Consider the following 58,041-nt stretch of genomic DNA (forward strand, 5'->3'; position numbering starts at 1 on the left):
CTGGCCTCCTTTAGGTATTGACTGGGACAAGCTCAATATTTTGTAGCCAGGCCGGATAAAGCAGGTAACTGAGATAAATGAGAGGATGGATGTTTGTATCTTTAGCTTAAAAATAAAGGCTGGAATAGCACTGAGGGTTAATGTGCTTGACTTTGATTTTGATTGAATGTTCCATTATGCTGCTGGGAATTTTTGCATATTTTTCCTTGTCCAACATCTGAAAGTCAGGAATAACCTACATGTCCAGAACCTGAGTAACATGAGATCTTTGGGAGGACAATTTTCTGTCACATATTTGCTGAGAAACTCCAAAATGACAGATAACTTTTGTGCAGGAGACCTTTATATTGAAGACAGGCGCACAGCCACCCTGGGCTCATCGCTACCGGGTCATTACAGATATTACTGCTGTTTCACTGTCAAATCACCACGATGAATAAACTTCGATTTGTTATTCAGTTTGTTTAAAGGCCAGACTTTATTGGCAAACACAAGTGTCCTGGTCAAATAATTGTCTTGCTGCTTATCTAACCATTAATAAGCCCTTTTTATTATCCTGGGGAAATGTGCGGGCCGTAAGTGAAATAAGCCAGGCAAGCAGTCTGCTATTAAAATAAATTAGCTTCAGCCACATGTCCTCACCGAGCAAATATAATAAAGTACAGTGAATGTTAATAAATAATTTTAATAATGTGATTTAATAGAGTTTTGTAGAACATAACTCAGTTACACTAGCAGTCGGAGAGATGAGACAGACACCGGCTTCTTCTCCTCTTTTTTTTTCAGCTTATTTTGAGAAGCAGACAGGTGCAGAAGCAACACTGAAGGGGTAGATATGGATTATAGTGTTTCCTGTTGTTTTTAGTACCCTCTGGTGGCTGAACATGTCCCATTTTGACTGTTTGTGTAGCAAAAACAAAAACCTAAAAAAAAGAATAATCCAGCTCTATAATTGTGCCTCAGAGAATCATCAAAATGTACCCACAAGTTCTTTGTCTATTAATGAATAAAAACGGAAGCCCGTGGTTGGAGATGCATGACAGGGGAGGTGGTGCACAACAAAGGGTGGATATATCTGAGAAATCAATAAAAGACAGAGAACAGAAAGAAAGGATAAAAGAAACAACGCTGTCGTTCTCATTTGGAGTTTGGGACTGTAGAAGATGACTCATTGTCTCAAAACGAAAAATAAAAATGGAGAAATGATGACAAGATTGGAAAACATACAACTGAAAAAGGTCAAGAATAAAAGATGATAGAATAAAGAAGGAGAAAAAGAGTCAAGCAGGGAAGGTATCTGTGAGTGAGGAAGAAGAAATAACTACGAGGGTGGAAGCTGGAGAACATTAGAAGGAAAGAAAAAAGGAGGCAAGGGGGAGAAAGGCTTAAGATGTAGAGAGCAAGAGTCAGAAAACGTGAAGGGAGAAAAGGAATTCATCTCAAAGTAAAGAGGGTAGATGGTGAGAAAAAAAGAAAAAGGAAGGGCCCTCACCTCTACAGTGTAAAGAGGGACAAAGGAAAGGGAAAATATGAAGGGGAGGAAGAGGACAGTCACTACAAGGAAAGCATGAAAAGGACGGAGAAGTCAGGAAGTGTGAAGAGGTTGTGAAAGAATGAAGATGGATGTGAGAAACCAATGAAGCACAGAGTCTGAAGAGGAAAAGCTGAAAATGAAAGGCTGGAGGAGATGAAGGGAGCCAGTGTGGAGAGACTTACAGATGAAGAGGGGACAGTGTTACTGGACTGAAGGGAGAAGCAGTGGGAAAGGTGGACAGTGAAAGGAATGGGGCTGAAGACGTTTAAAAGGTCCTCCACATTTCTCCTTCAGTTAATGATTTTTTTTTCCACCACTTCCTGTTTGCTGTTCGGCTCTTGCTTTGTTTGGCAAACAGCTGTTCGCCGGCAGGGTTATGACGTGAAGCCACATGATGGATGCATCTATTTATTATGAAGGAATGTCTGCTCACAGGATTGAATTGTCTGCAACCTCCCTGGGATAATTGGAGCTAATCAGTACAAACATCACAGATCATTAAAAATAATGAAACTGAGTGAAGCCATCACCGAGCTGGAGAGCTGTTGTATGAAAACAAATGGTGATGTACAGCCGTGAGGGAGTGAGTCAGGCGCTCTGCAGCAGGGCGGAAATGTCCAAAATAACAACTAATGCAGGGGACGTGAGCATTAACTGAAAACCTGATTTAAAAAACTCAGAGTCGAAAAACATGTTCAACCTGAATTAGGGGAAATGAGAAGAACTGGAAACACACGAATGGGGAGAACGTGAGAGGACTGACGTGGACAGGAAAAGGGAAACGAAATGAGACTGTGGATAAATTCATGGAACAACTTAAACACTGAGAGTGAAATATGAAATATGTGAGTTTCAAAAGGTGCAGAGAAGGAGAGCTGCATGGCAGAGAGGAGGAGGAACAAAAGGTGAAAGAGGAAGGACAGGAAGTCATTGCGGAAGCACAAAATAAAGAATAAAGAAGGTTTAGAAATGAAGGGACTGGAAGGAAGACAGTGTCACTGAACGATGAAGGAGAAGGTAGAGAAGAGAAAAAGGATCTCCCATCAGCCCTGAGAAGGCACTTCTCTTATAATGGTGCATTTTTTTTCAGTTGTTTCAAAGCACTGTGCACAGTTGGTTACCTTCACTCATTCACACAGCGATGATAAAAGATGCCACACACAGTACTCCACCTTCATTACAAACAATTCTGGCTTTGGTGACATTTTGACATCTGCATGGGAAGAGATGGAAGATCAAACCACAAGGCCACGACCTCGAGATTATAAGACAACTCAACTCTTGAGCTCCGGAATTTGATCCTCATTAGTGAGAATCTGATTTACTACGACATTACCATCATGGATACTAGATTAGATAATATGTTTTTAATATATTAGAGAATATTATCTCTAATTGCTAGTTTTCAATATTAAATTATGTGGATAAATAATGAGGAGAGGGAGGATGAGTTGAAGCTCACGGAGTTGAAACCACGTTCGTTCCACCTTCCAACCAACCCGTCTCTGTCAAAGAGTTTCTCATCTTCATCACATTATAAGATATTAATGTCATACGCCATGAAATATATAACTGTCACGGCTCCCCTTTACATAGAGTTTCCTCCAGTTGTGAGTTTAACTAATCTTCATCTCTGAACAAATTCAGTAGTAAAATCGTGTCCATTAAATTAGTCAGAGTTTTGCCCCTTTGTTTCATTTGCAACTGGAAATCTTCCTCAGAAATGAAAAAAGAAAATCTGGCAGGATTTCTTTGTTAAATCTTACATCAGATTGAGAGAACGATCAAGCCGTTGCGGTTTTGCTCAGCCGAGTTTGAGATAAAATGCTGTCAGGAATCTCTGGAGCGTCTTTCTGCTTATTTCAACAAATCCTTCCTTTCATTTCATGTTATCTTCATGCTTCCGTTTGTTCCTGTTGATTTTAAAGCTACCTGTGCCCTTTTTTCTCCACCTCATCCTCGTGTTTCTTCCACCTCGACTGTGTCTCGTTGGAGCTTCTGTTTGTCCTCAGCAGACGTTCCAGAGGTGAATCCCTCTTGTTCTGTGCTGTTAGAGTTCTGACCTTCACCCGTCGCTACAGCATGTTCCTGAATCTCTCCTCAGCGTTGTCTTGCATGCCAACTGAGAGTGTGGATTCAGAATAAAGCCTTTTCTTTATAATCGAAGTTGTGTATATATGTTTGACTGTGTGTGTGTGTGTGTGTGTGTGTGTGTGTGTGTGTGTGTGTGTGTGTGTGTGTGTGATTCCTTCCCTTCATTCATGTCAGAAATTTCTTGGTAAACTGTTTGTGCTGACACATTTGTCAATAGTTGCACATTTTTGTGAAAAATCTCCAGTTAATAAGTTCTTCTTCCCAGATTTTTCTTCAACTTATAACCAAACACTCTCAAATGACATGCTGTGGTGAATTTATCCAACCTCATCTTTGTATGATGTTATGCTTTTTATAAACATGAATCCTGCTAACATTATCATTATTAAGTCATGGTTTTCTGACATTCCAACAGTTTTAATTAAATTTGTCTAAATAAATAAAAGTTTCCCTTCATCATGTAAGGAAACCAGTTGAATTGCATGAATCACTTACACAGATTTTAATGTGATTGTTGAGACGTGAGGCCCTGCAGGTCTGCTCTAGACAAATACATGATTTATTCTATTTGCTCAAACTAGAAACAAAACTTACTAATTGAATAAGAATAAGAAAATCTAACGATGCTTCTTCCTCTGTGGCAGCTCTAATCCATCCAGTGTAATTTCTTTTTGCTGAGTCTTAAATGTTATGACAGTATGGCATGCAAAGAAACACCCTGAACCCCTCCAGCTCTTCTGCACGGACCCCAGATATAATCTCTCCGTTGGATTCTGGGCCAACCCCAGGGACACAGACCTCTGACGAGAAGCAACTGGGGGCATCCTAATCAGACTCCCGGAGCACCTGAACCTGCTTCTCTTAACACCGAGGAGTGGCAGCTCCACGTCGAGTCCCTCCCTGGTGGCCGAACTGCTCAATCTATCACCGAGAGTGAGAAGAAAACTCATTTCCTCCGCTCGTTTCTGTGAGTTCAATCTTTCAGCTCAGCATCATCTGAACAACAGTGTTAAGAGGATGAAAGGATGGATTACTTCAGCGTTCTTCAGTTGTTAAAGTCCAAGCAAGGCATGTGTTTCCTGCTGCGATCCGTTGGTCTAAGTGAACGATCTGAGAGGAGGCTGAATCTCCGAATGTGGGGCAGCCAGTTCTCCAATGTGCAGCAGAGACACCAAGGGAGCTCATTATTACAGTCTACAACCTTCACTCGCTCACACACTCTGTTTCGACCCACTCATTTACATTGGTTCTTTTTTTTTTTTTTTTTACAGGCAGAAGATAAATGAAAGTGTGTTATCTCAGAATCCACCGTCATATGTAGTGAAGCCATGTTACTTCAATCAAAACAGGCATTTCAGAAACCCTGAGATGTGACTGCTGTAAGACACAGTTGTACAAAAATCTGTCATCCCGTAAGATTTAGCTGAAATACAGCTGGTGTATTCAGTGTCTCTCTGGACCTGGATCACCTCAGGAGGAGCTGTGAATACAAATCAATATTATGCTTTGCCCAGATGCCATTTGTTGAATTTGAGAAAATGCGACCAGTTATTCCTAAAATATTCTTAAATCAATAAATATGACTATATGACATTTGGGGATTAAACAATCAAATATCTTATCTCATTGTAGAACAGGTCAGTTTAATCTCAGTAGGGCCAGGCTGCTAAAATAATACCAGGAAAACATTGTATATATGAATACAGATATCAACTTCAGCAATTTAGTTGCAGTACCAAAAAATTAATAGCTTATAATTCTTTTTTATTTTTCATTTTTTTAAATAAAATCTATCACAAGTTAGAATTCCTTAAAAAAATGAGTATATTTTCCTTGATCTTGCATGTTTTCACTCCCCATCACGGCAGACTGCCGCTTTCTTTAATGCTGATGCTTTTCCTGCTGTTTCTCTGCTCTCTCAGATGTGAGCATTGTTACCATCTGCTGTCCAGGACTTTGTCCGACTGTTCTTTTTATGACCTTCAAACTTACTCAAACACCGTGACCTGCAATTTGGATACAAAGGTTACTATAATTGGTAACTTGTAGTTTATGTCTTTTTATTTCTACACCACCACAGTCCTTTGTAAAAAAAACAAAACAAAACAAAACATAAAAAGGTCTTCATTTTCGGGCTGATCGTCACCCTGTACTGTTGGATCATCTCCATGTCGTCCTGCCCTTCATCTAGGAATCTTCTCTGAGATGCTTTTCTACTGTTTTCACATAAAACTAAAATATATATTTGTGTAAATGCTTATATTTTCCTAGCGCCACAACATAAATGTCGCAATAACGGCGTGGAAGCAGATGTGTTCCTCTGCCAGACCAACTTCTAATCGCGCCTTCCATCATACAGCAAACACAGAGGTAATGTGTATCGTTTCCACCTCATTGGCAGTAATATTCGCTGCACTTTGCTGCAGTCCACGTTATCAAAGAGCTGTGTTGTAAAAGACATTTGCTGGAGTAAAAGACCCTGCAGTTTTTTTTTATTCATCAAGCCACATCACGCAATAATCGCAACAGTTGTCACATGCTGAAGGAAGGGTTTATTGTAGAATTAAAGATTCATCACTTTTTGTATGATCTGTGTCCATTTTCACTGTCGGTCACACTCCCCTGAAACAAACAAGAGATGAAATATTTGACAATAAACCCACATTTGATCAGAGTTAAAAGTGCATCAGTAAATCGAAACCTACAAGGAGTCCTTTCATCCTGTAGATCTTGACGAGAGGCGACTCTTCTGCACAACCCAGAACACTGCATGGTGGGAAACCCTCGACTATCTGTCAAAAGAACAACAGGTTGAAGAGAAGACGCCCTGCCGATACTTTTTTTTAAGTTCAGAGGTGACGTTAAGACGAACGCTCACATTCCCTAAAGTGTCTGCGAGGCTGTCCAGCTCCCTCTTCCCTCCGGGGTTCAGTCCATACGACCAGTGTTGACAGCTGGTCTGTGGCAATCCAACCCCCAGCAGCAGCAGCAGCAGCAGCCACGACGCCAAGGTCCTCGCCGCCATCCTGGGGGGGAAAAAAAACACTCAGGCTGCTCGTATTCACAAGCGTGTAATCCATCTTTAAGTTCCACCTCCATTGTGGTTCCGGTGTTAATCCTGAGAATGTCAGAATTACATTTTTCAAGCGGTGACTTCTTACCTTTGGTAAATAAGGCGCCAAACTTGTGTGATCGGTGGAGCCGTCTCCCTGCTCCACACCATTTCCAAAGGCTTATATAAGCCCGTTCTCCTCCGTCTCCTCCACCGCTTCACCACAGGAGGTCAGAAAGTGGGATTAAGCAACACTTCGCGACTCTGGCCACCCACAGCGCCGTTTAAAAGATTAAACTGGATGTGATTGTTTTTTTGTTTTTTTTTTTCCCTCACAAGTAATAAGCCACATGTTCCTTCACAAACAGTTTTTCTGCAGCACTTCAAATGCAAATTCATTCAGACCCGAGAAACGAAAAAGAAGAGATGAAACAGACTTTCTTCTTCATAGCAGTTTATTCATAACAGTCTTTTATGGAAACATGTTTCCATGGTCGAGTGCAATATTCATAGGCGGGGAAAACCACACCGCTCCCCATCTCAAACGCAAAAGTCCACCTCTGCTCCCTATTGCATTCAGCGAGACGTAATAAAATAAATAACCGGAGCTCCTCCATTGATTTTTCCACACTCAAGGTGAAATACACAACATGATTGCCTTCATCGTTCGCTCTCGCAGGCCGGGTACCGAGTTATTTAACTGAGTGAGAAGTATTGCATCGGAGCAGCTCGGAGCTTCGGTCCGAGGAACGGCGGCCGCTCGGAGACGAGCCGGGTTCACACATGCAGACAGACACCGTCGAAAAGAGCAACAACAGAAAGAGTGAAGGGAGATCCTCCACCAAACAGCTGATGACACCTGCCTACACCAACAAGGACTACACTCAGGAGGTTTCTCTTTTTTTTTTTTTTTTTTTTCTTTTGGAAGCACTGGATTTGATATACAGAGGAGTACAAGCACCAAATACTTTTTTGGTGAGAGAGTATATACCATGTCACAAGTTAACATACACTTTGTGCAAATAGGTTCAAAGCATTGATTATGTGAAATACATAACGACATGAGACGCATTTCCAGGCGAACCCACGTAAAACAGCATCAAATAAACCGAACGGCTTTCCAGCTGGATCATCCCGTCGTGACGGGAACGCGGGAAAGACGGAAACATCACGACAAACAAGCCATGCCACATTCCAATGCATGCATGTGTGGATCGCTCACACACCAGATTAATAAAAGAGGTAGATTCACAGAGCACAAAACATGGGAAAGCTTTTTTCTTTTTTCTTTTTTTTTTTGGAGGGGTGGACAAACGGTAGAATAAGAACGGAGAAACCTCACAGCTCTGAACCGTGTATTGCATACCGGAGCTGTGTTTCAAACTCGCCGCGGCGGAGTTTTTCCAAAATGGTGCACTAGCAGCACTTCCAGCCTTTCAGACCGTGCTGCTATATGGCTTTGGCTTGCATTGCTTTTCTTTATAATATGGTACAATCCAGCAAATTTAAGTAACAAACGAAAAGAGGAATACATAATGACACAGTTGTTGGTAGGTAAACTCGTCTAATTCTGCTACAGCAGCATTCAGTGACGCTCGCTGCTCTGAGCTCCACCGCTTACAGCTAATCTGATTCTCACTCCTGTAACATGTCAAGTAAATATAAATTATGCAAAATATCGAATGCGTATAGTCACCGGATTGCATCCGGATACGGTTACATACACACGAGGAACGCGGCGTAGTTTTGGTGCTATAGTGGACGCAGCCGAGCGTGAGAGAAAACAGCCGACCTACGAACAGACAGACGGACGAACCCTGGATAAACTCTAGTGCAAGATATTTAAAGCTAACAAAACATTGGTGGAATGCCAGGGATGTGCGGACGAGCATCTGCCCTGCAGACAGATGGGAGGAAGAGGGGAAACGGGCGATCCGGGGTCCGAGCGGGAGGAGCTTATCTGACGCTCTGCGACATGTGCAGAGGGGTCAGCATCTCCTCAAAGATGGCGCCTTTCACGTTGGACCCTCGCAGGTTGGCTTCCTGCAGATCACAGCCAGACAGGTCACAGTTCTGGAAGAAAGACGGAGGGAAGAGCGGAACAGTGAAAGACGGAAGAAAAACAGACGGTTTGACACGTTGATTAATTTCATCGGTTATTTTAATTACTGGTGAACGAGTCTGTCTGGAGCCTTTCAGCTGTTTGCTGCAGCTTTCCAGAGCTCAACTTGACTCATTTATATCATTTATTTTGTCTGACAGGAACACACGTTTCATTAACCCTCAGAAAAGAGCAAATAAGCACATTTTAAAAGCAGGAAACAATTATTTCAGTAACAATACGTGGCTTGTTTTCAGGCTCAGCCTCATTATGTTCAGCAAATAACTTTTAGCAAACCTCAACAGATGTGGTGAAAACGATGTCTTAATTAAAAAAACAACCTATTAAAATCACACACAGTGTGAAAAAGTTTATCTTGACTTTAAAAAATGAGGCATGTTAATCATTAAGCTCAACAAAATTAAATTGAAATTTTTAATTGGGGGGTTTTCGTTGTGAAATGAAGTCTGAAGCGGTACGTGCAAATAATGGTAAATATATTTGAGTTAGTTTTTAAATAATTAGTCATTTAGAAAACCATCAAAAAACAGAAAACACATTGAAATTGTTGGTTATAATGAAATGGAGACATTAAAATGATTTTAAAAATAATCTTTAGTGGTGCAGAAGGAACAATTCTATGACTTTTGGTTAGAAATGGGATGAGATTAAAATTTTATGCGACAATTATATCAGAACAAAATAACTGCGCTTAGCAATATTAAAGGTATAATGGATGTTTTAGCCAATGAATGGCGTGATGCGAGTCTCAACTATTGGTCCTCCGACATGTCAATCACGCTGGAGAAATGCTCGCGTAACGCCGTCAAGCGCGCTCGTAGGAGCAGCAGAGCAGGTAGGATGGTCTGGCGCATGCGCGTTTTTCAAAAAGCGAGTAACAGACGTTTGGCTTCGACCTTTTCGAGAAAATCGTCCACTATACCTTTAACATGATAATCAGTGAAATATACTTTCACCTCTTAAACTGTCACCAAAACACACTGAAATCACTTTACAGGACACTTTGAGGGAAAAAAATTATGTTTTACTGCACTTTTCCTTCAAAAAGATCCAGCTGGCATTGTGGTGGAAAAAATTAACCACTTTTTTGGATAAAATAGAGATAATAATAAAAACAAAAAGCTTTCTGAACTCACACATGAGGACACTGGCAATTATCTTGACAATCGAAATTTTCCGCAATCGATTAATTCTCGTGATTTCATCACGATGGACGATATGATTTATCTTTCCCTCTCCTACTTTTAAATATCAGTCCTTATTGAGAATCGGCGGTGCTCTGTGTGGTTAGAGCCCTGACAGCTGCTGCTGTACGGTAACATTCAGCGACGATAAACCGATCAGTTCAATGAGACGTGCAGCAAAACACGGAACGTGTTAACAGCTGACTCATATGTTAGGTGCCGAGAGTGAGGTGAACCGGAAAGCCGACTCTTGAGATAATCCCGTCTTCAGCGTACCTCCAGATCCGTCCCTGCTAAAGTGGCTCCCCGCAGGTTACAGTTCTTCAGCTTGGCGTTTTTCAGAGTGGCCACTCGCAGGTTGATGCCAGTCATCTGGCTTCCCTCCATGTCGACTCCTTTCAGATTGGCGCCTGAGGGGAAAAAACACAAGTCGTTTGAAAACAGACGACGGCGGCGGCGCCGCCTCGTCGTCTGTGATGAGGAGCGGTTGTGGCAGATCACCTTCCAGGTTGGCCTTCAGTCCTGACGGATCCTCAAAGTTGCAGCCTTTGAGAGACGCGCCCTCAGCGTTGGAGCACAGCATCTTCACCCCTTGTAAGTTCGCACCCTTCAAAGGACAAACACCAGTTCATATCTACATCAGTACGTTATTCATAGTAGGATAAACCCTAAAAAAATCCAATTATTATAACAAAAAGAAATGGCATACAAAGGGAAAAATGGGTCCAATACTGACTAAAAAGAAGAAACTAGACATCCATCAAGAAGGGAAGAAGGGAACCTTCCCTTTTCCTGCAGGGAGGTTATTTTAGGAGCGCTGGAGACAAGTCCTCTTGTACAGCATGTGTAACATTAAACATTCAGCGGCTACAAGAACCAAGAGGTTACACACTTACATCCAGGTTGGCTCCGGAAAGATCGGCCCGCTCCAGGTTGGAGCAGCACAGGTTGGCGTGCGTCAGGTTGCAGCGGCTCAGGTTGGCCATCTTGAAATTGATATAGCGCAGATCCAGGCGGGACAGATCAGCGCCGCTGAAATTAAGACCCTGAAGACAACGGGGTCAGATATTAGCCATGATTTTTAATTCAGGATCACAGAAAACACAGAAAGACGAGTAATAACACACATTCACAACACTCGGCTCGAGTCCCTAGAGCACCTGACAACAGGTGCAGTCGTCATTCGACTGATTCTGTATCGTAACCTTGCTTTGACCATCACTTCCCCTGAGTTTTGGAAGATGTTTCTGTGTGTACCTGGCAGCGGAGCTCTGACTTGGTGGGCGTCGCCAGAAGAAAACGCACAAACTCCTTGCGGGAAATGGGAGAGTGATCCTCCGGCGGCTGCGAGTTCTGTTGTTAAGTATGAGTGGATCAAACAATCAGAGTGGTTTTAACGGCACGATCAAATCATCTGAAGCTCGTCTTCCATGTTCGATACCTTGATTGATGCTTCCAGTTGTTCAGCCAGCTGTTCAATCCCAAAGAATCGTGCCTCCTCAAGGACGCCTGGAAGACATTTAAGGACGAGGGCGGCGGCTCTTAATGGGGTCTTTTCTCTCCTGATCCTCTGCTGATTGACTCGGCTGGACTCCGTCTCTCAGCCTCTTACCTCGTACGTTGATGCCCTCATTGATGATGAGCTGGCCGTGTCTCAAGTAGTTGAGGATCGGCTCAAAGTATTCAGGACTGCGATCGATGAGGTAAGCCCCGTGCTCGTCCTGCTTGTTTCCCCATACGTCTGAGGCAAACATATCGACAAGCCCGCATCAAAAAGAAGCCTCACACGGAAGAACAAATAAATTATTATTGATTGACTTGTCCTGGTACCTTTCTCTCGAAACATATGAGCGAGCATGCTCTCCGGCTCTTTGCTCACCAAAGTGCTCCTGAACGCATCGAGCGAATAGGAAACAGAGAAGAGAGCATTCATCGGTGGTGAACAGTGGTATCATCTATGTTAAATAAGGCGAATTTCTAAGATTTTATAGCTCTATAGAAGACATACCATCGATCTTACTCTTTATGCTGAATGGATTTTATGATTTCAGTGGTCAGACTCACTTCATAAGATCTGTATAAAGTACAATATTCATCTCTTTATTCTTAAGTCTGGTGAAAATCAGACTGGGTCGTTCTGTTTGCATATTATGACACTGTTGCACTGACAAGTTGGACAATATCTTGATTTGATACATTTTTAATAATTCTAATACTTGTAGGGATGCTTTCATGAATTATCCAATGTGGCAAGCCATTAACTAAAAGCAGACCACACCGATCACTTCAGAGGAGACCTTGCATGAAAACTTTGCAACAAACTGACATATTTTCATGAGTCTTTTTGTTGCATTTATAAATGAATACTGATCCTTACCTGCATAAAAATTACATTTGGATTTTGTCCTGATGTAAAGAAGCCGTACTAAACCTATGTCCAATAATTTCTTTCTTCAGTCAAAGGCATGATTGTGAGGTTTCTTTTGTATTGACTGACTGTATGAAGATCAGTTTGGCTGATACAGGACACCTGAAAGCAAATGCGTCACACAACAAGGTCGCACTGTTTCACCTCTCTGTTCATTTTTAAGAGCACTTAGTCACGATTCCACATCAGTGTCTACATCCGAGGCTTACTCTCTCATAATCAGTAATCTTTGAAAAGAAAAACAGAAATAAAAAAGGTACAAATATTCACAATATGCATTCAGACACTTGTCAGACATAACAAACCAATTTCAGGGACCTTTATTTGTTGCCAGAATAAATGAAGGAATCTGAATAGGCGCTTGTTTATCCTCATTAGGCGAGGGAGTGTCTTCTTGAAGGAGTCTAACTGGATTTATCCTAACAGTTTCACGAAGTGTTTACACAACTCACAGTGGACGCAGTGTTAAGACCATAGATACCTGGTGGTGGTGAAGAGACGGCCACCAATATTGAGGGTCAGCCAGTCGGTGTGGGCTCCCTGCAGATCTGATGTAACCTTGGCTTCATCCTGAGGGTCTGTGACAAGGAAAGAAAGCCCTGAAACAGTGTTCAAAACCTTAAACTGAAAGAGAAACTCTGACAATAACTCACCAATGAAAGGATCTCCCTCTGACACATACAGCACATCATCATCTCTGTTACAAACACAGATCAAACGCAATGAATGAAACGTCTCCATTTAAATGCGACTGACACTTCTGGCTGTATCCAAACGAGCTCACCTTATGAGGGCGATGTCATCTATGAGTCCGCCTTTCCCATTGTAGAAACTGGAGGCTTTGATTCCTAACTTATTGCTTGCTACAGAGAGTAAGTCGGATAAGGTCCCGTACACTGCTACAACCTGGGAGGAAAACACGCTGGGATTATTGAGGATTTAAGCCCGCAATGAAATAGGTTTCATACAGGATTAATGCGCTGCATTTGGGGGCATAAACAGGGATGGAGATGCCAATTTATCCTCAGGGCGGAACGTGAATCCACATCCTAAACTCGGCTTGACGTGATGTGATATTATGCTTCGTTCTGAAGGGTGTGTCGTGTCAGATTTTGTGGTATTGTGATGCATCTGGAGGCTGTGCAGTGTGTTGGTCATGCTGAGTGGAAAAAGCCAGTCATTCTGCGGCCCGACCTCCCCACACTGATCACCCCGGACTCATCACCTACCTTGCCATTTTTAGACGTCCCGTTAACAAATAATGTGACTCTTCTCATTCTTTACGCGCTTTGGTCAACAGCTCGGTTGTGATTTGAACAATAAAGCAGTTTTACCAGCTAACCACCCGCCCGCAGAAACAAATGAAGCTGGTTAGCTAAAGCTGCATCAGACAACAACACGAGACAAAAGGTGCCTTCAAACCTACCCGAAAAAAGTGGGATTTTTTACTATTCAGTTACCTTCTCTTTTTAACATCGTTCTGTTTGTCCTAACGAGGTTTGTTTGTAGCCTTCTAGTTTTCTTGCATCATTCAATTTGGATCCATTTCCTATCTCTTTATCGCATTTGTAATGGTTTTTCCCTTCTTTAAGCTTTTTTTTAATTGTCTTTTTGTGATAGTTTTGTCTAATCTTCTCTCTCTGTTGAGGATTCCCCAATTGATTTGACTTATTGATTATGTTCCGTTTGCATGATTTGTGCAACCTCTTTGTCCAAACAATAAAGTACATAATTTATACTTTAAAAAGAGTTAATTGTCAAAAAGAATCTACACACGAAACAACAAAAGTCCCAAAGTACGTGAAGGCATCTTTTCTCCCTCTGCTCTTTCATTGGTCGGAAAGCTTTTACGTCAGCACGTTCCATGCGTCAGGCAGACTGACGTTTTTTCCATAGTGAATGAAGTATGTCATTTTCCTCATAGAAACATGCTTTGTTTACGTTTTTATCGCAATTTAACATAAATAATAGTTCAACATAACTTCTTTTCCTCAGCCTATTTGTCGAAACCCGTCCTGATGATGGTGGTAAAGCACCACGATGCTGTCGTTGACGACACATTGAAGAAGAAGCTGCCTGACATGTGATGGTCTCTCCAAAACTTGAAAGTATAGTTTATATTTGATTTGTGATCGATCTGCCAGTGAAACATCATGTCAGACAAACATCACTGTGCGTGCTGCTCTCATCCTGCCTCCTCTCCCAGCGTTCACCAGACCCTGGATGAGATGGACTTTGAGCGAGGTTTGCAGACATGATTAAAATATAATATCATCCAATGTAAATCTGCTGAATGTTTCATTGAAGATTGGATCTTTCTGTGCAGGTATCTGGTCTGCTGCAATGGATGGAGACTTGGAGAGGGTCACGTCTTTAGTTCAGAAGGGGACAGACCCAAACCTGAGAGACTCAGCAGGATACACAGCTCTGGTGGGTCCTGGTGGAAGTTTCACTCTTTTACTGTAATGTACAAAAGAGGGAAGCAGTGTAATGCTTCCCCTGTGTTTGTGCACCTGCAGCTTTCAGGTATGTGCACTTCACAGTTCTATGCTTCCCTTCTAATGTTTTACATCACATTTTCAAAGCAGCTTCTTGTTTCAATGTTCAGTCTGATCAGCTTTTCTTTTCAGAGTTGAAAGTCTGTATTCAAGTACTCACCTTTAGGTAAAAATACTGTCTATACTTAAAAATATCCATTCAAACCATATTTCTCAGGCTCCCTGAAGTTGCATAAATATTGTGTCTTCTGTAAACAAATGTAGGAATAAAGCAGGAAATTCCCCAGTTGAGAGAATGAATAAACTTATATGCTACAGAAAGAATATTTAAGATCATTAAAAGTGTGAGCTTTTTCAGTTTGTATGATTTTGGAAGTCACAAAGTTGATTTCTCGTTGTGGATTGCATTTGAATATTGCTCAGATTCAAGCATGTTATTGGAAATCTGCTGCAGTAGGAATGTAGCTGTTTAGTCCATCTGTTTAGTAATTACTGTTGCATGTTTTTGTGTAATTGTCTTTACTGTGATACCTGAATGCAAGTTTATCAGCTTTGCTGTGTGTTGCGATTATGTTGAGATCTTCATCTCAGTGTGACTTCCCAGTAGAATAAAAGTTAAAACTGAGCTCACTAACTGTTAAAAATAGTTTTGTGTGAAGCACTTATTTTCAAACAGTAAAATACATAAATACTACAGACAATTTTAAGGCATTGTTTATCAGAGAACTGACATCGAAAGATCATCACAATCAGACATAAGGATGATTCACTTTAATAATTTAACAAGCATGTGCTTGGACTGTGGGAGCAAGCCAAAGCAAAAGTCACATTTACAGAGAGAGAACATGCCAACTCCACACAGTTATTCTCTGAGAAAACCACCACAACACCATATGCCTTAATCCCCAAAACACACACTGAATTACACCTAAACCACTGCCACAGTAACAGAGAAAACATGTTTTGTATTCATCAGAGTGTTTCATGCTGATATAGATCAGGAGACAAACATTTTAATTATCCAGAGCAAAAGATGACCCTGGAAGTAAAATCTCTCATGGGAACTACGATAAATGTAGCGACTGACAGTGAATTATTTATCAGTTATGCAGATGAAGAACAAAGCCAGATTGTCCAACTATGGCACGACTTAAAGTTAAAGTATGTGGCATGTTGTTCCTCAGCAGTCCATTAAGAAAAATTAGAGAATTAATAGGAAACAGCTTTTAAGTGAGTCTGACTTCATAACATATTTTCTGTGTGTCTTCTTTTAGCACTACGGGAGTCGCGGTGGTCATCTGGCTGTGTGCACGTTCCTGCTGGAGAGCGGGGCCTGTGCATCTCCTCAGACGCCCGGCGGGGCCACGCCGCTCCACCGAGCAGCTTACTGCGGTCACCTGGACGTGGTGCGGCTGCTCCTGCATCACAGAGCCGACCCCACGCTCTGCGATGACGACGGTTCGTCCGCTTTGCATAAGGTAATCAGCTGTCACACACATACACACTCTGCTGGTTTGAACCCGGGTCTGCATTTATTGATTCATTGATCTCCTGAACAGGCTGCAGAGCGAGGCCATGAGAGTGTGTGCCGACTGCTCCTGGAGTTCTGCCCAGCTCTCTGCAGCCAGGTGAACAAGAGGCTGCAGCTCCCGCAGCAGCTGGCACAGCGGGCGGACCTGCAGCGGCTTCTAAAGCCACCGCCGTGATGAGGACACACACACACCTGAGGACCCGCCGACAGCACTGAAGGCATTTAAGATGATACTTGCTGAAGACTTTTCAAGTCTGAATTTGACTGAGATTCATGAGATGAATTTAAAAGTGCCTCCGAGATGAAACATCTTTAATATTAATATACATTTGGGAATTTTCTTCCAATACCACTGTCTTGTTTTTGTAATAGATGCATTTCTTTTAGTTCCACCGAATAAAAACATCAAATCTTTCAAATACACGCCTTAGGAATCAGACTTACACTTATGTCTTTGAAGGTAAACAATAAAATAATAATAACTGAGGCATTAAGTGAAACTGTTTCAGCTCGACAGACACGTCGAGTAACGTTAATAGATTATTTTTGGCATTAGAGTAATGTATTGGTAAGAAGGTACAATAACCCTGATTATAGGATGACTCCTGCTTGTACAAAGATCCTTCTTTAAAAACCGTTTTACAGATTGTCCTTTTCATCAAGATTTACATGTGATTCAGATTCTGATGATATTTTCTGTGGAAAAAAGAGACAGTTAAAAACAGTGGAATCAAACAGCTGCTGTTGGTACACAAGCGGCTGCATGCAGCCAGTCGTGAGAGATGCACTCACTGACACGTTCACTCAGCATTTCAATTTTTGCTGAACTTGTCAGATGTTTCCTGGTTATTTTTACAGTTTTATTTACAGTCTCCAGTCGATCCGCTGCCTCGCTGGGTTAGCTTCAACTGTCGTGGCTGTCATGCCCGGGTTCTGCCTGCTGCTCCCATGCCGCCTGGATGCTGAAAAGCCCCTGAACAGCTTGTTATCCTCTCATCTCCAAAGTCACGCAGTTTGACCTACTCGTGTCTGTGGATCCCATCCTCTGGTCTCAGAGGGTGTTCCTTCTGTTTTTATGTAGAACTAGGTAAAACACAGAGGGCTGAATATAAGATGGCCCCAGTTTCTCAGACCTATTTCCAGGAGAAAAGTCTATCCTGTATTCCAGTTCATTTGTTAGAAAATGTGGGAAATGATGAGGAAATGAATAATAAATCACAACCACAGCACTTTGAACAAATGCCAGTTTGATGTGGCAATATTTATTACTGCTGGGATCTAAATGCTCCCTCTGTTGGAGTATTTGTTTATATTTATTACATTATATGTAGAGTCCTCGTAGGAGAGCTGCACAGTCATGTAGTGGTTAACAGTCTTGACTTGTATCAAGATGGCCTTGGTTTTAGTAAAGGTTGGGATTTGGAGAATCTATGTGTGTGTTTCCTGCAGGTCTTCTGATGACTGAATGTCTGAGACTGTCTGCCTCCCTGCCCTCAGCTGGATGAAGAGTCAAATACGAGCAGATGGGTGTGTTTTCAGGGAGGAGAACTGTTTGACAGCAGGGGGAGCTGCTGTCCGTAAAGAAACCTGCATTTTTCTGAGCACGCCATGTGAACTGGATGGCAGCAGAGAGGCTGACCTCATTCGATCCTCCCAGTCTGCTGCTGGAAAACCAAACAGAGGAACTGTTGGGAAGAAAGAAAGACAGAAAAGCTTCAGTGTGGCTGTTACAGACACACTGAGCCTGAAAGTGAGACAGCTGACAGAGGGGACACCAGTTTATACCCCCGCAAGATCACTGCTTCACATCCAGTAAACTCTTCCCTAATGAGACAAACACAATCCTTCTTTATATTTTGTAAACTTTTTTTAAAGCTTAATATGCTGAGATATTTCATATTTTTTAATTAGATGTTTTTAGGAAAGAAGATTTGGTTTGTGGTCTGGTGCTGCTAGCAGTGTTTTTCATCGGTTCTGCTTCAGTATATATCTGTATTTTACTCAGTATAAGGGACCGACTGCTCATTTGCACAGCCAGCAGATGTCGATGCTTGATGGTGTTTGTATTTTTTTAATTAATTCAAACCACACAAGTGTCCAACAGCCTGGAAACTCTTAACTCCTCACATTTTATAGCTCTCTCAAGCTAAACTGTTGTCCCAAGCTTTTGTTTTTTTCTGAATGTTACAAGGAAGTAGCAGTTATTAGCTTTTGTCGTGCCACTTTCACCCGAAAACCTTCTCTGTTGTTAAGTTAACAAAAGCCATCGTGCATCTCTGAGTGTTCTTGAAGAAAAAACAAAGATTTGAGTGAAGCATGGAGACTTTTCTTCTGACCCACATGGAAATACTTTCAACTGTTTGTCTCTTGTACTCATTCAAAGCCTGGTCCATAAGTCACACGTGCGCGTTCAATACAGATGTGCCCAGATTTATCTCCTGAGTTCCCCTGCAGTCGACACACCAAAAAAATGCGAACCCCAGTCAGAAAGGCTGTGGACGGCGTCTGAGGAACTTTCATTGGGTCCGCTGGTGGGTGGTGTTTCCAAACTACCTTCAAACCACATCCATGCCGTGACTGGAGGGGTGCCAGGCCACATCTGGACCTCATTGCAGCTGACGCCACACAGCACAGGGAGATGGGGTGTTGGTGGGGTAGGCTGGGGTGGAATGGAGGGGGTGGGGAGGGGGGCATTTCAGTGCAGAATTGAGCCAAGGGAGCTGTTTATACTCAGTGACAAGTTCCTACTTCCACACAAATTGAGAAGCGGTGACTGAAATCGTGCCTTTTGACTGCCACATGCCGGCGATCGCGCGGGGTTTTGTGCCACAGTCTTGGAAGTGGAAACAAAAAGCACATTATGCCTTTTGAATTGAACCTGTGGTTTTGACGAGGTTGAGGACTGCGAGGCCCGCCCACAGCCCCCTCCGATTGTTCCTGTTCCAGGTTCCAAGTAATGTAATCGAAGTTGATGTCTCAGATTTGCGAGCAGTGAGTGAGGTAATGAAAACCCTCTGTGTCACTCGGTAAAACCGGAGGAATGTCGAAGGGCCTCATTCTTTTTTCGATACATTTTCATGAGCTGGTTTGAATTTTCAGGGCTGCTTTACCCCTCCTTATGTGGAAACAATCAACAACTGGCCTCCGCTCGGTGAAAACGAGCAGATCTGTCAGAAAATCCTTTATTTTTTTAGCCTTTTTTTGAAAGCTAATATGTCACTTAAGTAAGTTTCTGTTGGTACAAACGTTAGAACACAAAAGAAAGGACAGGATGGGCTTTTAATGGCTGTTTGTGAGCCTCCACGTAACGTGAAGACTTGGGAAGGACTCCACAAGATGAGGAATTTGGACTACAGCTCTGTTTAGCGAGATTTATTTGGAAAGCAATGAAACTTCCTGGCCCTGGAACCCACTTCCACCATAATGAGCCCAAGTTAAACCAGGACTGGATGTTATTTTCCTCAGAAATAGAAGGTGGTCTGTGTGCCATGCTTGTGTGGAAGGATTTGAAGTCAGAGCTCAGGACTTTATTTTTAAGTACTCTTTAGTCTGTGGGTGAATGATGAGAACAGCTTGTCCTCTGTGTGCATATCCAATGTTTGACTGTGTATTCAAACTGTAATAAGTGTGTCTAAATTCAAAACAAGCATGAAGGCACACAAAAATGTTTTTCATAATGTTTCAGGTGTTTTTTTTCTTCATCTTTTCTTTTACACTGGAACACAAAGGGGTCTTGGTGTGTTCTGTGCCCACTTGCAGAAAGCTGAAGCTACTCTTTGGCCTCGCAGCTGCTCCAGCAGAGCCCAACCTGACGGAGCTATCCAGAAATAATCAAGTAAATGGCTGGCAGATGGGCACACATTAGGAGTACAGACTGTGGCATGGAGGAGCAGGAGCGCTCCACCTCATCTATCCGGCGTCTGGGGGAAGAAAGGCGAGTGGGTGCCGGGTGAGGGTGACGTGTGTAATCAAATATATGGGAGCTGCTCCTCAGAGATGCTGCATAATCCAATTTCGGCTCCCTCCCACTTCAAAGGAACATGTCGACTTGTGGTTGATGTGATGCTGCAGATCTTATCCTCCCACTTTCCAGGTCAGCAGGTGAAAGGATCCACGAGTCCACAGGTTCACTGCTGCACTGTGGCTATGGGAGGCGTCGCTATTATCAGGTGATCCGGCCAAACAGAGACATGTGACACACCTTGCTAGGCCATATTGCATCTGCACACGTGTCTTCATGCAGATCTCATTTTGACCATTTACCAGGCAATTGATTTTGTTTCATCCAAACAAGAATAATATGAATAAACAATAAAAGGAATATAAATAAAACATACTCTATAGGCAAAGCCTATTATTATTACTGACATTTATTGCTAATGATGACAGTAATGACAGTAATCCACACTGTACATGATAGAGACTCAGGATTAAAGTACTTTTACCTGAAGTCCCAGGAGATTTTACAGCAATAAATGATAAAATGTGTGTGTATTGTAAACTATTTTGAGTGGTATCCTATAAAAAAGTTATTTGCTATGGTATCCTTCAGTCTGCACACCCTGCTGTCGCTGCTGATTATGAAAAGGCCTCATCGTGAGTCTGTGTGCAGTGAAAACGGTGGGGCTTTTGTGTTATTAAGGGTGTTTTTGTGTGCAACAGTACAATTTCCCAGATGTTGTTCTGCAGATGGATGGTTAAGTTTCCTTTTATTGATTATGGAGATGTAATCTTCTCAAAAGCATGACCAAAGAAACTACCCATAAGCTGTTCCATATGAGTCAGAGGACGATTAATGAATCTTTTGGGATCATATATCTGCGTCCCATCAGAGCTGACTGTTTGCTGCTATTCATACTGTAATGGATCATCTGCTGAATCTCCTCCGGAGCTCTGCATGTCTGCTCGATCTACACTGTGTTCCGTGCGCTTGATGTTTATGCTCCAAGGTTTGCTTATCACCACCTCAAAGGAATTTCAATGTCTGATTTTTGTTTTCCTTCTGCTGGCGGTGTTATGCGGGCGATTTGTGAATTGATCATGTTTATACGGTGTGTTTGTTTGTGCCAGTTTAAGGCAATGTGTTTGTGAGTCTTTTTTCTTTAACAGCATAGTAAAGATTTAGGGCTCTTATAAACAACCACAGGCGTGGCGGTGTCTTTCTGCCAGTCCTGCTTTAATAAAACTGTTGCAGTATTTCATGTCTGAATACAGTGATGTGGGTTTTAAACCACCGGTGCCTTATTTCTCCATCCTGTATAAATACGTCTTACCACATAACTGTAAAATACATTTATTCTTAAAGCATTTCTAAACACATTAAAATCACCAAAGATAATGGAGACATTACAAAAAAAAATTAGCCACGTAAATGGCTTCATATTAGTAAGCAGAACAATAAAATGAGTACCTTGAGAAAACCGCTGAATAAATTAGACATTGTTAAAGCAAATGAAGATTTCTGGATGATAAACAGAGAACACAATATGATGACTGAAATAATCAAAACATCCTTGATATAAAGTAGTCCTTCGATTTAGGTACAAACTGAGTTCTCTCTTCGGGGAATTTAGGGTCAGCAGTGAAATTAACGTGCATGTTGCAGGAAACCAACACACACACAGGGAGAACATGCAAACTCCAGAACTACACATCCTTAACTCCTTCCAGCGATGACATTTAAGGGTGTTCAACAAAATCAATATCATCAAGAGTCTCCACATGTACGACAACAAAAACATTCAGCTGCTCACCCCACAGGACATTATACATCCTCACAAAGGTTTAAATAGTACTGTAAATGTTCTGTCACAAGACAATTGCGCTCACAATCACTCCCACGGGCAATTCAGAGCAATTTAGAGGGGCCAGTAAACCTCAAGTGCATGTTTTTGGATTGTGGGAGGAAACCGGAGTGCTGGAGAAAACACACACGCCTGCACACACACACGAACACAAGAAGCACTCCACATAGAAGGGGGCCGCATCCGGGTTCAGAACAGGGCCATTCTGGCCGTGAGGCGACGGTGTTAACCACTACACCACTGTTCAGGCCAGTGTGTCAGAAATAATAAATGTTATATAATAGACTAATATTCTGTGGTAAAAATACTTTTATATTTTACTTCAGTTTTGACGGTTACACTGAAGCTTTGTAGTATTTTGGAGGCGATTTTTGCCATATTTACCGTAATAAAAATTCCCAATAGTCTTTCCTGCTGGTATCCAAAATATTTGTCAGAGTGTCACTGCACACTCAAAGTCCGACAAACCCCTTTTTTTATATGCATTCGATCAGATCCAGTCCCATTTACACTCAGACGTGAAGGAGAACAGATGCAAATGGCTGCATTTAGTCTTAATAATGAGCCCCAGCACAGGCGGTAGAACATGGAGCTGACACCTCATTCATTAAGAACGCCACACTGTCAAACTGCAGCACAGCCACAATGGCGGTGACAATACTCCTATTCAGTGTGAATGACCGGGGAACGCAACACCGAGCTGCACGTGTAATTGAACAAGATGGTTACGCTGATGAACCAAGACTCATGAGGCACGCCGTTCCTCTGTCAGCAGGTGCCCGGCACACACTGGCCCATTCATATGCGCATTCCTGTCTCTCCGCTCGCAGCCCAGCAGGTTTCCTCCCGGCCACTCAGGACAGGGCCTGACACACACAAAGGGTCTTCAATCCGCCTCAGACAACAGCCAGCATAAAGGCCCGGAAAGCCACAACAGCATTATGTCAAAGAGCCGGCTGGGGGTGGTGAGCAGAGCTTGGGGGGCCCCGTGCGGGACAGGGGCTCCGCTGACGGATGGATGAGGGCCGGACAGAGGCGACGCGGTGGAAGGCCGGGCCGAGGTTTTTCAGCATAAAGGGGGATATTTGTACTTGCCCGGTAACAATGGAATGCAAACACAAAAAGGGAGGACAATAAGACACCACTTTGGGGCGATGAAGAAGCTGCTAGGGAAATCGTCATGCAAAGCGGGGATATTGTTCCCTGTGAGGACTGCGTGTCTCCGTGTTTGTTCTCATGCTGATGTGCGGCTTCGCCAGCCTTCAGTTTGCGTTTGCATAAGGTATCCCCGGCTTTAACAGTGTCCGGCACATTTCCTTACGCTGAAAGGAAATGAGGAGCGATCAGAGATGCCCCACCTCGCCTTGGAACAGGCCGTGCTGAGCCTGACCTCAGCTGCTTCTAAGCAAAGGTTCAACTGCCTTTAAAACCCGCTCAGTTCCTGCTTCCTATCTCCGCAGTGACTCATTTATAGTATCGCTTTCTTTTCAAACAACCTGAAAAACATTTCACACACACAGACATACACAGTGTCTAATTATTGATGAATAAACTTTATTTCCCCTGAACTTTACGGCCTTTCTGTCTGTGTTGGTGAGCTTGTCTATATGTTTCTGGAGCTACCATGGCATGCACACACACCACAGAGACAGGTTAATGATCAATGAGCCTTTTCTCCAACTTATCAACACATAAATGACTTTGCTGCTTTTGTTTCCTGTGTGCGGAGTACTGACCCAGTATACACATGTATCGACAGTCTCTCTGTCCAAGACTGCTAGAAACAAACAAACAAAACCAAAACACTTTTATTATTCTGCAATTACTTTCTTTATTTTCTCGCCTTTTGCTTTGCACAGTTTTTACCACCCAGAGCTTTTATCTGCTCTCAAGAGTTGAAAAGAAACCCCTCATCAATGAAAACAATAAGCAACTAAATTGCTAACCATCTGTTATTACTTCTGCTCTCCTTTCAAGTCCATAGTTTTATTCTAATCATTAGCAGATTTATTCAAATGCTGGGGGAATTCTCTATTTGCGACACAGAGTGACACAAGTCTATAAACTATGTGGCTCCAATCTGCTGCTGCATCAAAGACGCTCTCAGTCGTGTTTTGATGCTGAAATCCTAAGATGTGGCTGGTGGCTGCACATGCACGCCTAACTCTCACTGTTAGTTCTCCTAATAAACATGCTTGGGTTTTTTTTTTTCCCTCTCTGGTATGTGCGTGGTTGTCAGATTCACACTCCACATGCGACATATTTGCAGCCCTCTTTGAAGATAAACGTTAATTTGAGAGACTTTAAAGCAGTTAAAAATAAGAGTGCATAAATCTCAGAGTGTCTTCTGGCATCGCAGTCGGCCACTGTTACAGGAAGAGACGTCTTTTCGGGAAATATGCGTGTTTGCTTGCCTGCCAAGACTTTCATGAGAGGATGGATAACGCTCTCATGTCAATGTGCTGAACAGCCGCAGACCAACACCTCTCAATGTTACTACTTAACACAAAAATCCACACAAAAACTGAAGTATCAATGCAATTAAATGAAAGAAAATATGCCCTCGTGTGAAGAGATCCAAAAAATTTCCCGGAGGCACCGATCAGACGATGTTAAAACATCAAGGAAAATAGAAGTCTTGTGTGAAGGAACCTGCGAAATCACATAACCACTGTTTACAGTCTTTTTGTCAAGCTAAGATAACTTACAGTTAAAATTGGCTCTGAAATAATCCCTGATGAGAGGCTCTTTGTTCTGCCTGTTTCAGTTCAGGATGGGAACACTGTCTCTAGTTTTCAGGCCATGGGTTTAAGCTTTCCTAAAGGTTTAAAGCTTGTAGTTACAGACGTCTAAACTCACCCTGGACCATTTTCTTAGTTAAGCTGCTTTAGGTTTACAGTACAGGGGTATCTTTTTTAATGTGTTTTCCTTATATGCGTATGATAGAGGAACAGTCACAGCCAATGTCAGAGAAGGAATCACCAACGCACTGGACCAAAAACACAAAGACACACACACACACACACACACACACACACACATACACACACACACACACACACACACACACACACACACACACACACACACACACACACACACACACACACACACACTGGAACTACAAAAAGCTTTTGACACAATCAATCCCTCAGTCCTGCTCAATAAAATCCAACCAGTAGGGGGTCGCCTGGGGGTGGTTAATAAGTTACTTAACAGTAAGGGTGCAGTATGTTAAAGTTTGACTGAACTGATCAGAAAATCTTGGCATTTCTTGTGGTGTTTAGGGACCTAAAGTGTTCGATATTTATGTAAATTAAATTCTTAATGTTTCGCAACCACTAAAACGTTATAAATGACGATAATAGTTTCTTTAGTAGTGATAATTAAAATGTTTTAATGTGTGTAAAATGTTTTAATGCTTTAATGCTCAATAAAAGAACAGAACTGAACTGAACTTGAAGCCACTGTAAACAGGAACGATGAGTATTCAGTACAATATTACCAAGGAACATACACTTTTTTTTAAAGAAAATTCAAGTGAGTTCTCATAGCCTGAGGAGAATGGAGAATTCATATAGTCTAAAATCACATCATTCATGAAAGATTTTCTGTGTCTATATGTGGAGTGATGCTTTGGAACAGCCTGGATTTTCATCAGAAGAACTAAGATATTCAAACAGTTCTATAATTACATCATCTGGTCCGAGTTTTAATATTGTAATACTGACATGCGGCTGCTGTTCCCATTGACGTGCATGTTTCTCTTTACCTTCCTTTATTCTTTCCTACTGTTGCCGGTATGTTATTTTTGTTGCTGGCTTGTTGTTACTGTGAGCTATGATTGACCGTTGCCCTTGGTAACCATGACCATCACACCTTGTTCCATTTTCATGTACATTTGGTTGGGAAATGTGTATGTGCTGAGTGGGTTATTATGGTCTGGCAGTAACCAGAGTTGCTCGCTGACCTGCCTTGAGGTTTATTAGACAGGAGTATTTCATGTTTCCTGTTATGTTTCTTGTTTTTATGCATCTTTCTCTTTTAATAATGGTTAATTTTATGCTTCATAAAGCTTTCTTCCTGTATTACCCACAATGCAACAACATCCACATCAGACGCTGATTCCTCGACGAAGACCCCGGTGGTCTGCAGGGAGCTGGAAGTCCACTTGTTCCAAATGTCACACACAATAAACTTTTTTCCTTCTTTTTCTTTTTTTCATGCTCGACTGATGCTGAAACCTGATAAATCTCCTGCAGTGCTGCGCTTCAGGCAGTTCTTCACATTTCATGCTTTTCCCTGCAGAACCACAAAAACCTAAATCAAACTCTTTCCCTTATGGAGTTATAGTCCCAGAGTTCTAGAAACAGACTTGTGTGTGTTCAGTGAGGTTTTGGAGCTAATATGTTTAGTCTTTTACCAGAGACTGTCTTGTTCACAGTATTGTAACTTTTATAGCCTTTAACGTTTGAGGATTGTGATGAATGTCAATAGTTATGCAATTTTGAAGATTTGTTTTCTACTTTTATTTATTTCTAACAACAGTACACTTGCTTTCAATTCTTCCCAGTGTTGCATCGGGTTCAGTCTTGTCCTAGAGTTTGGTTGAGCTGGGCTCGGCTCCCAGCTGCAGCTGCAGAACATCTACAATAAAGACATACCATGCAAAGCTGCAGTGACTTGGTGTGGTGACCCCTGCAGGCATCAGCTGACATGTCTTTGCTCTCTGTCCTGAGTGCGTTTTCTGTTCTATTTCCACCTCTGCCGAGTACTTGAGCAAATATATAATAATTTATTTGGGTAAATTCAGAATATTGGGTTTACTTTTCTTGAATAAACACATGGTAACTCACTTATTGTTTTTTCCCCCAAAAAAGTAGTATAATTGTGATGTTTTGCTGCACTCTGTTGATAATCTAATCTTTTTTCTTCTTCTGTCAGTTAAACTGAATGAACAAAGAAGCCAAACATCCTTAAATGTCTTTCCAGTTCCTCCTCGGTGTGCTCGCTGGAGCTCAGCTCGTTTGTCACTATAAGGTCATGTTTGCTCCACTCTGCGGGAGAGGTGATAAAATACTGCAGCGAAAACAAACACAGAGCTGGAGTGTTTCTATCAGGGCGTTTCTATTGTTTATGACGCTGAAGCTTCTCGTTAAAAGTGGAATCGCGGTGCGACGCGCTCTCCCCGCAGCAAAAAATGCATTTTCCTATGTAGTTTGCATGTTCTTCCTCTATGCATATGGGTTTTCTCTCGGTAGTCCTTTTTGTTTTTCCCCCCACTTAATCCAAAAACATCCTCAAATTGTATGTTGGTGAGAATTTAGTGTCTTCAGCTCCAGCTCCCTGCAGCCTTAAGCTGAAGAAAAAAGGAACAGGAGATGGACTGATCTCAAATAATGTTAATGAAAAAAAGTAGACGTCCTTTATCCTATCAGAGGTTACGACTCCACAATGGATGAAGGGCTGAAGGGCTAACATGTGTTACAACACAAATCAGCTTCTTTGTCATCTCATCCTTTAATCTGATCATGAAGCTGGGCTTCACGTGTCTCCTCTGCTTCACTCATCCATCATTTGTCAGCCATGACAGGAAATCAAAGGCCTTATGAGCACTCTGGATATGAACCATGTGCACCATCAAACTTTCTGTTTTTTGCTGAATTGGCACACACGCACGAAAGCCTGACGCCTTCTGAAACTCAGCCAGAACATACGATCTTCACAGCAGAACATGAAAGACGTTTAATAGCTGCTTTCGACAGGAAGTGGATGAAATTGCTTATTTTTTGGCGAGTGAATTTATAATGTTGTGTTTTTTCTAAAGCTGCAAAGAAAACAACTAAATAAACCCAATCTCCCCCCTGAAGGCCACACACATCAAACAGAAATGATCCCCCACTGATAAATCTCTGTCTGAACACATCCACAACCAGCTTGTTCTCATTTAGTGTCAGAACACTTTATTAACCCTTCACTGACAAAGGGAGAATATTTGATAACGTCTGCATCCTTTCCTGTTTCCCTCAAACTGGTTTGAAGGTGTGTGTGCGTGTGTGTGTGTGTCAAAGTGGATTCCTCAGACTGTGATTTGCTTCTTGTGGAATCGTGCGTTTTGTTTTTGGTGTTTTTGCTGTAAATAGAAGCTTTTTGCATTGAGATGGTTCAGTTTTTTTCTATTGTGGTCATTCAAACTGAATGCAGGAGGCTGTGTGCGTAGTGTGTGTGCGTGTGTGTGTGGTGCTGTGGATGGCAGGGGGAGCCAGGTTTCTAACCGCACGTACAGCCACGCGTCAATTTCAAGAGTGACAACATCAACTACACCGGAAATGAACTTGTCTTCCTTTCAAAGTAAAACCAATCATCGTCAAAATGAAGACAAAAAAAAAATAACACAAGTAATCAAAAGGAAGGAGTACACTGGGAGTCATTTCAACCAGTGGGTGATTTTCTAAATGAGATCCCCAAAAATTCTCAATCCTTCTTTTATACTTAAATCGTGCCTCCGTTAGTCATGAAACAGTTTGTTATTTTGTATTTCGATTTTGGGCATTGATTAGTTTTTATGCTTTCTTTTTAATTGCTTTACATTTGCTTGTATGTGATAAGATATATCCTCATTTGTTTTCCTGTTGTTTCTCTGTTGATTCATATTTAGTCTCTCCGTCATGTTTTGTGACTCCATTGTGTCTCATTTGTGCTGTTTTGTGTTGTTGTACCGTAATCCTTGTTTGGTGGATTGTTATCTCTGCTCTTTTTGAAAAGGAGTTTATTTTGCTTAGTTTGTTTAGGGCTTTTTTTTTTTATCACTGATGTTTGTTCATTCTATGACTATTTGATTTAAATATGGGAATATTTGTCATTTGGTTGTTTCACATTCCTATATCAGTAGTTGTTCTTGGATATTTCTGGGTTGATAAGTGTCTCTGTTTATTTTGTGTACTTTCTTTTGTCTCATTTTGATAGTTTTGGCACGGCCATGCATTTTGTGACATCCTGTGATCTTGCTGTCATGTTTTCATGTTTTCAGATCCCTTCATTGAAGACAATATGTCTACTTTTGGTTGTTTTACTTTCTTGCTCGGAGGATTTGTTTTTGTGTATTTTACAGCCTGTGTCTTTCCCTTTGTCCCTGTTTTTGATCATTCTAAGTCTACTTAAAGTCCACATATTTTCTCATTGTGTCATGCGTTTGGTTGCTTATTTTACGCAGTGAATTTTACTCAGTGATCTGTTTTGCAGCTCTCTGCAAAGCGCTGCTTTTGTTGATTTCTCTCTTTCCACTGGTGCAGTGTGTAGCCCGGACCCTGGCTCTTATTATTTGCGTCCGGGGGAGGGGGAGGTGCGTGTGCGCGCTGCTGCGCGCTTGACGCGCTCCGGGTGATGCGCATACTCTCAGATTTGAGGGGGGAAGGTTTGGAGCTCGGAGCGGAGGACTCTCGTTGTTTTACTGCATTTCTCCGCCAGGAATGGTCCAAATACTTTCCAGGATTCGTTAAAAAAGAGACAGAAAAACCGTTTGGTGAAGTAAAGATAAGCCCGATCGATATTTGGCTTCCGGATATAATGTTAAAGAGACTTGAAGAACTTTAGGAGACAGTTTTCCAGGAGAGCGAAACGTTTTGGGATAAAAGGACTGGAGTACCTAAAAAAAACTACCGCATTGCCTCCACTCAAGTGGCTTCCTAGGTAAGAATATCAATAACAAAATAACCTGATTGATTCTTGGACTTTTTTCCTCCAAAGTTGTTTTTTTTCCGCTTCGTTGATTTCTCGGGATTTTCTCAGTTGGAACCGACGTCTCGTCTTCTTTTTTTTTTTTTTAGCGTCTTTTCGCACAACTTTGGCACAAAAATGCGCAAACTTGCGAGCTAAGCGGTGATAGTTTGGAGCGGCGGAGGGTGGGGGGAAACGCGAGGTTTGCCAGCAGGCTTTACGGAGAAGTTTGGATTATCTGTGAATTTTAGTCGGGAAGTTTTTTTTTTTTTTTTCCTGCATCTGATCCTCGCTGCTCCGCGCCAGGAAGGTGAGCCGCTCTCCTGCCTGTTTGCGGGAGGGAAACGCAGCCTTCTCTGCCATGATGGCTTATTCCAGTCGCTACGTTTGTATTTAATCTGAAAAGCCATGTTCAATCGGATCGTGGCTTTTTTTCTTTTTTTCTTTGTAACCTTTGCAGCTCGGTGAAGTCTCTCCTCGCGTTACGCGCATGAGAGACGCACAATGGGTTGCATGTGTTGGAACATCACTGTCTCATCACGCATGTTGGGAAAAGTCCAACAATCAGCAGAGGTGATGCACATTGTTCTAAAGAAAAAGTGTCGCCAAGAGTGAAAAAGTCTTTGGGTTTCTGTGTGAAGTCAAACTGCACATCATGTCGTTTTGTTCTCTTCCTCATCAGAGGAAATTGGCTTCTTGGATTTTCTGATCTGATTTGTTTTTAATGTTTGTCTCTTTGAAAGCAAAACGCTATTTCCTCCCCTCAAACTAAAATCAACCACAAGTTAAGTTCTTTCTAATCACAGGGCAAATTTCTTAATGATAAATCCTGTGAAGTTGAGCGAAAGGAGGAGGGAAAAAAAAAACCAAAAGACAAAACTCTAGACAGTCATTATTACTACATCTGTCATGGAGACTGGCTCTGGAGGGGCCAGCCCCGTGTTATGCAAAGCTTTAAATGTTATGTTATAAATGGAGAAGGAGAAGATGGGTGGTTTGGAAGTGCAGGGTGTCCACAGGGAGTTTACCATATAATGGGAAGTGAGGAATAGTTCTGCCTTTTAATTTACTGGGCTGCTCCCGTGGCTCAGACTTATTGTCACTTCAGCTGGATTTGTGTTTTTACCAAACGTAATAAAAGATTCAATGTTGGATTAGCAGTTGTGTGTGTTTGTGTGGATTTTGCACTGGGGCGTGCTGATAATGCTTCCTAGAAGTTGGATTTTTTTTGTGTGTGTGTCTTAGTGAGTTCTTGTTTAGTTTAAGGATTGATTCGGGCTTGTGTTTCTCTTTGTCGAGGGAGGGAACATAAACACTTACTGAAAAGCACTTTGGGTTTTAAGTGTCAAACCAAATGGCACAGTCTCCCATGGCTTGACATTAATTGTCTTTACATTTGAGTGTAATCTCATGACACCCGATCTCCCGCCGTGGCACGCCGGAGGTGAACCCCTCCATTCAGACTGTGTGGCTGCAAAAAGAAGAAGAAGAAGAAGAAATAGGAGTGAGTGTTTTTGTGAAAACAGTAGCCTGAGGGAAATGGTCTGATGCTCGTCTGTCCACTGAGCTGCAGCCGTGCGCTGACCGGCCTGCTGCTGGCGGGACGGGCTGACCGGACGGGACGGGGGCTCCACAATCTGGGAGCTGAGGAATTTTATGCATGGATGGAGGTGAACAGTAATTATGGTGCGGGCCATGTTATGGGTTAGGCCTGTAACCTTTGTCTTTGTATAATGAGAGGGGCTAAATGTGTCTTGTGTGTTCTAATCTGTTTAGTTTAACCCCCTTTAGTGTGGCAGCTCCTCGGGAACATGCCTTCATTCCTAAAGTAGGCTGGATTTGGTTATCTTAGTATCTTAATTTTGTATTGCATTTAAAAAAATGCTATTAACAAACTACTGTACATATCTATTTATAGCTGATTTAGCATCTTTTAATTGCTGCATTCTGGCCAATATCTTGTTCAGTCTCCAAACCTCCACCACTGGCCAGCAGTATGTCGATGCTGGAAGTGGACTAAAGACAGAAATGAACATTTTTCACTCCAGAAGAAGAAATGAAAGATATTTTCTCTGCTTTGTCTGGTGGATGAATACGTACATTTTAGTCCACACATGCCAGATGAAGTGGGATCTGAATAGTGACTCTCACACACACATTTTTTTCCCTCTGTGCGTGTGTGTGTGTGTGTGTGTGTGTGTGTGGCGGATGGACTTTCGCTGCTTAGTGGCAAATAGCCATGAGTGAGATGTCACAAGTAGGAGAGGCATTTCTTCACGTTCCTCTGCCTTGCTGTTTCGGCAGAGCGCCATCGGTCGGTTGACAGCAGAAGAATCTGGAGCCGTTTGAAGATTGGATTCTTTGTGGCCTTTGTTTTGAAAGACTGCAGAAGTTGTCCTCATCTTTCCTGCTTCCTTGAGTTTTCCATGATAGTAAATGTAACATTTAATAGATTGCCCAAGAAAATAATCTATGGCTGCTGTCTTTAAAACCACTACATTGAATTCATTGTGATTTTTTTTAGAATAATTTTAATTCATAATTCTGTCAGGAAGGAAAAGAAATGGCTTAAAAAAGTTTTCTCAAACAAACAAACCTTTTAACCGAGAGACACACCATCAGTGACAGGTGTCAATATTTAATATGGATTTACTTGTGTACAACAATAATGCACCTTTTCTCAGGCTAATTGAGTGTTAACCTTCACAAAAGCCAAAAATATCCTAGTCCCAAAGTAAAAATAGCGACGCAGGAGCACGGCTTTATTAGAGTTCACCTGCCGGTGTGTGGGTCAGTGTGTGCAGCTGCTCTCCAGTTGTAATTGAGCATGCTCTGCGTTTGTATAGTAAGACATACTTAATGTTTAGCTCATGGTGCTGTGGGAGTGCGGCGTGACACAATGCTCTGTCATACTTTGAAGAAGCGACTTCCTCCTCCTCCTCCTCCTCTCGAGCCCCGAGCGCTGTTCTGGTGATGAGGACCCCGGGAACGTGCGCGGCTGCTCTCTGCGGCTCCTTCTGTCTGGCAGCAGAAGCCTTTTCCTTGGAGGCTTCCCAAACACTGACTCACAGCTTACAGAGCAGAGATGACCCAGCTTCTTTATCCCCCAGCGGACCCCCCGCCCCCGGCCCGGCTCGGCAGCTGGAACACTGGGGCATTCTTGGAAAGTGAAATTGAATTGGTTTTTAGGAGGGCACAAAGGCTGTTTCAGTCCAAGTGATAACGCCTTAAAGGAGCCACAGAGCCCTTCTGTGAAGACGTGCACCGAGCGGAGGAGTGTGTGGTCCTGTTGACGTTTCCTCAACAGTATGATGAGCACCGCAGCATCATGGTTTCATTTCTGCACCTCTCCTTGACAGCTCTTGGGAACAAATGGTCGCAGGGGGTGAAGGGTGAAGGGTGGGGGGGGGGGCTTTCGTGTTTGAGAAGAAAAACCAACTGTGAAGTGATAGATCTCTCAGCGTGGAAACGATGATGGGCCGGCAGTCTCTCACTCTACAAGGGTGTCGCATAACGGCCTGCAGTTCTTGTCTTTAACAAATTCTTCTTGGGGGCTTATGGGGGTTATGAGCGAGTGTTAATCTCTGCGGCCAGATGCGGCAGAGGTGATGATTCCAGCAGATGTGCTCTCGGGGGTCACCCAGTCCTCCTCTCGGAGGGCACTTGTTCCCCCTTCAGGCCTGAACGGTGAGCAGAACGTTATCTGGGGGTGATGGTGCTCCTTATACTGTAGGATATTAAAGCTACGTCGAAGCACCTCACTCCTGAGGAAAACCAGTGTTTGTTTTGTTGAAGTTGTTGGAAAAGGCCTGAAGTTTCTTGTTGATGTTTTGTCCCCACCTTGAACCTTGTACTGAATGTTTTCTTCTCTTCTGCTTAGGGATGGGTACCTTTCACATCTGAATCGATACGATACCGATACTCGGTACCTGCGAATCGATACCGGTATTTTTCGGTACCTGTTTTCGATACTTTTTTTTTTTTTTGGGGGGGGGGGGGGGGGGGGGGGGGGAGGGTATGCATTTGGTAATTAAAGTTATTTTGTATATTTAAAAAAATAGTCAAAACTTTAGAATTTTAAACATTTATGCTTCAATAACATCAACTGAAATAACTCCAACATAGAACTTGAGAAAAATGTGTGTGGGGATAAAGTAAATAATTTAAATAAATAACAATAATAAATAACATAATAAGAATAGACTCAAAATAAATAGCTGTAAGAAATGTTTCACATTTGCACCTGCTGCCCATACAGTAACAAACAACTTTCAAAATAAATAACTGTATAAAATGTTTCACATTAGCAGCACCAGGCACCTCTACAGTAAACAAACACTGAAAGGTATACTGGAGGATCAGAACTGTATGGTTCCAACTCGTGATTGGGCAGTCATAACGCCAATCAAAAGCCACGTGGGACCGCTTTTGCGTGATGACCTATCATGTCGAGTCGCCGCCTCGATGCGCGCTCTTGTTTCGAGCTGCGCATGCGCAGAGCATTGTTTAGGAAGTGACATGCAGCGGGAGCGACCATCGCAGAAGCAGAAGCCGCAGAAGCGGCTTGTTCCTCCCGCGAACAACTCCGAACAGGGGCGGGGTGGCCATCGGGAGGTTTCCCGAACGGCCGGTGTGTTCCAGGCCAGTGGGGTCTATTCCGGCCGGCAGCCACGAGCGGTCGCGCCCCCCCCCGCCCACCCCCACCCGCTCTCACGGCCCGTGTGTGTGTCCGCTCTCCCGGTATATTATATATTCGCTTCCGGTCTGCGAGTCAAAATACTCCGAAGATTTTGGACCCACGTAACCGCGTCGCCGTGTCCTCCGCTCTTGCCGATGCATAATGTCAAGGTCCGTTCAGGGTCAAAAAAAAAAAAAAGAAAAAGGTGCGTTCAGGTACCGAAATGTGGTACCGACGGATTTCACGTGAATCGATACTCGGTACTTAAGCGGGAATTCGGTCGGTACCAAAAAATTACCGAAATTCGGTACCCATCCCTACTTCTGCTGGTGTTCAGCCAAACAAAGTGTTTTCCTCATTGTGAAATCTGATGTCGATTTGTTCCATGCCGATGAAGGATGCCATGCATTCATTTGTATTTTATCATTGTTGTGTTTTCAGCTGTGCTCTGCGGATGACCCGCTGCCGATGCCCCACAGATCTGAATGGAGTTGCAGTCGCAGAGAAGCCAGCAGTTGTAGCTCCCTCAGCAGGATGCTGATGAGGCCAAGAATACTTCTGTTTCTGGCTTTATTTGCCCAAGTTTTGAGAACCCAGTGCCGGCCTGCTAACACGGATGACGGTAAGAAGACCCGATTGCTCGGAGCTGCTCTTTTTGTTTATTTGCTCAATACTTTTTCCAGTTTCGATGGGGTCTTGTTAAATATTTACCAACAGTTTAAACATATTAAGTCTGACCAATCTCCACTCTTTGCCTTGAGAAACAGAACATTGATAAGCAGGGCTTTGTTCTGGGAACAGGAATGTAATCCTAACACACTCCAGACTCTGTTGAAGTCTGTCCTTTGTAGCGTCGGTGCTCCCTCACCACCCCCATTTGCTCCAGTCTGATGTTGTTTGTGAGCACTTTACTGCATCAGATGTGGCAACGGTGTGTTTTCGCTCATGTCTTCACCCCGATCGCGTCTGTCCTCCTTTTCCAAGTTGACGGTTCGGGTTCGCCGTAACCCCTCAAAAGAACTCCTGACAGACAGAGCCTTCTCATGGTTGTGCGTTTGTTTCTCGAGTGGACGTGAAGGTTTCCGGTGAAGAATTCATTCCAGCCTGGCTGTTACACAAGTCCACTTTTGGGAAGAGGGAAAAAAAAAAGGAGGGGAAAGAGGCACTGAAATCAAATCCTTAAAAATGTGTTTCTTGGATCCGGTCCAGCAGAGTAATCGCTGCCCGGACTTGTGGGTAGATGGGTTTGGATGTTTACACTCTGCCGTCGGAAGTAGAGAACAGCATAAGAATATGATAAAGCGCAGCGTTATAATTGAAATAATTAACCAAGAGGGTCTCTCTCGGGCTTTAAGCCCTAAAATAAACTTGCTGCGCTGTGTTTAAAGCAGCAGTGGGACAGGGAGGAGTAAATGACTCCCATCTGTAGCCCCAGGGCAGCTCCACTACCTAGCAGTCCTCACTACTCTCCTTTGTAATGAAAAGGTATTTGTTGTCACTGAGACAGGAGTTAACTGCCGGGGAACTATAAATTATCCCTGTTTTGGGAAAAGGAAAAAAAAAAAAAAGTAAAGAAGATGCTACCCTAAACCTTAACTTATCGTGGAGGGAGAATGTTTGTCTTGTGAGGTGAGCCATAAATTTCCTTCAGGGGGGGGGGGGTTTGTGGGGGGGGGGTCTAGTGCATTTACACTCCAGTCAGTTCTCGATCACCAAATGGCCAGGTACGAGCTGCTCGCCTCTGTGCTTTTCCACATGCTCCCCTGCCGATATTTGCTTGGGAATGCCTCACTTCCCCCCCCCCCCCCCCCCCCCCCCCCCCCCCCCCCCCCCCCCCCCCCCCCCGCCCCCCTGCTGGGTGACGGATGGCTTCAGCTGTCGACGAACAATCACGGCGGAGGCATTTGGTTGCATTCCTTTTGTTTTGGGTGGAGAAACAAAATAGCTATATGGAAATTGTCTTGCTTCATTCGCGCGCCATTGTTTGTCTCGGTGCCTGTTTTTTTGTTATGTGTTGTTCACATTTGAAAAGGAGACCTGGGTGCATTGAGTGTCTTCAGGGGCCACATGGACAGCCATTCAGATGGTTACAACCCCCTCCTCCCCTCTGCCTTTTTCTTCTGTATGATCACGCAGAGAAACTTGGTTGGGTTTTTAATGATTGTCTTTTCTGTGACGGTGAAATATCAGGAAGTTGTTCTAGTGGTTTTCTCTGTGGGCTCTTTTGGCTTTGCTGTCAGTCAGAGCAGAGGAGCCGCTGACCCTTCAGTGGAGGGCTCTTAAAATGCACAGCTACACTCCAGTCCTCGGAAAAGAGTCTTTTCAGACAGAAACGGAGGCCCGGAGGAGCTCTGTTCTGCTGAGTGGCGAGGGGAAGTTTAACCCGGTTTGCGTGTGTGAACACAGTCAGCATCCAAATAAGCCTTTTTGGAGATTCTCCACTAACAACTAAGCATCATCAAAAAGTGAAATCTTACTGTCTTTCCACACTTTTCAGCTGAAAGGCATGAAAAAAAAATCAGCTGACCAAATCATTCATTTTGATCACTTTGATGCAATTGCAGTTTATTATCTTGCATATTTAGTAAAATCTTTTTTTTTACAAACTGTAGCTGTAGGAACACTAGTTGTGTGGCTCATCAGAGTGGGCATAACTTTTGTAGGATTTCCTGAATTTATGCAAACAATGGCAAAGCGTGACACTTCTGCTTTAAACGTCCCATGAACATCAAATGTCCTTTCCCCCATTTGCACACAAAAGGGCACAAAAACACCTGATTGTCTCGCAGTCTATAACTTTGTGATAAGATGTGGAAGGAAATATGACTCCATGTTAAATTACAACACCTTTAAACCTTTAAAATCAAGTGAATATGAGGGCTCTTTAAGAAAACTCTGCTGTAAGTAACATTGCATTGCAGCAGTGTGTGAATAAGATTTAATAACTCTTCAAGAAATTCTTGGAGAAATAAATCCCCTTTAGAAACATATGTGTTTTTTTTTAGTCAGTTGTGCAGTTTCTACACATACTTTACAAGATATAAATACAACACAATGATATAAACTTACATTTTTTCAAAAATTTGCCCTTGAAATGCCCTTCAAAAAGTCCCTATAGTGGAGAAGTGCAAAACTATGTCTCCAGTTTGTGTTTCCACGGGGTTTTTCCTGGTCAGTTTTTCTGTCTCACAGATTCAACCTTATATCCTTACATTCGTGTTCAAGAAAAGTCTTCACGTTTGTTTTTTCTTTCAATAACCATTTGGCCGTCGGACAATAGTAATTGCTGTTTACCTATTTTCTGTTTCCGTTGTAGCAGACGGCTTGATTATGATACAACAGCTATTAAAACACACCCAATAAAGAGTGTGTTTAAACCAGCAATCATTTCTGAGTTTGCGGTGACGACATCTTTTAAATATGTGACCTCGTCTGGGGTAGAAGTCAACGTAGCTGTTGATCAATGACAGTGGGATGGAATTAAATTGAACAGATCGAGTCAAAGCTGCAGTTTCCTTTACATGATTCACGAGGAAAGAAAACTGCCGTCATGAGTCCTTCACTCACATTTAATTCGGTTTTGACTAAGATTTCGACATGAACACGCTGCGCTTGTAACACTTATGTCGGGCGATGACAATAACTCGTTCATCAAGTTTGATGCTCTCAGCAGTTTAGACAAATGGCTGCAAATGTTCTAAACAAAGAACGGCATAGAAACATTGAAACTGGTTATTATGACCTCTGAAAAGTCTGGGTAGGTCGCTCACCGGTTGTATTGTGTGCATGTATTTAGTTTTCTCAAACTGTGTGACCTTATGGCCTCCTGTGGATCTGCAGTAGAGAAAACAGTGATGCGGCTGCATCAATCTAGTTTTTATGAGGTTTTATTCGTTAAAAGGCAGAATGTGGCGCTAAATGTCGTCGCCCCGTTTGAATGGCAGAGCGGCCGCTCTGCAGTAACCCCTGCAGCTGGAGATGTGTTAATGTAAGGGGTTCATTTAAGAGTGAAAAGCTCCTCCCTTGGAGTGCTTTAAGGAAAGACAGTCGCCCTGTGAATTTTTGGGAGCTTGCTAATGAGCATTGTCCTCTTCTCCTGCTTCCTGCCGGCGCTGCCTTTTGTCTCTTATCAGTCCCCTGCGCACGTCGCCCACCCCTTTCGTTTGGAGGTGGTCAGAGCAGCGGAGGAGGCCGTGTCTCCTTTCTGTCTGTGCCACCGCCGAGCCTCCACCGCCGGCATTCAACCATCGCTGCAGCGAGAGCAGGAAATCCCAGAAGTCATTCACGCGGCATATTGCTTCCTATGTTGTAGTCAGAGAAAGTTCCGTAGCCTGGCGCCAACTCTTCCTTCCAGTTGGTCCTGCATTTACAGGCTGGTGAGCTTTTCACTCGCTTGTTTAAAAACCCTCACCGTGTGTGTGTGTGTGTGTGTGTGTGTGTGCTCACCAGCATTCCTTTCATCATTCATTTAATTAGGCTGATTTTAAATGATGTCAATCAATTTTTTTACAGATGGCTGGAAAAAAGGAGAAAAAAAAGCGAGTGAGAGTTGCAGGCAGATTTCTCTCTGAAAATGTGGCCCCTAATCCATTTTAATCCAATCACAGATGCAGGAAGATTAGCTGAGATGAAACATCCTCGGATTCAAAGGAAGTGTGAAAACGTGGCACTTGCTTTATTGTGAAGGGTTAAAAATAAATTCACTCAGGAGCGTTGCAGTTGTTTGTTCGCAGGCCATTTACACACTGAGTAAGCTCCTAACTCCCGCTGATAAGAGTATTTTGACTACATTGTGTTTTATCTTCCTAGCTTTTAAATTTGTCACGGAGGCACAAGTAGTCCCGGCTGTGGCCTGAAATGAAGCTAAAGGCCAATTTTTACAGCATTCGTGTTTTTTTTTTGTTTTTTTTTTTTTATGATGTCTGCGGGTAAATAACCACTAGGATGTGGACGGCGCCTTATCGACGTTATCTCCGGTTGGAGGGCAGGGACAGAGACGCTGGACAGCCCCCACACACACCACACAGGCCTTGTCCTGCTTAGATAGTGGTAGCCCATCACCATGTGTCTTTTTTTTTTCTAGTTTTCTCTCCTCTGTGCTGAAGAAAACGTTTTTTTTTTTTTTTCCCCATTTCAAACTGAATCCTATACAGTATGTCTTAGTTATAACATCTACAAGCATGATTGAAAAGTTTGTTTTCTTCTTCACAAAGTAAACTGTGCAGGTTGCAGCAGAGTGCCGATGAACACTGAACAGAGCAGTAACTTGCTGCCACTTGGCAGCTCCAGGACTAATTCATGGTTGCTCCGTCTACGTGGCATAAATTTCATCATCTGCTCGAGTATACAAGGAACAGTACACACACACACACACACTGAAAAGCACAGAGTGTGTACGCTCCCAGAAAGCAAGATGGATGCTTATTTATTGGGGATGTACAGCGCATGGCGGCTGAATCTGCTCCAAGCGCACACATCAAGAAGATGTAGCACACGGGAGGGGGCTCGCCGAGGATGATGGGAGTTTGCCTTTGTGGGTTTTTTGCCAAAAAAACTTCTCCTGTCTCCTGCACAATCCTTCATGCATTACTGTGCATACAAAACTGAGTCTGTGTGTGGACTGTACTTGTACTGATCATAGATTTAACTGGTGGTTGATCCTGGAATCGGGTCGTTTAAGTTAGTTTCTGAATCATAATGAAAGGATTGTGAGCAAAACCTTTCAAAAATGTTGAGATTTTGATTGATTAAAGGTTCACAAGACCCTCATTGTGCTGGTGAAGGTGTGCTTTGGCTTCATCTGGAACAGAGCCAAGAAAGATGAAGAAGAAAAGACATTAAAAACAAACCAATGGGCTGGAACATGTCGTGTGGAAAGAATTTAGCAGAGTGATTATTGACTTTCTCCTGAGAAACGAAGGTTGGGCTGAAGTTCGTCTGAAACATGTCTCGAGTCAAACTTTCTGTTTTTCTTGTTTTCTTCTTTTCCCACCTGTTCTGTCACTTCCACTGATTGACGCGCAGGGTGTGGTTTAGCTTTGTTACCTTGGCGGTTGGCGGCGGCGCGTGAGCAGCAGAGGTGGGGCTCGGAGTATTTTTAACTGTGATCACTGTAATCAAAAGAATCACATTTCATTGCTTGGCTATTTCTGTGTCGGTACAACCGTCGGTGATTGTGATGGCACACGGTGCATCGTTCATTGTGGATTTGCTGGATGAGTCACAGGTGCGAAGCTTGCCCGGCCCCTGAGCAGCAGTTCATTCATAAAGACAGTCGCTACACACCTATTTAACTGCTGGCTGACACAAATGTCTAATCAGACAATCAGAAAGAAGCGATGCAAAACCTTTTGGCTTGTGGACGTTGTGGTGGCCTCAGCACGGACTAGAAAGGAGATTTACGTTTTTGCATCACCATGAAGGTGGTTAAAGTCTGAGTATTTCCTGACGTGCTGATGTACATATATCTGATCTCACTTTATACAGAGAATTTCTTTAAAAATGCCGACTTGAGTATTTGATAAGTACATGTTTCTTTATAGCAGACAACCATGTTGCACAATGTCACAAACCACCAATCATCCCAACCTGGTCTCATTAACATTAGTCTGGAAGTCTCTGCAGCGCCCAGATCTGAATCCAAAGCAGCACGTTACGAGAATTTAGAAATATGGAAGAGACGCTGTTGATATGCAACAGGTTTAGGGATAATGTTTCAGTCACTTGTGGATTTTCATCTAGTTAGAATTAATTTTTCAATGAAGCAGTGTTGACCTGATGATTTGCAAAGGATTGAACCATTGGTAGCTAATATTTTTGTGGCTTTAATGTAAATAATCAAGCTTTAGTTCAGTCTGTTTGACGACATCTTGACCAAAATATGATAGATCTTTGAAAATGCCTGAAAAACTGATAGAGGGAAAAGTCTTCCTTGAGTTTTATCTGTTGGTTTCATTAGATTTTGTCTCCACATAGATATAAAGTGGTTGTTGGAGTCTGTGTCTCGTTCCTCAATAGAATCGAGTAAAACTTGTTGCCATAGTTTGAAAAACATTGAGAAAATGTTAAGAATCTTTAGCTGGCAGTGTAAACTGAATGATGCAGAAGTAATATGCAGAGTTTTTCCACAAATGCCTGCAATTTTCCCACCGTGCCTTTTGCGCATTTCCACAGTCAGCCTGGAAACACTGATGTGCAGGTTTCTCAACGCGGTGGCCTGCTTGTTTTTTAAAGTTTACAGGACTTAATGTAGACATGGTCCCAGTGCCTCTTCTGCTTTCCCCCCTTTTTGGTTTTGTTTTTGAGGAGAAAGTTGATCCTACCCCCTGGCCCCTTTTCCTGCTGGGATTAAGGGCCTGTCAGACATATGTGATCCAGGAAATACCTTTACTAGGCCCAAGTGGGGTCACCATGGCAACTGGCACTAGAACCTGCCACTGCAGGCCCGCTGGCTCGCCGGCTCGCTCCCGTGCACATGCTCAGTGGCCTGCTCTCCCGGCTCCCTCTGCCCCTTTATTGTTCGGAGCCCTTTGTTGTGATGGTGGGAGGGATTAGTCAGATCTGCTGATGTTGTCCCGAGGTTTTTCTGTATAGATGTGCTTCCTGTTGTGATCAGGGGGAAGCGCGTTTATGAAAGCACAGCGCACTTTGAGGATAGTTTGAAATAATCTCACGCTGAAAGGACTGTTCTCTGCTGCAGCATTCGATTATCCAGTTCGATTTTTTGTTGCAGTGCCAAAGGCGGCTGTGGAGGAAACGGGTAGACGAGGATGAGTAAAAGGATTTTAAATTAGAGCGCCGCCTCGGGTGGTTTTCAAGAGGCGGCACGGCACAAACAACACCATTTCTGCCATTAGAGGTGTTGTGTCAATTCATAAATGAGTCAGTTGAAGGAAAAATATTGTTTTTGGAAGATTTGTTTGTTCCAGCGTCGGGGTCGGATGTTCTGCTTCTCCCTGTGGGCTTCGAGTCATTTTGATCAGCATGGGTTGAGGGTTTAGACTCATGGTCGAACGGTTCCTTGTAGAATATCAGAAACTTTAGAATTGACAAATCTATATTGTCTGTCACATTTCCAGCTAAACCGCTAAACATGTCACAAGATTTGAAGTTATGAAAGATAATTGTTGGATGGGGTTTATCATATGGCGCTTTTAACTCCGGATGGGAATCAAAAACCAATTCAAGGAAACACTGGCAATATGCAGAAACATTTGAGCAGTTAATACTGTAGTTAATCACGTCAGCACAGTTTACCTCATTGTAAAACCTGTTGCCGTTAAAGGAATACCTCCTCATGCATTTTTCCAAATGAGAATTGATAAAGAACCAAATTGTTTCAGTTTCTGACTGGATCTGCCCTATGAACTTTACTTAATGACACTTTTTGACATCAAGACAATTAAAAAAAAAAACAACCTATCAGAAAGGAGTAAAACAGCTTCTGTCGTGGTAGTGACCTCCATCACCTCTGTCATACTGGCATTCAGTCACAGACACATTTCAATAGCGTGCCTTAAACATTTGTAAGCCACCCTATCAAAAACACAGTGATATGGAAGAATTGCCAAACATTTGAAAAGAACTGACGTTATCTTGGAAAACCCGGCCGAAGCCATCACTCCTTGTGTGTTTTTTTACAGGCCTACCGTCATTAAATCAGAATTAATCAGATCTCCACCGTCATAAAAAGCTGAGTAATGGAAGATTCATTAATTAAAGCTACTCCCGCTGCTATTTTTAACAGTTTGATAAATATATCATGCTTTTATTTATTCACCTCAAATATTTAACGACAATAACTCAAAGCCGTCACTCGATTCAAGTAGTTTGTGAAGAGCTGGCCTTTGCTTTTTATTATCACAGGCCACGAAGGAATGCAGCTCTGCAAACATGAAAAAATTAATAAGAAACATCCGTTTTTGTTCTGAATATGAAACGTGTATTTGCAGCGCAGCTGTCGAACCCTAATGATTTTGGGACCTTGTTGTTGTCAAGTTAGAAAAAGAGGCAAAAGCAGGTCTCCACAGCTATAAAATCAAAATAAACCCAGACTGTCTGCATATAATTCCAGTCATCAGAGGACCCATTTCAAATAAACACATTATTTGCAAACTAGTTATTTATTGGCTCACTCTATTAAATGGTTCCCATGTTCATGATGGTTGACATTCTGAAAAATACTATTGTTTATCCCTGCAAAGCAAGCATAAATGATTATTATCAGTCAAGGAAAATACCTTTAATTATATGTTTTCTTTCTCCTTTCATGTGCATTCTGCTGCAGTCTCCATTTTTTTCTCAGCGGGGGGGCGCTGGGCTTCAGGACTTAGTCTGGTAGCTTAAATCAGTCAACAGATACACACTATGAACTGGCGTCCATGACAGAGGACATAAATGAGCAGGCGGGGTCGCAGAGGATTAAACTCCTTAATTGTAGCCGTGGTTTTTTTTTTTGTATCTTTTCACTGCATCGCCACATGAACCTCTCCATTTCACAGAACTTGGAAATTAATCCTCCGGTAAAACACACCGATGTGTTATTACAGCGCTACCGTCAATTAGGACTGGAAATCATCAGTTTCAGCTCGTTCTCAGATTGTTGTTTCCCTTCACGGCGGCTGCGTCTATTGTGTGTCTCCTCGCCAAGGTGGTGTGATACCAAAAACAAGAATGTCAGAGCGATCTTTACCTTTGTAACCAGACAAACAACAGAGCCGTGATGGACACCTTGTCAGTGTAATTGGGTTACCCCCTCCCCCTCTCAGACTATGGAGTCATTTAGCACAGGGGGGCTCAGGTGTCTCGCCTGCTGACACCTCCCCTCTCTTCATTCCTTTAATTGAATTTCACCTCCCTTTCCCAAGTAGCTCCTTGCCTGCCTGACGATGGGGCTTCGGTGGGGGGGTGAGGCCGGCGGTGTGCTGGGAAGAAATCAAAGATGGACTTTTCTGATATTTCTCCGAGGCTATTTTATGATTGAAGTCGTTCATCTCTGATATGTGTACAGTATGGAAAAATAGAGTCCTGTTTGTACAAAGGATGCTTCAATGTTCTGTATTAAATATATGGGCTTCGTATGTGTCACATTGATGTGTGTGATATTGGGTAAAAGTCCTCTAAAATGCTAAGTGGACCCCTGTCCCGCCTCCTTTGCAGCCTCTGCGGAAACACAAGCAGGGCTGTTCACCTTCTACCTCGGGGACCGCCTCTACCTGAGCTGCTCGGCCAAGGACTCCCCGCACCCCGTCAACTGGACCAAAGACCATGTGGCCGTGGTGGACGGAGAGCACACGCACGTCCGCAGCGGGCAGCTGGAGATCGAGGCCGTGGAGCTGACGGACTCGGGCCTGTACACGTGCACCACCGTCGGCAACCACAGCGTCAACTTCAATGTTACAGGTAGAAATGAATAACTGTGTAATTGTTCGTACTCTTTCAGATGCTGAACATTTTGAACTGTGTTTTCACACCAACTTTCTTTTAATCCGCAGTTGAAACCCTGGCCTCGTCGGAGGACGACGATGAAGATGAAGAGTCTTCATCAGAGGAAGCCAAACTGGGGAGCCAGAAACTGCTGCGTAAGTGTGTGTGGATCACTTCATGCTGCTGCTGCTGCAACAAGCCGTCGGTACTGAGTCATGCTAAACTCACAGGGGTATGACTCATTCTCATGAAGGCTGCGTGATTTGTGGCCTTCTTAACTCAGTTATGAGTCCGTCGAGAGTGTGTGTGTGTGTGTGTGTGTGTGTGTGCACAGCAGCCATATTGGGGTCGGTGATTTCTCTCTGACTCAGATATTAATTTTTAAAGCACTTCAGTGACTCTTCCGTGAGGAATGCCTCTGTGCTGAGTAAATTTCAGTGAAATTTAGCTCAACAGCCATTTGTCTGCAGAGCAGTTAAAGATACTGATGATTCACCATCTAGTTACTTCTGGCCTTCCAGGAGTAACGGAGCGCGGCTAACTTGTCAACCTTGACTCCGATTACGCCGATTTCCAGAGCTTTATTTCTCCCTGCGTGACTCAACTGGGAGGTTTTCAGGGCAGCAGCATCTAAAACAGCCTTGACATGTTTTATTTTCAGCGCTCCAAACCGCCATGGTTATTTTTTAGTTGAAATAAATTATGATTTTTATATGTATGTGATTAAGAATAGCAATTTGCAGTTGCGGCTTTTTTTGTGGTTAAAATGATCGTAGAATATTTGCTTTATACAGCCTGAAAATATTCATTTAGAAGATAAAAATCAATGTGAAGATCACAGGACATGAGTTATTAAATCATAATGGTTATTTTGCGTCTTTCTAGAGTTCTTCATCCACTACCGGCTTCGTTCTACCTTTGTTTGTTTGTGTGTTTAGCCATGGCCCCTGAATGGGTTCATCCTGAGAAAATGGAGAAGAAGCTTCATGCTGTTCCAGCCAGTAAGACGGTGAAGTTCCGATGCCAGGCCAGCGGAAACCCGACTCCCACTCTCAAATGGTACAAGAACGGGAAGGAGTTCAAGAGGGACCATCGCATCGGAGGCTTCAAGGTTCGTCCAAACAAACTATTTTGAATCTTCCTATCTGCTCGCTTCAGCTTACTGACACCAGTCACAGCGTTTGTTAATGGCTCCAGGCAGACGTGTTGACCAAGATGGTTCCATGATTTCATCCACACATTACATATATCACCATTCCCTCCCCTGGAGTAAGAAATGCTCTCTGCAGCTAAAAAAAAAGGGGCAGGTTTCGCATCTGACCTGAGAAACAATGCGAACTGAAACCCGATGCCTCAAAAAGAAACGCCGATCTGCAGCAGTACCTCCAGGTGGGCAATCCTAGCCCTCCGTCTGGATGAAGAATAGCATTGGCTGCCCTCATTTTAGGTATCTGTGACTCTGTAATTACACCCATGCCGCAGTGAGTTTACCAACCATATCCAGGATGTGTGATGTGATTGTTCCCTTTGTCAGCGTCTTCCCTTTTCCAGACAGGGATGTGTGACGATAAACTGCTGCCACTCTGCGGGGTTGTAACGGCTGATAAGACGCTTATCTCCATTTATTTAACAGAGGTGCGGCAGGCAACTTGTTTCCTATCAATGGCTTCCTGGCCACGTCCGAACGACCACAAGTGATCTGCACTTATGAAGTCGTGTCAACGTTTTTAAATCCACTTTCATAACGAGCGAAATCTGCCTTTTTTTTTTTTTTAATCACTAACAGGACTTTGTGGGGTTGGTATTTCTGTGCATTAATGTTGGTTTCTTGGCGAACAGCAGCTTTCAGTGGCAGTTGCTCCACAGGTGTACGATGTATGTGCGTGCGTGAAGACCGAGAAGCAGTCCCCTCCCTCCCTGCATCTGTTCTTCCCATCAAGGTGTGGGCCAGTCCAGCCCTGTCTCGTGCTCTCCCCGGCCCATCTTCCTCCCCAGCTGGGACACATTTAGGAGTTTCCTCTCAGCTGCCTGCTGCCCTCGTCCCGTTCCTACACCCCCCAGCCAGCCAGCCAGCCAGCCAGCCAGGCAGGCAGCACACTTAACCATCTGGCTGCTGTTTTTTCAGTCAAGGTGCAAAGGTCTGCAGCAGCGGCCGGGGACGTTTCTCTTCCCTCCCACACTCCTGCTTTTATGGCCCGGGCTTCTATTGTTCATATCGTCTGCATGGAGACGTGCGGGAGGGGGGGGATAATGTAGACCACATGTATATGAAGCCATGCACGGCACATCTGGCAGCAGGCAGCTGCACTCCTTCATCACGTTTTGAGCTAAATGAGGGAAACTGTATGGCTCGCTCTGTGTATATGCATGTTTGATGTTGCCATTGCCTTAGAGGTTGGCTGGCTAATCACACACTGCCGGTCTTGGCAGATTTATGGAAGAAAAATTATAACATGTCTCGGGAAAAAAAAAAAAAGGAACCAGACTTCAGTTGCTCCTAATAAGACAAGCTGGGGCAGATTTATATAAAAACACGGAGCCGTTTTCCTGCGGTCTTTGTCGGGCAGGACAAAGGCCTGCTGTTAAACAGTGGGGAGAGTCACTGAAACGGGCTGGAGTGTGTAATCTTGCCATCATCACATCATACATCATTGACGTTGTTGGTCATTACGTTCAAATGAACCAAATTTGATTTAGAGCAAATCGCGTTGGCAGGAAGCAAGCAAAAGGGACGGGCGCTTTCAAGTCGGTCCTGTTAAACATCACAGTAGCTTTGTGCCTGATAATCAAACGTGATTAAACACGGTGGTTTAGAAGGGGGTCCTTTGAAACTGAAAAGTGTTTAGTAGTTAGTTAAATTAGATGAAGTCGGTCACATTAGACATTAACCTTTCGTTCATGTGTTTTCTTTTTCAATTGATTGCTTGTTGCGTTTGACACCGAATACATTTCTGTTTCAGGTCCGTGACCATGTGTGGACCATCATCATGGAGTCCGTAGTCCCCTCTGACAAGGGCAACTACACCTGCGTGGTGGAGAACCAGTACGGCAGCATCAATCACACCTACCAGCTGGACGTAGTCGGTACGGCTTCAGTGTTGATCAAGCTTTCAAAAAGCGTGATGCTTTTCCCAAACGCTCTTGCTTTAGGGTTGAATTGAGACTTTTGATAAACTGGGCCTGTCGGCTTTAGACGTGAGTGATGGATCCACGCAGAGGGGAGAAGCGATTGCTCCTTTCGGACCTGCCCCCTGACTCCCTCTTACGCCACTGTTCTTATAAATCACAGCCCCACTTCCTCCACTGCTGCCGCCCCCGGGGCATTGCCTGACCGCGGTAGCAGGTCCACGGCCCAGCGAGCACGCACATCGGTTCAGTGAAAAGAAGCTGCTGTCACAAGTGCCGACCCAGTCCCCGCGGATGTCCCGGTCCACGCGGCCGATACCCGGCCGGATTCTTGGCTCCCGGGTTTTCTTTGGAGAGTAATTAGTCACCGGAATGGAGCCACGAGAACATTTCTTCTCGCAGTAACCACATCATTTCAGACACTTAATTTGCTTTCCCGCGTTATGAAGCCTCCTCCCACAATTCAGCAGGGAAATAGCTGCTTTAAATCTCCATTATGGCCCATGACCTGAAAAATTGTAGCTTGAAATCACAGTGACAGATTCAGTAATTCAAGTCAGTGTTTTTCAATCAGATCCGACTGTTTCTGAATGTGACGGCCCTCATTTGAATGCAGTTGGAGTCACAGTCAGCTGTGCGTTCCTCTTTAATATATTGCACGTTTTGCTTGTCTAAAACTGAGCCTTTTCGTGTCCTCGGTTGTGTCCGCCGCAGAGCGGTCCCCCCACAGGCCCATTCTGCAGGCCGGCCTGCCGGCCAACCGCACCGCCGTGGTGGGCAGCGACGTGGAGTTCGAGTGCAAAGTGTTCAGTGACCCTCAGCCGCACATCCAGTGGCTGAAGCACATCGAGGTGAACGGCAGCCGCGTCGGCCCCGACGGTTTGCCGTATGTTCGTGTCCTCAAGGTAGGAGTTCTGTGTCGTCTGTCCGGCATCAACAGGTCCGACTATGACATCCTAGTTTGGATGATTTTGTGTTGCTGACTCACTGTAAATGCATTTTTTTGTAATGCCTTTTTTGCTGTTTTTGCTCTGAAATGAAACTTTTTTGTGTCATTTACCATCTATTTCTGTTTTGCACATGACTTGTTTTTATTTCCAGCATTCTGGGGTCAATAGCTCGGACGCTCAGGTGCTGACCCTCTACAATGTGACTGAGGAGGAGAGCGGAGAGTATATATGTAAAGTGTCCAATTATATAGGGGAGGCCAATCAGTCGGCCTGGCTGACTGTCACCAAATATGAGCCCACAGGTAACCGCCGCGCTGCAGAGCAGGGCCGACACAGTGGATGCTGCTTCTAGGACCACCTGGAAATACTAGAGCCATATAACTCAAGACAACCTCAGCTGTTTCTCTCCTCCCTCTCTCCCTCCCTCCCTCCCTCTCCCTCTCTCCCTCTCTCTCTCTCTCTCTCTCTCTCTCTCTCCTCGGCACTCCTGACTGTAAATGACGCTATGGAAAATTCCCAGCAGAACAGTTGAAAGTGTTTAGGCTCAGGTTTATGTTGGACCCCTTCTCATTCCTGCCTCATGCCTGTTCCGTGCCCGCCTAATAAGGGCCTCGCTTGCCATCTTCTGTTACTCTCGCTCTCCTGCCCTTCAAAGTCCTCTGTGCACAGCTCACAGATTCTGTCTCTCCTGTTTCTTTCTTCCTTCCCCCCCCCCTTGCTGTCATCCTCTGCTTACCTGTGTTGCACAGACCTCCTGTTGTTTACCCGGTGTGCACGTGGCTGTTCTGAGTGAGAGTCTGAGTGTGCCCTGTTCTGCTGCGGAGTTTTCCATGCCCATCTCGTGCATGTAGAGATGAGACTGAGGTTATGTGATGTGGTGACGGTTAGTCCCGGCGCGGGGTTCAGCAGTACAGACTTAACCTAACCATCTTTTCCACTAACAGATCCAGGAGGGCTCTTCCTGACAGAGTCCTCTGCCGGGTGTTACTTTGGTGTTGGATTGAGGAGGAGAACGCTCCTCCGTCCACTTTCTCTTTCAGAATCTTTTACTCATGGTCCCTTTCCCTCTTGGGCCTCTTGTTGGGTCTGCTTCCTTTGTTATTTTCTAGACCGCTGGCCTTAACACCACGGACAAGGAAATGGAAGTCCTTCAACTGAGAAATGTGTCTTTTGATGACGCTGGGGAGTATACCTGCTTGGCGGGCAATTCTATCGGTTTCTCTCATCACTCTGCATGGTTGGCCGTGCTTGAAGGTATCAGTGGTTCTGTCTCGTATTTCTGTCGTTTCCTCTCTTCCACCTCAAGCCTGGCTTTCCGTCTTTACATTTACATCCAGAGGAGAGGGGCCTTTTCTGACCTCAGTTCTGGAGTAAAAAATGTGAGAGGAAGCCAGGGCACTCGGCTCGAACTAAAGCTGTCTCTCCTCTCTGCGCTCAGCACGGCTCGGACTCCATCTTCACTCTGGAGATGGGAGAGTCGGAGCCGCGCTCTGCTGTGTCTTTCCGATGAAATCGGCAAATGCCAAGCAACCCAGAATTCCCTGCTGTGGGGTGAACCACAACAAAACAAATGATCAAACGGAAATAGTCAGCGGACCTTAAAGGGGAGAAGAAGAAAAAAAATTACCCAGAAGTTTATTGGAGGGTCTCAGCCAGGTAGAACCCCCGGCGCATTTAAAGACGGGTTGTTTGGCAGCTCTGATCAGATTTCACTTTGAACTGTCTCCTCCATTCTGCTCTGTAATTGGTGTTTGCGTTTGATTTGGTGTTAGGCTGATGTTCTCTGACAAGCGCCGCGAATGACATGTATTGCCGATGTCATTTCCTGCTGTGAGCGCAGCGGCTGACTTTGATAATTGGCTCGCTGCGGTGGAAGCGTCTCATTCCTCCGGACTGGAATGGGCATTTCTCCAATTATCAAACGGCTTGTCAGTTAGCCTCTTCACACAAGTGCAGCTCACTTGTGCGGCTGGTGTTGGTCGTGGGTGTAACGGTTCACTACGCCCGGCGCGGCATCCTCGGTTTGGGACGCATTGTTTGTCAGGAAAAAGTCTTTCGGCCTCAGTTTCAAATATTAACATTGAGCAAAAAAACAAAACGCTGATATATTTTCGTTGGGACGTTCTAGCGAGCTTTATTATGAGTCAATCTGATTTTATTTGCAAAGCATTTTAGTCAAATTGTAAAAAGCAAATTTGCAGATAGAATGATTCTTCCTGGTATTTATGAGTAGGACAAAAGAGCGAACTTTCTTCTCCTGAAGATTAGTGCAACCCAGGAAATATTCTGACATTAGTCTCGAAACTTTTTGCTGTTATCTTTGATTCAAATCAGTACTCTGCTTATTTAGACTGAACTGCTCCTTTTGTTCTGATGAACATGAACTACTTTGAAGTTATATTTGAACAAAACTCTTCATTTACTGATCACAGCATGATTGAATTCCACTAAAATGATTTAAAGCCACCACGCAGAGGATTTAGGAACTTTCATCCCAAACCAAGGTTTGCATCAAACCATTGTTTTCACAAAGTAGTGGAATCCGTTACACCCCTGCTACTGGTATCGATAAACGTTGGTGTTTTCATTAAATGGGAGGAAAAAAACAAGATCTGAATTTAAAGGTTATGGTTTTTTTTTTTTTTGTTTTTTTAATTTTATTTAATCGTCACAATAATATTTTTTTTTGTTTTATTTTGAAGGGCGTTATTAGTAGTACCAACACACGAACTGAATTACAAATGAAGCCAGAATTAGATATTGATCAATTGAATTATTTCATGAAGCAGAAATGATGTTCAGTGTTGTGTGAGACGTTGCTTTTAATCTGTAAAAGTCAGATCCTTTGCACATTGTCACATGGATGATACACAGCATTTCATTCAACCACAATCTAAGTTCCCATCAGTCTGTTCTTTTTTTAGCTATTTTCATTGATTTGTGTGTTTTTGCAGAAGTTAAGCTTTGTGGCAAACAAAACTCCTTCACTTTGTTCATCTCCTTCGTTAAGCTTCACTTCTCTGAAGCCGTAATCCAGTCACAAGAGTTATGGTGGACACACACTCTGCATAAGGAAAGGAATGTGTTTTTCTTGAGGTGGTGAGGACCAGAACAAGCTAGAACATTTTCTACTTCACAAGAAAACTCCTGAGAGCAGATGGGGGGGAAGCACAACGGAGGAGCGAAGGTGGCATATTTGCTTTTCCACATTAACCATGGCCACGTCAAATTTCTGACCAATCATGCAAAGGTAGGGCTGTTGGACTCAAAACGGGGAAACGGTTCTGTTCAGATGATGTGTCGAGAGCGAGCTGAGTTCTCCTGAATCAGCACTGACAGATCCAGCCCACTTCAGTGCACAACCCTTTAGTGTAAAGCTAAAAAATAAGCTTCGGAAATCTTGTGAGACTGTTTCTCACATTTTGTATGTTGAACAATTTGAACATATGCGTTGCTTTTTTGTTCGCCACAAACTTTCTTTTATTCCAATTTGCATAAAACAACAATTTGAAAACCAGAAATGCAGAAAGACCAGCACTTGTCTTTATTCTAAGACTACTTAATGCAACACTGCATGCAATCGCTAGGGCAGTGTATTAATGTATATATAACGATAAGTAATGATGCCGGTAATCGAATGATGCTTTAGTTTGTGTTTCTGTAAACGGTTCGGTTTCACTGGGAACACTTTTTACCCAAACACAGTTTGAAAAGGGAAACCCTGTCACTGGGGGAAGTTTACATCAGATATGTGCCTGTGTCAGAGGCTCTGGCTTTGAAGTGGAAATGAGTGTGAGTGTGTGTGTGTGTGCGCGTGTGAGTCTGAGCGTGCGTGTGTGTGTGTGTGTGCGCACATGTGTGTGTATCCAGTGTGCAGTTTGTTTATTTGTGACAGCTTGAAAGGGTGTGCTTGCTGTACTTGTGTGTGTGTGTGTGTGTGTGTGTGTGTGTGTGTGTGTGTGTGTGTGTGTGTGTGTGTGTGTGTGTGTGTGTGTGTGTGTGTGTGTGTGTGTGTGTGTGTGTGTGTGTGTGTGTGTGTGTGTGTGTGCGTGTGTGTGTGTGTGTGTGTGCGTGCGTGCGTGCCTTCAGTTTTTTTCCTGACAGCTGAGGGCACCCCTCCCTGACTGACCCCTGTCACCCTGCGCCCCCCCGCCTCCCTCTAGCTGTCCCACACTACCCTCCGGCCAGCCACACGTACCTGGAGGTGGTCATCTACTGTGTGGGCTTCTTCTTCATCGCCGTCATGATCGCCATCGCGATCATCGTCAAGATCCGCACCTCCTCCAAGAAGAGCGACTTCAACAGCCAGATGGCCGTGCACAAGCTGGCCAAGAGCATCCCCCTGCGCAGACAGGTAACAGAAAGTAGATAGGGGGTTTGGAATACCTATACTTTCTCACATTTTTCTGTTCTTGCAGAATTTATTGCTGTTTGTGACTTCCTTGTTTTGATTGCATGACACAGTATTTGAATGAAAACACTAAATGCATGCCTTCAGAGAGCTTTCAGGTTGGAGTGTTGTACATCTGGTAAGTTTGAGCATTTAAACAGCGCTTAGACTCCGAGCGGGACGGTACGCCGTGCACTAATCACACACACCTGCAGTTTATGCATGAGCCCTCACAGGAATTGCAACAACGACACCACCTCTTCCTGTCCTTTGGCCTCTCAGCGATCCCGGTGTTTGCTCCACTATGAGAGGAGTAATGTGAGTGTTTCTCGCCTCAGGTGTCTGTGGACTCCAGCTCCTCCATCCACTCAGGAGTGATGCTGGTCCGTCCCTCCCGCCTCTCGTCCAGCGGCTCCCCCATGCTCTCAGGGGTGTCCGAGTACGAGCTGCCGCAGGACCCCCGCTGGGAGCTTCCCCGGGACCGGTATGTCTGGACGGAGACTTCCTGCTTTGTGACTGAAGTCGTATTACGGACTTGGAGCTCGCAGTCTTCTCATGCGTCTTCCTCCCTTCACAGGCTCGTTCTCGGGAAGCCGCTGGGCGAGGGATGCTTCGGTCAGGTGGTGATGGGCGAGGCGCTCGGCCTGGACAAGGAGAAGCCGAACCGCGTGACCAAGGTTGCAGTGAAAATGTTGAAATGTGAGTGAAAGTCTGTGATTTGAAGAGAGGATTGTAATTTCAATGCATTGGTTTTAGAGTTAATTCCTGGCTTTTGAAAGCCAAGAGTGTGATGAAGAGATTAGGGAGGTGTCTGTGACTGGACTCCTGCCATGATGCGAGTAGTGAAAATTTATGAGAATCTCTGACATCCTATAAAAAACAAGTTCATTAAACTGCATGGAGGAGTGAAGGAAGACAGAAAGTAACTTTTATTGTTTCATAGTTTAAATAATTTTGCCCGGGGAGTATTTTTATTACATTTTATTTGAATTTCAGCAACTTAAATATTTCTGGAGTGCTCTTAATTTTTTTTACATCCGGAAGTGAATTTAGTATATAAACTATCCAGCTGTTTTCGCTACTATAGCAGTGTTTGAAATAAGATTTGAGTTTTAATTCATTCCACATTTTGATGTTTAGTTCTTGTTGCAAGTTTAGGGAATTTTTATTTGTTCCATCAAAAACAAAAAAGAAAAAAAAAAGATTCCACGTTTCAGCACTCTGTTCTTTTCAGAGATTCCAAGAGATGTATTTTTTTGGCCTTGATGTCTAGGCTGAGCTGTGGGAAGTTTTCTACAAATGTTAACCAGCCTCTTAAAAGCTGCTCTTCACGAGGCGACGACTCTCACAAAAACACGCTGTGACCTTCGTACGGTTTCCCCTTACAGCTGACGCTACAGAGAAGGACCTGTCGGACCTGATTTCAGAGATGGAGATGATGAAGATGATTGGGAAGCACAAGAACATCATTAATCTGCTGGGAGCCTGCACGCAGGATGGTGAGCGCAGACGGACGACCTGCGCCGGTCCGCCCCGGCCAACAATCACACAGACGACACACACCCTTGTCCCTCAGACAGCGGTGTTAGTGCGAGCCTGGCGCTGAGGGATGTGTAGGAAAGCATGCATAAATGACTCTGACACCCACTTCCGAGCTCGCAGTTTGAACTTGCTGTCTTTACTCTTTAAACATCCCCGATTAAAAAAAACAACACAAAAAAAACTTTACAAGCGTGAGCTTGACGGATGTCTCGGTGCCGCTCGCTCTGTTGCTTCTTTGTTTACCTCACTTTACTGACCAAACTGTTTGGAAACTGTTGCCTATTTAGGGCAGCTAGCTATTATGTCTTTTTTGAGTTCGTGGTGTTTAGAGCGTCTGCCGGCAGCTGCAGATTGTGTTTTCTTACTTGTCTTCACAGCGTCTCTGGACCCTAAACTAAACAATTCTCTATGCTTTCATTCACAAAGACAGACTGCGTTTGATCGTGATGGAAGTGTAGCTTTAAAACCAAAATGTGAAGGAACATTTAGACGCTGATTGCTGCAGAAATAATTTGCACTGAGTAGCAACTGGGTCGTTGCCACATCTTCACTCCCTTTTTTTTCCCCCCCCCTGTGAACTATTTCTAGGCCCCCTCTATGTGATCGTGGAGTATGCCTCAAAGGGTAACTTGCGGGAGTATTTGCGAGCTCGGCGCCCGCCAGGAATGGAGTACTGTTACAACCCAGACCAGGTTCCTGTGGAGAACATGTCCATCAAAGACCTGGTGTCCTGCGCTTATCAAGTGGCCCGAGGCATGGAGTATCTGGCCTCCAAAAAGGTGTCGGCTTTTCCCATAATCACTTGGCTGTATGAAATCCGAGATCGCTTCGGTGTGTCTTACTTCAGACACGGACGTCCTGCGATTCGCCGCGGCTGAAGTAACGTCTGGTTTCGTTTGTGCAGTGCATCCACAGAGATCTGGCTGCTCGCAATGTTTTGGTAACAGACGACAATGTGATGAAAATAGCCGACTTCGGCCTGGCCAGAGACATCCACCACATCGATTACTATAAGAAGACCACCAACGTGAGTATTTCTATTTTTTATTTTTACAGTGTAACTCACCACTGAGTTCATTTGGATAACACAGTATGTGTTTCCTTCCAGGGTCGTTTACCAGTCAAATGGATGGCTCCCGAGGCGCTGTTTGACCGGATATACACTCACCAAAGCGACGTGTGAGTGTCTCTGCCAGCTCGGTCTTTCCGGAGTTTTGTTTGGTTGTGCAGAAAAGCTGTGAACTCCCGCTTGTGTGTGCTGGCAGCTGGTCGTTTGGGGTGCTGCTCTGGGAGATCTTCACGCTGGGAGGGTCTCCGTACCCGGGCGTCCCGGTGGAGGAGCTGTTCAAGCTGCTGAAGGAAGGTCACCGCATGGACCAGCCCTCCACATGCACTCATGAATTGTAAGGAAACACTTGATTTTATTATAGGAGGAGTTTCTACTTCATGTAATCCAACAGTTCACATCCAGAAAAACCTGCTGCACTTTAACACAGATGTTTTTGATCAGTCTCTGGCGTGCGTGCGTGCGTGCGTCTTATACATAATATCACAAACCTTGTATTTCCAAACTGTCGGTATTGATGCTTGTTGTTGCTTATCAGAAAAGTCCTGCTTGCTTAGCAACGCACCGATGCTCCCGCGGATTGTTTGATTACTAATCACACAAAATGCTTGAGTTGAGTGAGCTCCAGCTGGAACACGCTGTCCAGCTTTGTTCTGACTGTTGCCTACGAGCCGCGGCTGACGCTGGGGAGTTGCAGGGAGATGGAGGAAGGCGAACCGTGTGATTGTAATATTCACGACCTCTGCAGGTACATGATGATGAGGGACTGCTGGCACGCCGTACCCTCTCAGAGACCCACGTTCAAGCAGCTTGTGGAGGATCTAGATCGCTGTTTGGCCATGACATCCAATCAGGTGAGCGTTTCTTTTCCCAGCAAGCCGAGAAGCAGAGCAGGTGTCGGTTTCTGGCATCATATGCTGATTTTATTCTTTCTCCTCCCTTTGTTGCCTGCAGGAGTATTTAGAGCTCTCCGTGCCTCTGGACCAATATTCCCCGAACTACCCGGACACCCGCAGCTCCACCTGCTCCTCCGGCGAGGACTCGGTTTTCTCCCACGATGCCGGAGCAGAGGAGCCGTGCCTGCCAAAGTTCCCCCCCCACTCCAACGGGGCAGCCATTAAGAAACGCTGATACCTCATCTTCGTTCAGACAGACGTTGACATTTCCTCTGCTCCTTGCCTCGTGGGGTAGGACTCGTCCCCACGTTCCCAGAGATGAAGCTAAAAAGAAAAAAAAAAAAACACTGGTGCTCTGTGAGGAAGGAGCCTGGAGACACCTTGCAGAACGTGTTGGATCACATGGACTGACGTCCGCAGCCTTTTCCCACTTCTCCTTGGTGGCGATGTTCATGGGGCACTTTGTATTAACGGCAATGGTCAGAAAAGAAAGGACTTCCTCTTCTTCTCACCACTTTGGGCATTCCAGAGTTTGGTCAGGGGAATCAAAAGGACTGACGAGGATTAGGTCAGGTTTTTGTTGTTGTTTTTTTTTTGTTTTTTGTTTTTTTCGTGTTTTCCTCCACGGTCATTTCATCCGTAGTGAACGACAGATTTCTGCTTTTCAGACCAAATTCAGAGAAAACACTACCGAGAGGCGCGCAGCTCCGTGGTCCACTGCATCATTCACTATCCTCTATCTTGTAAATACAGTTAGAAAATTATAAATATGAATATATATTTACACTGTACACTTATTTTTATTACCATAATGATTTATTTTCTTTTGTACAAGGATGCATTTGTTCAATCTATTTTTAAATATAGTCCTTAGGGGCAGTTGTTACATGAGGGTATTTCAAAATTGCAAAGAATAAAATGGCCAGTTTTTTTTTTTTTTTTTTGCTTTAACACAGCTTCAATTCCCCTAAATTTACTGCATAATCGTGAATGAAAAGTATATTA

The 58,041-nt window shown here is 43.7% G+C and overlaps 4 protein-coding genes across 7 annotated transcripts; 2 read left to right on the plus strand and 2 right to left on the minus strand.

Annotated features, from left to right (window-relative positions):
* Positions 1-6,162: 6,162 nt before the first annotated feature.
* On the minus strand, positions 6,163-7,084 carry LOC115398384 (progonadoliberin-1-like). Its single transcript, XM_030105111.1, has 4 exons — positions 6,790-7,084; positions 6,507-6,654; positions 6,334-6,420; positions 6,163-6,250 (listed from the first exon to the last, which is right to left on the minus strand). The coding sequence occupies exons 1-4, from the start codon at positions 6,849-6,851 to the stop codon at positions 6,203-6,205; spliced, it is 345 nt and encodes a 114-aa protein (XP_029960971.1). The 5' UTR covers positions 6,852-7,084; the 3' UTR covers positions 6,163-6,202.
* Positions 7,085-7,538: 454 nt separating this feature from the next.
* Positions 7,539-13,805, minus strand: kctd9a (potassium channel tetramerization domain containing 9a). Its single transcript, XM_030105109.1, has 12 exons — positions 13,644-13,805; positions 13,199-13,320; positions 13,068-13,111; positions 12,896-12,992; positions 11,817-11,875; positions 11,599-11,727; positions 11,428-11,495; positions 11,244-11,339; positions 10,883-11,032; positions 10,488-10,593; positions 10,263-10,396; positions 7,539-8,753 (listed from the first exon to the last, which is right to left on the minus strand). Exons 1-12 carry the CDS (start codon positions 13,689-13,691, stop codon positions 8,637-8,639), a joined length of 1,170 nt encoding a protein of 389 aa, XP_029960969.1. The 5' UTR covers positions 13,692-13,805; the 3' UTR covers positions 7,539-8,636.
* Positions 13,806-14,292: 487 nt separating this feature from the next.
* ankrd39 (ankyrin repeat domain 39) lies at positions 14,293-16,862 on the plus strand. Its single transcript, XM_030105090.1, has 4 exons — positions 14,293-14,658; positions 14,741-14,844; positions 16,187-16,390; positions 16,472-16,862. Exons 1-4 carry the CDS (start codon positions 14,568-14,570, stop codon positions 16,616-16,618), a joined length of 546 nt encoding a protein of 181 aa, XP_029960950.1. The 5' UTR covers positions 14,293-14,567; the 3' UTR covers positions 16,619-16,862.
* A 12,794-nt stretch (positions 16,863-29,656) lies between these two features.
* Positions 29,657-57,434, plus strand: fgfr1a (fibroblast growth factor receptor 1a). 4 transcript variants are annotated; one of them, XM_030105698.1, is made up of 18 exons: positions 29,657-29,936; positions 35,083-35,263; positions 44,800-45,042; positions 45,135-45,221; positions 46,005-46,177; positions 48,027-48,150; positions 48,907-49,097; positions 49,294-49,444; positions 53,306-53,502; positions 53,871-54,016; positions 54,110-54,231; positions 54,921-55,031; positions 55,663-55,853; positions 55,979-56,101; positions 56,183-56,253; positions 56,340-56,477; positions 56,889-56,994; positions 57,095-57,434. In XM_030105698.1, exons 2-18 carry the CDS (start codon positions 35,110-35,112, stop codon positions 57,269-57,271), a joined length of 2,505 nt encoding a protein of 834 aa, XP_029961558.1. In that variant the 5' UTR covers positions 29,657-29,936; positions 35,083-35,109; the 3' UTR covers positions 57,272-57,434. The 4 variants fall into 4 exon arrangements, with proteins under 4 accessions (XP_029961558.1, XP_029961560.1, XP_029961559.1 ...); XM_030105700.1 differs by having other exon boundaries at positions 53,306-53,496; XM_030105699.1 differs by lacking the exon at positions 49,294-49,444 and adding an exon at positions 50,252-50,396.
* Positions 57,435-58,041: the final 607 nt, after the last annotated feature.

Source organism: Salarias fasciatus, chromosome 12 (genome assembly GCF_902148845.1).
Source record: "Salarias fasciatus chromosome 12, fSalaFa1.1, whole genome shotgun sequence".
Lineage (NCBI taxonomy): Eukaryota > Metazoa > Chordata > Actinopteri > Blenniiformes > Blenniidae > Salarias > Salarias fasciatus.

Excerpts from the sequence above, each read along its gene's own strand:
- LOC115398384 (XM_030105111.1), bottom strand. The coding sequence starts at position 6,851 with ATGGTGTGGAGCAGGGAGACGGCTCCACCGATCACACAAGTTTGGCGC. Across the intron at positions 6,421-6,506 it reads TCGCAGACACTTTAGGGAAT|ATAGTCGAGGGTTTCCCACC; the intron begins GTGAGCGTTCGT and ends TTCTTTTGACAG. Across the intron at positions 6,251-6,333 it reads ACAGGATGAAAGGACTCCTT|GGGAGTGTGACCGACAGTGA; the intron begins GTAGGTTTCGAT and ends TGTTTGTTTCAG.
- kctd9a (XM_030105109.1), bottom strand. The coding sequence starts at position 13,691 with ATGAGAAGAGTCACATTATTTGTTAACGGGACGTCTAAAAATGGCAAG. Across the intron at positions 10,594-10,882 it reads TTTCCGGAGCCAACCTGGAT|GGTGCGAACTTACAAGGGGT; the intron begins GTAAGTGTGTAA and ends TGTCCTTTGAAG. Across the intron at positions 10,397-10,487 it reads ACTGAAGGCCAACCTGGAAG|GCGCCAATCTGAAAGGAGTC; the intron begins GTGATCTGCCAC and ends TTTTCCCCTCAG.
- ankrd39 (XM_030105090.1), top strand. The coding sequence starts at position 14,568 with ATGTCAGACAAACATCACTGTGCGTGCTGCTCTCATCCTGCCTCCTCT. Across the intron at positions 14,659-14,740 it reads TGAGATGGACTTTGAGCGAG|GTATCTGGTCTGCTGCAATG; the intron begins GTTTGCAGACAT and ends CTTTCTGTGCAG. Across the intron at positions 16,391-16,471 it reads GTTCGTCCGCTTTGCATAAG|GCTGCAGAGCGAGGCCATGA; the intron begins GTAATCAGCTGT and ends TCTCCTGAACAG.
- fgfr1a (XM_030105698.1), top strand. The coding sequence starts at position 35,110 with ATGCCCCACAGATCTGAATGGAGTTGCAGTCGCAGAGAAGCCAGCAGT. Across the intron at positions 48,151-48,906 it reads CTACCAGCTGGACGTAGTCG|AGCGGTCCCCCCACAGGCCC; the intron begins GTACGGCTTCAG and ends TGTCCGCCGCAG. Across the intron at positions 55,032-55,662 it reads GGGAGCCTGCACGCAGGATG|GCCCCCTCTATGTGATCGTG; the intron begins GTGAGCGCAGAC and ends AACTATTTCTAG.